The 70,879-nt window shown below is 35.9% G+C and overlaps 8 protein-coding genes across 9 annotated transcripts; 1 reads left to right on the forward strand and 7 right to left on the reverse strand.

The window, feature by feature from the left end:
- Positions 1-8,623: 8,623 nt before the first annotated feature.
- On the reverse strand, positions 8,624-14,102 carry LOC145613816 (protein FAR1-RELATED SEQUENCE 6-like). The gene is made up of 5 exons (XM_081668862.1): positions 13,697-14,102; positions 11,705-13,106; positions 9,203-10,371; positions 9,014-9,107; positions 8,624-8,895 (listed from the first exon to the last, which is right to left on the reverse strand). Exons 2-5 carry the CDS (start codon positions 11,943-11,945, stop codon positions 8,624-8,626), a joined length of 1,776 nt encoding a protein of 591 aa, XP_081524988.1. The 5' UTR covers positions 11,946-13,106; positions 13,697-14,102.
- On the reverse strand, positions 12,003-12,821 carry LOC145613817 (protein FAR1-RELATED SEQUENCE 6-like). Its single transcript, XM_081668863.1, has 2 exons — positions 12,499-12,821; positions 12,003-12,336 (listed from the first exon to the last, which is right to left on the reverse strand). The coding sequence occupies exons 1-2, from the start codon at positions 12,819-12,821 to the stop codon at positions 12,003-12,005; spliced, it is 657 nt and encodes a 218-aa protein (XP_081524989.1).
- Positions 14,103-14,627: 525 nt separating the features above from the next.
- On the forward strand, positions 14,628-18,173 carry LOC145613230 (putative disease resistance protein At4g33300). Its single transcript, XM_081668294.1, has 5 exons — positions 14,628-15,404; positions 15,745-16,139; positions 16,232-16,587; positions 16,696-16,901; positions 17,041-18,173. The coding sequence occupies exons 1-5, from the start codon at positions 14,717-14,719 to the stop codon at positions 17,871-17,873; spliced, it is 2,478 nt and encodes an 825-aa protein (XP_081524420.1). The 5' UTR covers positions 14,628-14,716; the 3' UTR covers positions 17,874-18,173.
- A 3,588-nt stretch (positions 18,174-21,761) lies between these two features.
- Positions 21,762-28,826, reverse strand: LOC145613202 (nucleobase-ascorbate transporter 3-like). 2 transcript variants are annotated; one of them, XM_081668264.1, is made up of 15 exons: positions 28,372-28,826; positions 26,101-26,198; positions 25,810-25,986; positions 25,170-25,270; positions 24,923-24,998; positions 24,776-24,835; positions 24,491-24,675; positions 24,262-24,358; positions 23,994-24,080; positions 23,848-23,906; positions 23,168-23,259; positions 22,994-23,071; positions 22,708-22,868; positions 22,052-22,302; positions 21,762-21,939 (listed from the first exon to the last, which is right to left on the reverse strand). In XM_081668264.1, the coding sequence occupies exons 1-14, from the start codon at positions 28,574-28,576 to the stop codon at positions 22,081-22,083; spliced, it is 1,698 nt and encodes a 565-aa protein (XP_081524390.1). In that variant the 5' UTR covers positions 28,577-28,826; the 3' UTR covers positions 21,762-21,939; positions 22,052-22,080. The 2 variants fall into 2 exon arrangements, with proteins under 2 accessions (XP_081524390.1, XP_081524389.1); XM_081668263.1 differs by having other exon boundaries at positions 21,762-22,302.
- A 3,709-nt stretch (positions 28,827-32,535) lies between these two features.
- Positions 32,536-36,604, reverse strand: LOC145615298 (serpin-ZX-like). Its single transcript, XM_081670362.1, has 2 exons — positions 36,136-36,604; positions 32,536-33,547 (listed from the first exon to the last, which is right to left on the reverse strand). The coding sequence occupies exons 1-2, from the start codon at positions 36,523-36,525 to the stop codon at positions 32,768-32,770; spliced, it is 1,170 nt and encodes a 389-aa protein (XP_081526488.1). The 5' UTR covers positions 36,526-36,604; the 3' UTR covers positions 32,536-32,767.
- Positions 36,605-56,964: 20,360 nt separating this feature from the next.
- Positions 56,965-58,286, reverse strand: LOC145613818 (uncharacterized). The gene is made up of 2 exons (XM_081668865.1): positions 57,860-58,286; positions 56,965-57,563 (listed from the first exon to the last, which is right to left on the reverse strand). The coding sequence occupies exons 1-2, from the start codon at positions 58,284-58,286 to the stop codon at positions 56,965-56,967; spliced, it is 1,026 nt and encodes a 341-aa protein (XP_081524991.1).
- Positions 58,287-59,351: 1,065 nt separating this feature from the next.
- Positions 59,352-60,539, reverse strand: LOC145613819 (uncharacterized). The gene is made up of 3 exons (XM_081668866.1): positions 60,393-60,539; positions 59,615-60,275; positions 59,352-59,479 (listed from the first exon to the last, which is right to left on the reverse strand). The coding sequence occupies exons 1-3, from the start codon at positions 60,537-60,539 to the stop codon at positions 59,352-59,354; spliced, it is 936 nt and encodes a 311-aa protein (XP_081524992.1).
- Positions 60,540-62,836: 2,297 nt separating this feature from the next.
- Positions 62,837-66,322, reverse strand: LOC145615036 (thylakoidal processing peptidase 1, chloroplastic-like). The gene is made up of 6 exons (XM_081670117.1): positions 65,216-66,322; positions 64,027-64,095; positions 63,839-63,907; positions 63,657-63,743; positions 63,483-63,550; positions 62,837-63,266 (listed from the first exon to the last, which is right to left on the reverse strand). Exons 1-6 carry the CDS (start codon positions 65,987-65,989, stop codon positions 63,146-63,148), a joined length of 1,188 nt encoding a protein of 395 aa, XP_081526243.1. The 5' UTR covers positions 65,990-66,322; the 3' UTR covers positions 62,837-63,145.
- Positions 66,323-70,879: the final 4,557 nt, after the last annotated feature.

The raw sequence follows: 70,879 nt of genomic DNA on the forward strand, positions 1-70,879 counted from the left end.
GTTTATAAATGCTATGCAGGAGGCACTAGAAATTGGTAGAGCGAGACTGTTGTCGAGTGACCTTCGCAGCGCGGCGAACGAACGTCGTGCGGATATTCAGAAGTTAGTGCAAGATTGGGATACCAACAAAGGAAACTGATTTCATTAGTGTTGTTAGTTAGTAATCCTGTCACAGAACAGATTGCATATTTTGATGTTCCAGTTGGTATACAGGCCCATGGGTTGATGATTTTGTTAATATATAGGTCAACCCATGGATGATTCCTAACCGTAGAGGTGGATGCCTTGTTTTTTGAATATGGGTATGCCAAAGTAGAATACCATATAATGTATATTTTGCTACTAATTGAACTACATTATGGTAGGTGGATGTAAGTAGGGGTGTCCATTCGGTTTTCGGTTTGGATTTAGCCCAAATCCAATCCGATCCGAAATAAATTTCGGTTTTTAGTTTTCAAATCCAATCCGATCCGAATTAGTTACCAAATCTGATCCGATCCAATCCGAATTATATTTCAGTTATTTGGATCCAATCCGAAAATCCGAATTAAAATACATTGCTAAATTTTTTGGGTCTAATGCGATTACAAAAATAAAATTGCAATAATAAAATTCAATTCTTGAAAGTATAGTAGTACATGATTTATACAAATATTGAAAACATAGGTTTACATTATTAATATTATTATAATCATGAACATAGTTTAACATGATTAATATTAACAATATTTTTTTTGTAAAATAACACTTTCATAATTCGGTTATTTCGGTTTTTTGGATCCAAACAAGGTCAATCCGATCCGATCCGAAAATCCGAATTTTCAAAAAAATTCAATCCGATCCGATCCGATCCGATTTAAAGTTTGGATCCGTTTGGATTGGATTGGATTTCGGTTTTTATCCGAATAATGGACACCCCTAGATGTAATTCAAACTACTAGGTAGGTTGATTTAATGATTGTATTACATTATGGTAATGGTTGTATTACATTATGGTAGGTTTAACGAATGTATTACATTATGGTAGGTTTGAGTTAATGGTTGTATTACATTATGGTAGGTTCAAGTTAAGATGCATCATATTTTGATTGAAATTGGTTGTGGTTTGAGGTTAAGTTGGTATTCAGTCCCATTGTTTGTTGATTATGAAAATATGTATGCGAAAAAAATATGTAGTCTACCACAATAACTCCGCAAATATTATAAATTAACACATTTGAGATTTCTTGAGTAATAATTTTGAAAACTTACTTTTGTTGTAAATGAATTTATGGGGAGGAAATTTTGAAGAAAAATGTTTTTGATATGAACACATCAATGTATAGGATGTTGTTAGGAATAATGTCTATATATACAAGCATATCAGTATGTGTCATAAAAATGGTATCATTGTGTTATGACATATACCAATCAAGCTGATGGTGTATATGAGGTTGGTACTAATGTATATCAATCAAACTGATGGTGTATAAGAGGTTGGTATCAATGTATATGGTGTTGGTACTAATGTATATGAGGTTAGTACTAATGTATACCAATCAAACTGATGGTGTATAAGAGGTTGGTATCAATGTATATGGTGTTGGTACTAATGTATATGAGGTTGATACTCGACAGGTTAAAGTCATATCACCTAATAAAAAATAATTACCTAAGTCCTCTAACTTATGCAGATAGGGAAGTAGGGTCGAATCCACAGGGAAATAAATCAGGAAGAAATCAATAATAATAAAAGCCTAGGGCATAGGTTCACTAATAAACAATATTCCAGGGTAAAACATAATAATCAATCATCAATGCAATAATTAATCAGATCATAAAGGGCTTTCGCTACGTATTACAATCACAGAGTTAATTTACCGGTATTAAATCTCATCTCTCGAATCTCGACCTAACCATTTATAAATTAATCTGCCTATTGAAACTAAGCCTAAACATCAATTCTCATCTCTCTCATCTCGAATCAATATTACTAAACTCATACAATTAAACCTGGCCAAATCTAATTGCATAGCATTTAAACAATCAATAGGAAATCAATTAAGCATTAACAATTAACAATCATAATTTACCCCTTCATATTATTTATTAGATCCCCATAAACCCTAGAAAAAGAACTACTTAGACATGATCAAAGCTAAACAAATCAAAGTAATTAAACAAGGCATAAGGAATTGAAGGAAAAAAAATACTGAGATTAATAAAAGAGAAATCGTACCGAATCGACGGAATTACAAATAGAGTTTAGGAACAAGAGAAAATAAAAGTCTAGAGAGAGAGAGTCTAAGTAGAGAGAGAAGAAAATAATAATAGAGTAGAGAAGTGTCTAAACTTGCCTAATAAGAATACATTAATACTAAGCAAGAGTCCTAAATTGAACAAAAAGCTAAATCGGAGAACAATTAGCTCGCCTAATAATCGCGCCCGGTCGGGCAAGAGGCCGCCCGACCGGTCCCGCCTTTCTTCGCTGACTCTCTTTCTCGCGCCCGGCCGGGCGCGTGCTCCTCTTGAATGGTGCTTTGCCCCGCCCGGCCGGGCGCGCCTTCGGGCGGGGCACCTCGAGTCCGGGCTGCTTCTTGGGCATCAATATAAACCTCGATTGGGCCTCTCATCCTCGGCCCAATCGAGTTTTCTTCCTTGGGTCTTCGAACTTGGCACAAAAGCCTCGGGATTTCCAATACCAAGCCCTTAATCACCGATTTGCTTCTTCCAACCGGTCTTGGGCTATCATGAGTGATCGTGTTCTCCAATGCTCGTAGTCGCTCCTCGAAAATCCGGGAAAATGCTCCAAATATGCAATTTCCTACAAAACTGAAACAAAACTACGAAAACACTAGAAAACACCAATTAGTAATAAAAGTGGCTCGAAATAGCCAAAAACACTACTAATTACGACCAAGGGACGGGGGTAAATCACTATATAAAACGGACATATCAATACTAATGTATACCAATCAAGCTGATCGTGTATATGAGGTTTGTATATATCAATGTATATGAGGTTGGTATCAATGTATATGAGGTCGGTACTAATGGACACACCACGCTGATGAGTCTATTTTATATATATTTTTATTCCCCGTCCCACGGTCATTTTTGTGCTTATTTGAGCTCTACGGAGCTATTTTTATTACTAATATACGTTTTTTAGTGTTTTTGTAGAGCTGGTTTTATTTTGTAGGATTTTGCATAATTATGATAATTCCCGAGCTTATTGAGCTACTACGAAGACATTGAAGTCGGAGTGTATTTTATGACCGTATATTTAAAACCCAAGAACGAGTTAAAGAAATTTAGTTCGGTGATTAAGGGCTCGATACATGAGAAAGTCCAAGATTATACAAGTTGTACTTCGTATATTATTATTACGAACCAACAAATACAAGGAAGAAAGCTTGGGCCCAAAAGAAAATAGCCCGGCATCCCAACTGGAAAAGAACTACTCGGGCCCGATCAAGCAAACACGTCTTCAGCTAAAACTATAGTTGTCGGTTTTTAGTTTAGGGCTTGGATATGTCTGGGCTTTGAAGGAGGAGTTAGGCGGGGTGATTAAGTTTGTTAGAATTAGGAGTTTTAAGATTTACTTGTCAGACTTTTGGTAGGAATCTTAGGATTTGTTTTATGCTTAGTTACTTTGTTAGGATTTTATTTCACAATTTTTATCTTTATTTAGTTTAAGTTTTGGTGGGATTAATCTTACTTTCCTTATATAAGGGAGGTAGTAGTGCGTAGGAGGGTAGGCTTTTCATTAGTTGATTTTAGTTTTAGTTTTAGATTAGTTTTCTTTTCTCTTTTCACTCTCTAACTTTTCCCTCTCTCTCCCTTAATTAAACTCTTAGTATTATTTTCTCTCTTGTTTCTCTTTCTACAACTCTTGGTTTAATCTCAGTTATTTATTTTATTTCTTCTATCATGTCTTGTTTAATTGCTTTGTTTAGTTTATATTTAATTATGCGTGAGTAGTTTTCTTTCTAGGGTTTATGGGGATCCATAAATAATATGAAGGGGTAATTTATTATTGTTGATTGTCAATGCTAGATTAATTTCCTATTGATTGATTTAATACTATGCAATTAGATTAGCGCTGGTTTAATTGTATGAGTTATGCAATATTGATTCGAGATTCGAGAGATGAGAATTGATATTTAGGCCTAGTTTCAATAGGTAGGTTAATTTATAAATGGTTAAGTCGAGATTCGAGAGATGAGATTTAATACCGGTAAATTAACTCTGTGATTGTAATACGTAGCGAAAGCCCTTTAATTATGATCTGATTAATTGATACATTGATGGTTGATTATTATGTTTTACCCTAAAATATTATTTATTGGTGAACCTATGCCCTAGGCCTTTTAATATTTGTTTTCTCCCTACTTTATTTTCCTTGCTCATATTCTTCGTAGTATAATCTTTAATCACAACAACTCTTGGTTACTTTAATAATTTAGATTATAATAATTAATTAGGAATAGAAAGACTTGTTTCCCTGTGGATTCGACCCTACTTCCCTATCTACTTTAGTTAGAGGACTCAGGTAATTACTTTTGATTAGGTGACTACGACTTTAGCCTGTCACACGCCAAGGTCATTACATGGGTTGTGTCATTTATAGGATGTTGTTAGGAATAATGTCTATAAATAATACCATATCAGTATGTTGTTATATTGTTTGGAATCTTGAAATGCAATTGGTATTCAAAATGTCATGTCATCATACTATTTATGTAATTACATCGAACTAACTTATTATGTAAAATATTGTAGGTTTGTATGGGATACCATCTCTGCTAAAACAAAACATAACAACACCATTAAAAATGCAAAATTCTTCTAAACAAACATTTAGAGTAATTACTTCATTAAATACTTCGAAATACCACCATAAACTGAATTTTTAATAAAGAATTAAATACTTGTAATTCAGCTATCAATACTTGTAATTCAGCTACCAATATGTATGCGATTGATACCATCTTATTATATCATGGTATTATAACAGGTACCATCAAAAGGCGTACTATGATACTAATGCATCTGCAACAACACATGATTATATTTCTTCACTCCCCATCCGTATCAGTGGTGGTGCCGGAGTTTGATTTCAAATACTTATCCGAGAATTGCCGTTGGAATTTAGCCTCCGCGTAATCCATACGAATCCTGTACTCTTGGGGATGTTGAGATATTAAGTACGGATCAGTGAGGAGGATATCCATGTTGCTCATGACATCTACACCGTTAGCCTCCATCATCATAACCTTGAACTCGATGAATTTGTCGTCATTTAGGTGCCATTGGAAATCTTGTTTCACATTGTATTCAGAGAACTTGACCCACTCATATGTGATGTTCACCTTTTCGGCAACATGAACCCCTATTCCATTCTCTCCGGAGAACTTTCGGCCCAAAATAATAATACCCCATTGGCCTTATTGGGGCACAATGGTCTGAAGATGGCCATCAACATCTTCTAACCAACCCTGTAATGAATTAAACATGTAGAAGAATTTTTTAAGCCATTTGTGCCGACGTTTGTGTATCATGCATTTAGCAAGTGTTTCCTTCAACTTCACCATGTCAAAGATGAAAGCCATCTTGTACACATCCAACAGGTAAAACATTAAGCAGTAAGCCTCATGTTTAAACGCACTTGGTTGGCCAAGCTCAACAAGTGTCAAATAAGGGTACGTGGGATGCCAACGTATTCCGTGAATGGCTCTCGAACCCTTACCACTCTTAACGGCTTGCTGAAATGGGATTATTAAACTCTTTGATCTCATTTCGAGAGCTAATGAGCCAATAGTGTCCTTCACATCCCTTTCACCGGGTTCATCCAGTTCTTCACAAATATCAAAGTCTTCTACCTTCGCTTTTCCCTTTTTGGCATATGTAAGACGTCGAAACATGGATCCTGTTACGAATCCTTCTGAAGATTCCCCTTCATGACCGTTTATCTTATTTTCCATGGCTAATTCTTTTTTTTTTATTCTAAAGCTAGTAAAGGTGGGATGAATAATGGTGTAGTAGAAATGCTATAGTACATAGATGAAGCTTAATTCACTGTCAAAAATGCGGTTTCATAGTGACAGTGCTCACTGTTACCAACTACCACCAGGATGGTGTTGATGTTTGTATTAACTTATACCAAATGCTATCAGGATGGTATTCAAATTAGGATTAAGTTAGGATGGTGTTGATGTTTGTATTAACTTATACCAAATGCTATCAGGATGGTATTCAAGTTAGGATTAAGTTAGGATGGTGTTGATGTTTGTATTAACTTATACCAAACGCAATCAGGATGGTATTCAAGTTAGGATTAAGTTAGGATGGTGTTGATGTTTGTATTAACTTATACCAAACGCAATCAGGATGGTATTCAAGTTAGGATTAAGTTCGGATGGTGTTTGTATTAACTTATACAAATTCATCGAGTTCAAGGTTTACATGCATAGAACCCATGGTCAGAAAAATGATACCTTCACGGGTGTAGAAAGTACTATGAAACTATACCATCCAACACTTAATGGAACTGTTTTAAAGGCAATCTTTTAAAGGTGCTAACATAAGGTCACTAAATGGGTTATGTCATCTAGTGACCTTAGAACCAAAAACCATAACATGTAGAAGGAGATACTAGATTCAACATCACAAAATGTTCATTAGAAGCAGAAACCATAACTCCCTTCCCAAACAAACAGCCATGAATGAGATTCGAGGTGGCAACCACATATTTTACCACCTTAAAGCTTTAATCTACTTTAATCCTTTGAAATCAAACACCAAACCTGAGATTGACTACAATCAAACAAAATATTATCTAGGTGACAATGAATACTATCATGGGAACCCACACAATCCGGACGATGTAATCAAGGCTATGTTCTCTAGCAAAAATGATCGGGATGGTTTCGTAGCTGGGGTGATGACGGTTGATGGGGAACAGGCTACCGTGCCGCATCTTCCCTATGTGGATGATCATCCTGACATCCATCCAGGTGTTTGGGATTCTTCAAGTGGTGATCAACAAAGTTGCGAGAATCTGGTTCTAGCAATTTGTTTCCACAAAATTTATTTTCAGTATTAGATCCTACTCCCGATCTCCAGGTTCAGAATCCAGTGGTCTACAGTTTCCCAACTTCCCCCGCTACGCTGTTTGTGGCACCCAACACCAATTCTCTCCATGTAGTTCGAGTGGATTCCACTTGCCACTTGTTATGCTTCGGTGTTGCAAAGAGGAGAATGTTCCACAAGCCACGACGTTACTTACAAGTAGATCTCCATTGTGAACGTCACCCTGACGCGGATAATGCCAAGTTGATCCCTAGAGGTACAATTGCGCTGCACTGGAATGCGAGGGGAGTGGATCGTCCTTCATTCATGCACAACTTTAGAACCTTATTCAATGAGCTCTGTCCAGTTGTGTGGGTCATTACCGAATCTCGAGCAGATCGGGAAACCCTTGTGAAACTTGTTGCTGAAATGCCAGGGAAGTATCGTGTCATGTGTACATGTCCTCATGGGTACCCTTGTGGTGTCCTCTTGTTGTTTGGAACCGTCTATTTGAACCAAGTTTTGCAGATGCTACAACTCTCACCACCAACGTATACTACAATGAGTTGTTTCAAGTTTCTTTCTCTATAAGGTAATTGGTTTGTGTCCATTTATACCAACTCAGGTAATTGTGCTACTAATATAATGATATATGCATTCTGTTGGTATATCATCTAATGTCCAACGTTACTTTATGCAGCACTTTCAAGCTAAAGTTGCAACAACTCAAGTATGGACATGCTAGGATCAGTTGACTATCCATTCGACACAATAAAAGGGTGTATTTTGTAAAATTTTGGAAAACAAAAATTATGCTTCTGGAATTATGTTGTTATTGTATAATATGTTATGGACATCGGCCTACTTTTAAGTATTAGTGCTGTAATATGTATTACGGTTATTGTTGCTACTATGTAATATCACGTTTTATTGTAATTCTTAATTAATATGTTTGTATGGTAAGATATCATTTCACTAACGTATAAATAAAAAACCTATGTTTCGTATATATTGTATACCATCTACTATTTCATTTAGATCAATTAAGTGTGTTTGGTTTCCAAATCATAAACAAACCGAAACATAAGTGAATAAATTGATGTGATTATTAAATTCAATACAACCATCACAAGGCTTACTTGTTACATGATTCAAATAAACCACAACTAATATGGTAATTAATAATGCCCCGGTATGTAATAAAAAAACCTATTGTTGGTATTAATCAAATACCATCACACCATATATTGGTATTTACATCATTGACGTCCATGTTGGTATTTACATCATACCACATCATACCATCCCACAATATATTGGTATGTTTTTTATACCATTACACCCAATATTGGTATTTATAGTGAGCTTAAATTGTATAACTACATATGAGGAAGGCAATAAGAATGATAAAGGCAATATGAATGGTTAATGAAACCTGAATTACTGCATACAACTAAGTCCATCTTCGTGTCCAAAAATCCTATTTTTTTTTGGAGTTCATACTATCCAAGCCATAAATAGGGCACAATTACAATATGTCAGTACTATCCAAGCCATAGTTAGGGCACAATTACAATAACAACTTGTGAAATGAATTTGTTACAAGCATATCAATTATTATTCCCAGAGAAATTAGAATGAGTTTGTGTGGGCGTGTTAAGGACAAAGCCAGGATTGATAAATTGGCCACATCCCCAAAATGCAGTTGTCTGTGGCACGCATTGTTAGTAAAGTAACCAACTGCCTCACTTTGCGGATTGATATGAATCTCACCAGCTAATACTCTTCCGTTCAACGTTGAAGGCCCCCCGCTCCCAATTCCACCATAATATCCTGGTTCACCTACACATATGTGGTAAATGTTTATTTGCATCTAATACACCAAAATCAAAACGCAAAGGTAAGATACTGAATGTATTACTTAACTAGCCGACAAATACCTAACTATTGTGAATTAAACCATTGTTATGCTGCTGTTGGAGGTATAACATATCACCCCTAAAATGAGAAATGGGATTATGCTGAGTAGGTAACACGTTGTTGGGGAAACAAACCTACACACAATACTATTTGTTAACACTGATTAATGAAAATAATGAACATATGACATACATGATACACTTATTATACCCAAATCAGATAACCTTACTTGTTGGAAATCCGCCGGATGTTGCAAGAACTCAGAGGGATGATGTTGCACAGTCCCATTACCATATTGTAAGTGATCATCATGCCCCTTGGCCTGTTTCTTCTTACCATATGTCTTTGGAACCTTGGCTTTGGCCTTTTCTGCTGGGGATACAAACCGTGTTGTTCGAGGTCTGCCTTTGTTATTACCTCCTCGAGGTTCTGGATCTTTCACCACACATGTGGAATTGGGTGTGTCTAAGGATCCTACAACGCTTGCTTTATTAACTGAGCTTGGGGTTTTGGGAGTTGGAGGTGTAGCATGTTTCACTGCCTCCACATCAACACTATGCCTTTCACCCCCACCGGAACCTTGGCCCGACCCTTCTGCCAACACACAAAGTTCATCCACCTTAATGCTCATAAGCTGAATCAAGTCCATCAAGACTTCAACAGCTTCATCTGACGCCGAACCACGCAATACAACAGGTTCAAGGGCTAACATCAGCTTATCATATCTTTGAACCTCTTCTGTTTTTGAGGCATCATGATAGGAAACTTTAACGAGATTGTGTTTCCGACTAATATACTTTCTCCACCTGTCTAGTATGTACATGGTAGGGACATTAGTTACTCCACTCATGTCTAAAACCTTGATTATGTGCCTACAAATTATCCCATGACATTCAAAGTGGCAACAATCACAGTATGCTTCCTGTCTCTCTGTGTTGTACAAAACAATATAGTCCTTCAACCGACCTTTGAGAGGAGTCTCCTTCTTTTTTTTCTTGCAATATATCCATACACGGTCTGAGAACACATACTCCTCCTCTTTATGTGACACCGACTTCTTTGATACAAGAGTAACATATGCGACTCGGTTGCATTGGTTTTGCACTTCTACAAACTTTGCATCCGTGTACAACTTCTGAAATTTACGTTCCAGCCCAAATTCTGATATCAATGGCCTCACAAAACGTGTACAGTTTGCATCCGCTTCCTTCTCATCGTTTGCTCGGCTTTCCATCGCCTTACAATAATTAGGAGCAAACTCACATAGTCGGGTGTGCCTTTTAATATAACCATCGAAAAAGCTATTTATGCTCTCAACCCTTTGAGTTGTCTGCATTCCTGCCCAAAACACACCTTTCACATATGCGGGAATCCACATCTCTCGTTCCTCGTATAGGCCTATCCAAATAAATATGGCATTTTAACAATTAACAAACCCTTTAACCATCAAATGAAGTCCTATAACTCAACATTTAACAGGAGATTGGAGACATGCAAAGTTTTGGGACGGAACATAACTAGGGAACTTGTATCTATGAATCACATCTAAGATACTTGTCTAGTCCAGTGGGTAGAGACTCTCATATGCAAAAAGAAAACACCCTCTTTTAGCTTAATGTGATAAAAATCAGTGTAAAATGAGATATCTATCTTTCTTTTCAAAGTTTGTAGCATGTTTGAAAATGAAATTGCACAAATGTGTTGATAAATTACGATGTTTAATTCGTGAGATGGCAAAAGAAGATGAAGAAGAGAGAATTTCGTTTTTTAGTAATAAAACTAAGATTGATGCTACGGTTGTAGATGATGATCTTCTAAGAAAGAAAAAAAACTAGAAAGAGGAAAAAGATTTCAAATTCGGATATACATTGGAGAAAAGGAAGGGGATCAGAAAAGAGGAGAATTTAGAGAAAGTGTTTGTTACATTTCTTGCAAACACATCCTACTTTACAGATTTTGGAGTACCAATTATCTAATACATTATCTACTGCATAAACAGTTTTATGTTGTGGTAAAATGCTTCATTTCTTGTAATTTCTTAAAATTGATTTATGTCTTGGGCTCACCAAATATGTATCTACGGTAAAGACTTAACAATATTTCTTAGTACTCTATCATAGTACATGTATCTATATGTCATACACATGGAAGATATAATATTAAACAAGTGATAGGAAACATTAATAGATGGACTCAAGTCATAGGGCAACAAATCCTATGTTGGTATTTACTTTATACCATCATAACCTATGTTGGTATTTATACAGTATAAGGTAATTAACAATACAGTATAAGGTAATTAACAATTATCTTAGTTATAATGTAGAATAGGAGTATGTTATGATAAGGTTGGCCTCATAAACAAACTACAATCAAAAGTATCAATTTCATGTGACTTTTTTGTACCAGCAAGCTATCTAACAACTCGGTAAAAACACAAATCCTATAAACAAATCAGGGAGTAAGAACTCGAAGAAAAATAAATAAAAAACATGGGTTCAAACTAAAATAATTTCAGACTTTATTTCATCATCCAAACAATTTCATCACCCAAACAATTTCATCACACTAAAATGCGTGTTTACTGAATTTATCATGCATAATACATGCTGAATTAATTTCAGCATGCAAACAATCTGAATTTCTTAAAGCATACAGAAAATAAAATACCATCAGCATTAAGCAAAAACATGAATATTAACAAAGCTATTATTACAGTAGGCAAACGCACCTTCCAACCACTCGTAGCACTCATACTCTTCTAGCTTGAATTTTTTGACAAATTTCCACCAAGAATCAACAAACTCCTCTGGAGTAATGCTATTGTAGATGACATGTTGCAATTCCTCTTTAACATCTTCGTAATTAGCAATAGCACCAGGTTTGGTACCAAACTTCTTCATGATGTGCCACAAACACCACCGATGGCGTGTTTGCGGCATTGGGAACACCGATCTTATTGCCTTCCTCATTGCAGGGTCCTAATCTATCATAATTGCAACAAGGGGCTTTCCACCCATACAAGAAACCTACGTCTTGAATAGCCACTCAAACGTCTCGGCATTCTCATGGGAAACCAAAGCACATCCAAGTAGGATTGTCTGACCATGGTAATTCACCCCAACAAAGTTTGAAAAGGGGAGCTTATACTGGTTTGTCAAGTATGTTGAATCGAAGCAGACAACATCTCCAAAATACTGAAACGCCTCCCTACTCCGGGCATCAACCCACATGATGTCTTTCAATCTCCCCTTTTCATCAAGGCGATGTACGTGAAAAAAATTTTGATTATCCGCAGTCATTTTATCAAAATACTCCAACATAGCCGCATCATCACCATTTTTTAACTTCAACCTCCTCTTTCTATTCACCAAATTATGAATATCTTTTTTCGTGAATCCCACATTCTCCACACCATGTCTTTGTCACGCCAAGTTGTTAAATATTTGACCTACCGGGGCGCCAGATGCATGGTCAGTTTCAATCCTTTGCTCCAAATGTTTAGTGATTTTTTCCTTCCTATACATTGCAATGTGTCTTGACAGCTCGGGACTCACTGTGTGATTGTGAACATTCACTACTTTCTTGATCTGCCACCCACTTTCATCGTTGCCTTGCCCATACATCATAACTAAGCAGTTGCATTTTTTACTCTTCTTCTTCATAGATGGATCATCATAAACCACAACCCTCTTCCTATATGTTGTCATACCGTAACACTCACACTTCCAAACATAAGTGCTATAAGATCTTGTCTTCCCACCACCTATACGCACAACACCAAATCCCTCTTGCTTCCCATAACTAAGATAATAATTATTCAAGTCATCCCAAGTACTAAACTCCATTCCTACTTCTGGGGGTACTACTCCTCCCACTACACATCTACCTAAACTTTCTAAGCTTTCATTATATAAATCCACAATACATTCGTCCTCGGTAATGGTACATTCAGCAGGGGGGTCTTTATTCAAGTCAAAACCCTCCCCTACATCATTATTCAAATCATCAATATTCTAATCATCATTCAAATCAAAATGATCACTTTCATCACTGTCAGAACTACTATATGAGCTGCAACTAAGGTATGTGCCCCCTTGTGTATCATGGTTCTGGAGCACAACATTACACTCCTAACCAAACCAAACAACAAAATTAATGAACACATATTCTTCAATCATAATAAACCAAGAAAAGAACACCACAACAAGATCAACACAACTCATGAAACAGCAAATATTAGACAATTCCTCCAAATATTTCATGCATGGTTGTTGGTATTACCAGTACGTACCATTAACCATGTAGATGGTATACAAACGTTAACATACACTTTGATTACACCATATACATTGATACCAACCTCATATACATTGATACCAACCTCATATACACTTTGATTGTTCCTACATAATGGTATGGTCTGAATTGTTCCTACATGCAGATAATATGGTTGCATAAAAACAAGATAACTAACTATAAATCAAGTACAAATTAATTAATTACTGAAAAATATACTTGTTCACGCATGTTGATCAATTTAACTATATTGTTCAATTCCTCATTTCTCAACAACAAACAAATGTCACAATTTTCAGCATTACAATTTATCAAAACATTCCCTATTTCTAATAATGAATTTACAGCAAACCGAATTACCATAATCAAAATCAATTACAATTTTTGGAAAACAAAAAGAAAACAAATCAAAATAATAACTTACCTCAATCATCTCACTGTCTTTGTTTCCCGAATTACAAAAATCCATTCCCCTACAAACCCACACCTAATCCTCTTCTATTTCAGATCTAAAGTTGCAGCTCACTCAATTTTAACAAATTAATTACTCCAATAATAAGAGCTTCTCTCAAAATTTAGGCCTAATCTTCTTCTATTTCAGATCCACAGTTGCAGCTGGCTCAATTTTCAGAAATTAATTACTCATAAAATATAAGAGCTTCTCTTCTCTTAAATTTTGGGACTGTACAACCCTTTGGAGCTTCAATTTATTATTTTGTGTTTTTCTCTTTGCTTTGGGTGGGGGGATAGGGGAGGGAACCCCATTAATTATTTCACCAAAATTTGAGAGGGAAAAAATTGGGGAAAATTTTGGGCAATTTTTTGCCCGCCATTGATTCATGCTTGTGGCTGGTGAAATTTTGGGGAGGAGAACATAAGAGTACCAAGTGGTCCCTTTCTCTTTTTCAGCTATTTTGTTTCATTTAATTTTGGGTGGTCCCTTTAATTTAACCACCCTTTCTCTTTTCTTTTTTTTTTTTTTTTTTTTATTTTAGTTGAGTCCACTTAGTTGAAACCAAGCATTTCCCCTAAATTGACTATAGTGGTATAACTAAAACCTGAAAATTAAAGGGTGGTTAAATTCTAGTCTCTTTCCAATTGTTATTTTGGGGTATCGAATATGCGGTCCCCTCCTATCAAGTGTGTCTCAATCACCACTACATCAATAGTCAATTGATACTAATGTTAGTTTTTAAAATTGTATGAATTTGGTATGTTAAACCTTATCAAACTACAAGAGTATCAACCTATCACGCTTGGCCCCAATAAAAAACAACTTTCTCTTATCCAATGGACCTACCCAAAAGAAAAAAAAAAATAAAACAAATGATTCTTATTGACTTTTATAAATTAATAAACTATTCCTAGTCTTCCCACTACATTTCACCCGCCATATTCCCACTCACTTGTTTCTCTCCATCATACTCAACTCACGTCCACACTTATGGCCGTGACTGATCTTTTCGCCGGCGAGATCGCCACTGAACTCCTCAAACACCTCCTCGCAATCGTCCGTAAATCAGCTTTTTGTAGAGCTAGTGCAGAAGAACTCAGTAATCATATCCGTGATCTCCTCCCCATCATCCAAGAAATCAAGTACTCTGGCGTTGAGCTACCTCAGTGTCGACAGGCTCAGCTCGATCGAGTCTCCGAATTGCTTCGACACGGCATGGAGCTCTCGCAGAAGGTTCTTGCATCGAACCGATGGAATGTGTACAAGAATTTGCAGCTAGCTAGGAAGATGGAGAAGCTTGAGAAGAAGGTGTCAAGGTTTGTGCACGGTCCTATGCAGGCTCATATTCTTGCTGATGTTCATCATCTTAGGTTTGATTCGGCCGAGCGGTTTGATCGGATTGATGGGTCGACTAGACAGATTGAGAGGCAACTTGGGTCGTTGAGGATTGGAGGTGTTGGTGGTGGGTGGGTGGAGGAGGAGATTAGGAGAGTGGAGGGATTAGAAGGGGGGTTTGAGGGTAGTTTGGGGAATTTAGGGGTGAGTTTGGAAGTGGGTGTTAGGAAAGTTAGGGAGATTTTATTGGAAAAAAGTAATGGTGTTTTTGGGATTTGTGGGATTGGTGGGAGTGGTAAAACTACCCTTGTTAAAGAACTTTGTAGGGATGATCAACTTAAATGTAAGTTATTTAATCGCTAAGTGTCGTTGCCTCGTGATCTGTCTAATTGTACTTTAAATAATATTCACGTATATGATTTGAATCATTCCAACAAAAATGATGGAATGAAATTGTTGATTTTTTCATTCAAAGTAGAGCAAGGTGTTATGTATTACTTCTTTTTGCTTAGAAAATTTCTGGTAAATTTGTAACTAGTATTGAATTCAAAGAAGAGAAAGTGTATCAGTCAAAATTATGGAGGTTATAACTTTCTAATTTCAGTAAATAAGTAGACTTTGGCTAAATTTAGCTTGTATTTTGGGTGATCTTGCCTCTGACTTTCTGAATCAAACTCTTGCAGCTTACTTTAATGACCGGATTTTGAACTTGACTGTATCTCAATCTCCTAATGTGGAGGAACTGAGATTAAGGGTATGGCAATTTTTGTCGGAAACGGAGTATATGGATACCAGTTCTGAGGCTTCTCAGTGGAACCTCCAATCTGAATCAATGTTTGGAGCTCGTGCCCTCGTGGTTTTAGATGATGTTTGGTCACTGTCAGTGCTGGAACAGCTTATCTTTCGAGTGCCCGGGTGCAAAACCCTTGTGGTTTCCAGGTCGAAGTTTCCAACTGTTGCTAACCAGACCTATGAGGTTGAACTGTTGAACAATACTGAAGCTATGGCTTTGTTTTGTCACTCTGCTTTTGGGCAGAGTTCTGTTCCTGTTAGTGCTGATGAACGATTGGTCGAGCAGGTATTGCTTCAGTAGTTGTCTAGAAGCTTTGTGATTTGTTAGTCTTCAATTCTGCTGCTCTTTACATTATGCTGAAGTTGGTTTGTATTTAGCTTGTCAGTGAATGTAAGGGGCTGCCTTTGGCTCTAAAAGTCATTGGAGCTTCATTGCGAGAGCAACCACAAATGTTCTGGATAAGTGCAAGGAACAGACTTTCGCGGGGTGAGCCAATTGGTGAATCTCATGAGGTTAATTTGCTAAAGCGGATGGAAACAAGTATATCATACTTGCCAGAAAAGGTTAGGGAATGTTTCCTGGACTTGGCTTGCTTCCCTGAGGACAAGAAGATTCCCCTAGATGTTTTGATTAACATGTGGGTCGAGATTCATGACATTGATGAAGAGGAGGCTTTTGCTATTCTCATTGAGTTGTCGGAGAAGAATCTTCTTACCATAGTGAAAGATGCAAGGTAATTTTCAAGCCAGGAAATCATTTTGAAAGAGTTATGTAACCTTATGTTCTATATGATCATTTGCATAGATTTTGACTCGTCACATTCAATGTGTTCAATTGACAGGGCTGGAGATCTGTATAGTAGTTATTATACCATATTTGTAATGCAGCATGATGTATTGAGAGACCTAGCTTTGCATTTAAGCAATACTGGGAATATAAATCAGAGAAAGCGGCTGCTTATGCCACGAAGAGAAGCAAGTCTTCCAAAAGAATGGGAGAGGAATGCAGATCAGCCATTCAATGCCCAGACTGTTTCACTCCATACAGGTATAATCAACAATTCGCGCTGCAGCATTTGCTTGCATAAGTGGCAGATTTCACCATCCTAATATGCTTACAATTAATTTAATGGTTTACTTTATGATCCTAATACTTCTGTGACTATGCTATATATTTCAATCTACAGGAGAAATGCAAGAAATGGATTGGTTTGCCATGGATTTCCCTAAAGTTGAAGTGCTTGTACTGAACTTCACCTCAAGCGAGTATTTTCTTCCACCCTTCATAAACAACATGCCAAGGCTAAGGGCATTGATCTTAATAAACAGCAGCACATTACATGCAGTCCTTCTCAACCTATCAGTATTTGCTAATATGCCGAATTTGAGGAGCCTTTGGCTCGAAAAGATTTCAGTTCCTCAGTTGCCCAAGAGTACCAAACCATTGGTGAAATTGCGGAAGATGTCACTAGTCTTATCCAAAATCGACAATAGTTTTGACCAGTCCGTCATGGATATGCCAAGGTTATTCCCACATCTCTCAGAACTCACTATAGATCATTGTATAGACCTGGTCAAGCTGCCTGTGAGCATATGCTGGCTTCGCTCACTAGTGACTCTGAGCATCACTAACTGTCACAGTCTAAAAGAGCTACCTTCTGATTTGGGTATGTTGGATTCACTACAAATCCTTAGAGTCTATGCTTGCCCGAATCTGAAAATTCTGCCTCCTGGGATATGCCAGCTTGATTGGTTAAAATACCTTGACATCTCTCAATGTGTCAATTTAATATGTCTCCCAGAAAACTTTGGTAGACTGATGAGTTTGGAGAAGGTTGACATGCGCGAGTGTTCCTATATAAAGAAGCTGCCAAAGTCTGCAGTATCTTTGCAGTCACTGCGGCATGTTATATGTGATGAAGAGATTTCATGGAGGTGGAAGGAGTTGGAAATGGCTCATCCGGGACTCAAGGTTCAGGTTGTCGAGGAATGTTTTGATCTAGATTGGTTAACAGACTGAGTTGGAGGATGGAAAGGGTGGTATGAGATCCCCTCATCGTGTTGTGCTTGACAGTGCACAGGGCGGTAGAGGATCTCATTCCAGCTTTCGCCGAGCAGTAAAGTGACATTGTTTTTGTATATAGTTATTGTATCTAATTTCAGTCTAATATGATGTATAAAGTGGTATGATTGATAGCTATTTAGTTATCTGCTTCTAAAAATCAATGCAAGTGTAAATATTACTCTACGAAAATGTACTATATTCAAAGATGAGTTAGTGCTACTCCCTCTGCTTTGAAAACAAGGCAGAATTCTTCTATTAGTATTCAGTTAAATAATTTGAAAACCCTGACTTGGTTGTTGAAATTGATACAGAGCATATGACAATGATAACTTTAGAACAAACACTTAAAACACGTTATTATATAAGCAAAAGTAATAGTACAATTTTCGCCATAAAAACCATTTTTTTATAATATGCTGAAACTATTGTGATACTCTCTTTTATTTTTATTTTTTTTTATAATTTGTATCACTTTGTATTGCACAAAGTTTTAGGAGAGTAATATAATATTGTGAGTGGGTGAATAAATTATTATAGGTTAAGTAAGATGGGATCATGAAAGAGAAAGTATGTGAGAGATGATAGATATTTTTATTATTTTAGTGGAGACCATGGAAGAAAAAGAAATGATAAAATAAGTTGAGTGGGGTTTAAAGTAAGAGAGAGTAATGATAAAATATAGTATAAAGTTACCAAATATAGAAGTGATGCATTTGTAAAAAAAAAAAAAAAAAAAAAAAAAAAAAAAAAAAAAAAAAAGTGATGCAAATAAAAAAACGGAGGGAGTACTTTCGTTTCAGAAAAGTCTTGTACTAACTATAAAAAAAATAATAATAATAAAATAAATAAAATCGGAGGGAGTAAGGGTTTGTCATCTTCAGCTTAATTTCAGTTCGGTTCAATTTAGTTCCAATCAGTGCAGTTCAGTTCTGTTCAATTCAGTTCTAATCAGTTCAGTTCAGTTTCTAATTTTCTTCTCTCATTAAATACTCATTACAGCTCAGTTCAGTTCAGTTCAGTTCACCTTAGTTCAGTAAATCAGAGCAGGCCCTAAGAGATAAGGCACGGTGTCTAATCAGAAAGTAGAGTGTGAATCGATTTTGGTCTTCCCAAATATACTTATAACGCGTTGAAAATATTAAATGAATAATTAGAGGCTGCTTAAAAACGGTAAGAGACAATTTAAGACTTGGAAGCTTCTTAGAAAATTGTGCACATAAAGACGCATTAAGTTCACATCAATGCAACTTTCATTGTCCAAAAAATCACATCAATTCTTTTCGCATGTCGACTAATAAAGCAAAGTGATTGCACAACATATCATACGTGGTGCAACTATGTTTAGCCCTCGTTGTCTCAGTAGACAGCGGGCCCAGCCAACATATCATATCATTCATGCTTATTTTATTTATTTTTTTTAAAAAAAAAAATTTCAGATTATCTAAATATCTTAACTCTGGGCCATATAGGGTAGAATGTCAATTCAAATGCTTGCCTTGGGTTTGATTAGGTCGGACAATTTTTAAAGTTGAGTCAAGCTAAATTATAGTATCCACGCTAGTCGAAACCCGAATTGAATATTTCTTGGGTTAGGTTCTGATCGGATCGGGTTAGATCTTGGGTGTGCTTTTGACTCCTCTAATATGGAGTATTCCTTCCGTCCTTTAATTAGATTCCTACTTCTCTCTATTATGTGAGGAATAAATGCTAGAAATAGAAATTTAGGAATAAAGGAAATGAGGAAGTACTACCTTTGTTTTCTAATAAGCTTCTTGTTTGACTTTGTACTATTTGCTTATACTATATCTCTTTGATGGCGTTTTAAGTACTCAAATTACTACCTTTGTACTCCATTTCATATTATTTGACAAATCTAATATATATATATAGGGGAGTTTTTTCCCGAGTTTTTAGAGAGCCAAGTAGAATTTAATTTTCTTAGCGCGCCATGTAGGATTATAAAGTTTAGTTGTAGCCAATTAAATAAGAGATTATTAATTTATTTTACAATTAAATAATTCAAATGCCACGTAAGCCAAATTGACAAATGATATTTTTAAGTTTAAATTAATTAAATATAAAATATTATTATTTGATATTAAGAATTTTATCTAAATATGCAACAAATTTTAGCACATAAATACAAAAAAATATATTTTAGAAAATTCAAACAAACCATGCATCACACGGGCTTCATCTAGTATTTTAAAAACAAGTATAGATTCCCATTCTTTTATCATTTGAATGCAATTTTATATTTATTATTATATTAATCCTCAAATCATTTTGGGACTAAGGCCATTTTATTGTTTATACTCCGTATATGATAACACTATTAATGGATAATGATTTTTTTAAGAATAAATAATGGATAATGATCAAGTATTCCCTTCGTTTATTTTTTTTTTTTTCAAAACTAGAGTTACGACACCCACACCCACTACTTTTTTATTATAGCTTTCCTCTCACATTTATTATTTTTCAATAAAATATTACTCACTATCATTTTTTTCTTACAACACTTATCTCTTATTTTATTTTAGTCAATTAAATTGCCTAAAACTATATGCCGGTCAAACTGGACACTTAAAAAAACACAGAGGGAGCAAAACAACTACGAAGTAGTATTTAGCCCGGGCAATGCCCCAGGTCGATATGTTTAATTTTATTGTATTATAGCTTTCATGTATTATATATAAATGTAGATGATTTTTAATTTTCTTATGTACATAATAATGTTAAATAGTTTTATTTTAGATTTAGTCTAAGTTTTGTCATGCAAAAGTACAAAGAAAAACACTTCCATGGTCTATGTGAACTATATATGTTTAAGAATATGTTAATTAAATTATTAGGTAGCAAAGTTGGTATGACTTTTAATTCATTTCCCAATAGAACGAAAACTCTGTACAACAACATTTTTTAATTGATGTGTAGCATTATCTCAACTCTAGGATTTTTTTTTTTTTTTTTTTACCTTCGTTTTTTCATTTCTACTCGCTTACTACATACAAAGTTTATGCAATTTAAGAAATTGTTAAAAGAATGTGAGTAACCGAGTGGAAGTAAAATAAATTACATATTAAAAAAAAAAAAAAAAAAAAAAAAAAAGTAAAAAGATGGGTTTATGCAAGTAAGGTATAATCATTGTGAGTTTGAAGGAATAAGATTTTTTTTTTTTTTTTTTTTTTGGTGTTTAGATAGCCACAAGGGACGGAAGTAAGAATCGATCCCAAAATCTCCTGAAATCGGGAGGGAGCTCTAACCACTTGAGCTATCCCTCACTCTCATAGTTTGAAGGAATAAGATGGAACATGAGATAATGAGATATGTCATAATTAGAAAAAAAATAAGATGAGTTGAACGTAAAAGAGTGACCTAAAACAGAAAGTGATTAGACCAAAAGAAAAACGAAGGGAGTACTAACCAAAAATTACATGACAAATACACATTGATTGGTATACAAAATGTTCTACTATATTTCATTTATTATTTCCATTTTTAGCTCCTAAGTCATTTTCTAGTCTAATCAATGGACCTCTTCTTCTCAGTGTTCTTTATGCTAAAACACATTACATTAGCAAAGGTGCCCTAATTGTTCAAATTTCATATAATATATTTAATAATTAAAAAAATTGAATAATGAAAACAAAATCCGATAACAAACATGCATTTCTTCTACAGTCATGCTTAACAAATGTGCCCTAAATATTTAAAAAAAAAAAAAAAAGCAACATTTCCTCGAATGCCAGCACCATATTGGTATACTAAGCACATCACAAGCATCAGAATTAAGGATCATAACACAGTAACAGTATCAGGATAAAATCACAAGCGTTCATCTAGGAGAGAAAAACTACGCTACACTAAAGTAAACACTGAAGTACATTGCAATCGTTTACAGTTTACACAAACAAAATCACAGCTGTTCTTCTAGGAGAGGAAAACTGTGCTAATCTAATCGAATTAGCAGTCGTTTACAAGAGAAAGGAATAGGCGCCTGTGGATCAAACATCAATACCTACCAGTAAAAGTTATTTTGACATATTCTTATATGTTGCAATGAATATCATTACTATATCACATACACAAAGAAGTTAAAAAGCTAAAGATACAAAAGATGAAACCCAAACCTTAATTTACAAGGCAAGATTTGATGTTGTTACTTGATGAATCTGGTGGGCATGAACTCGTTTATTCTGAGAGGAAGACTATAAAATTCTTCGTTTCTCACCTCACCCTTTCTGTTTTGGAAGGGAATCCACCATGGGACACCTCTATCAAGGGCGGTATCCCTTGGTTCTAGTGTGATATCAAGCAACGTCCCAACAATCATGGCCACCGTTGCAGGAGATGAGAAAATTGCATTCAGTATGTCATTAAACTGCAAAGATAAAAAAAAAAAAAAAAAAATCCATCAAAAAAATCAATCTCCAATTATTGAAAACAAGACACAACACAATTGCTCTTTTGATCAACCTACTGTTTTCCATATATTTTCACAGTTTGATATTTTTTTTTTTATGTTTTTATTTTTTATTTCATTATATCAATAAACATAGCTAATAAATTATACAATCTACTTATATAGAGGTAAAACTGCTGCTCCAAAACCTTCACAGAACAGAATTTTATACAAGTTACTAATTATTGTGGTAATAGCTTCAATTTGCATATCTTTCACTCTCTATCTCCGTGCAATCAGCCAATCACATTGTAATGAATATTACGAATGTTTGAAGCATAAAACACAAACATATGCCAACATCAGTTGGTGTAGATAACTTACCCATGAACCACCAGTGTTAACTGGTCCATGATTTGCCGACATGGTGTAACTCATAAAGTAATAAGGTATCGAGATACCAAGGAAAAGGCTCAGCCCCAAAACATACATATTCCTCATGGAATTATTGTTTGTGAATTGAATGAAGGAAATCCCATTGGCAGCTGCAAGGGAGTGATTAGATTAGAATACATCGATAAGAACTAGTAGGTTGTTAAGTACCTAAAGGGTCTTAACTAACAAATGTGCAAAGTTCACAAATAGGTAAATGAAATATAAAGATACTTGCCAACTATTCCATATAAAATGCAATAAATGGCAGCAAAAATTGGTAGAGGGATTGATGCAAAGAAAGCTCCAAATTTTCCTGAAACAGAAATTTGGGAGAGAAAATTAGATTACAAATATGTGTCTTTTATTTCATTAAAGCTTTAATTGCAGCTGGTACGCCACAACTGCTCACCAAATATGGAGAAAAAGATCATGAAAGCTGTGGAGACTTGGACAACTCTTCTACTTCCTACATGCGTCAGTCCAAGAAGTCCGACATTTTCCCTGCAATAAAAGTTGAGTTTAGATAGAAGACATGTAGCACCTTGGTGAAGGTGCTGGAAAACCTGAAAGTACTACATCCTTCTAAAAGTAATAGTAGCCTATGAGATTAATGAGATCAATGAGATCTTTTCGTATCTCTGCCAGCAGAGGAAGGCAGTTGGGAAAAGAGTTTGGGGGGGGTGGGGGGGTTGGGGGGACTATCTGTGTATACTTATAAAGCTCACATACGTAACAGAAACAACCCTGCATAGATTCATGTACTGTGGGCAGGATCTTGAGAGGTCTAGATGTTTTGAACAATAACCTTAACAGCAGAGAAAGATGGGGGTAATTGTTATTGTCCTACCATCGACTCAAGTGAAACTTAACAAACTATCTAGCATGGGAAGAAAATTCTCAGAAAGGAGATTAAATTACACCCATTTTTTCACAGGAATACTGAGTTTTAAGAGGAATCAATTGGCCGATAACACAATGAATTATTTTCAAACAGAGTGCTAGCAGAAAAAATATACACTATAATAGTGAACCACAAACTTGCAAACTAGATTCAGCGGCATGTGAATACAGGATGTACAGGACACTTACACGGAAGCAGTTGTACCAACAACAGTACCAAATAGCCCATCAAGAAGCATGCTAATCCCCTGCATACCAAAAGAATAGAAAATCTTATTTAGTACATATTAGTTCATGCTGAATAGCCAAAATAAAGATATTATCTTAGCCTCAACCTGCCACCCTATGCTTCTGCTCAGCACATGAGCCGGAGGAGGAGTAGCACCAGATAAGCGGGCAGCTGCATAAAATGTTCCAGTTGTCTGCACCAGAAAATGAATCATTCATGAAGATGGATCAAATAAATATGACAGCATCCTTCTGCCGAATGCAGCTCATTATTACATATTTAGATCAGCTTTCAGCTACAGAATCTGATATCATAATACTCACATCATGAAAACACAAGCAAAGTTAAAAATAATTATGTGAATGTGTTCGAACCTCTGCTGACGCAACAAGTGCAGCACCCATCATCCCAAAAACACTGCCTGCACTGAATATAGGGGTACCCCACTGGAAAGGGTATGGAATTTTTATCCTAGATATTACCCACGAATGTCAGAAGCTGATCAATTAAAGGAATTATATATTTAAAAGAACTAAGCCTTATACCAATGGGAAAATAATTCTAAGAGCATATATATGGCTGCCTAAACTTCTGTGGACATACCATGGGGCAGACGATACTAGGAAATTGCGATCTGTGCGGCAACTCATCTTTGTCTGGTCCTTGACTCTATTATACACACCACCAGCAGTTAAGATGGCCGCAAAAGCCCAGATTATTCCCATGCAAATAAGCAATGCATATCTTTCTAAAATTGAGTGCGCTCTTGAGTGGATACGTTTGGCATACTGAAAAAGCAAAGCACAAAAAACTTATGTTCTTTAGCATAGGTCGGTTTGTACCCTTTTAATGATGAAAGAGAGTGATATTAGTCAATCTGAAAATTGCCTGTTGAACGAGAACTAGCAAAATTAGCATTGGTAGGCCCAGCTCCACACAGTTTGCAAGCTGTAACGAAGCATAAGATCTCATCAGCAACGTTTGACACCTAAAAACTCAAATAAATGTTCCTCAAACCCAAAAAGAGGACAATACCTGTGGAAAGCCCCTTGCAAACAGACCAAGCCCAACCACTGAAACTACAGGCACGATGACTACCGGACTAAAGAGCCTGCCAATGATATATTATGAAAAACAAAGACAATCAAAACATTATCTCAACTAAAGATCTAATTAAAGCTTCCGTGTGATTTCCTCCATTGAATTTTTTTTTACATCGGTGATATAAGAGCATAAGTAAATTGAAATACAGAAGTATTTTCACAGGAAGACATTTTCCAACCTCGTGAAGTTTCCCCATGCTTTGCTAAATCCAAGAATAATGCTGACAAAAGATGATACTATCAAAGATCCTTGAACAGTCCTTATATTGTGGATAAACCTCTGCACCAAAAATCAATCTTCAAGGTCTCATCATGTCTACCAATTTTCTATAATTTTTAGACATGTACACAAAATGTAGATTACCAATGGCTCAAGTATAAATAGGCATGATGGCCAACTCAGATCCAAAATAAGTATTGGCAAAATGGCAAATAAGCAAAATCGTTATTTCACATATATGTAATGTATCGAGTACATTCATAATATTTAACATTGCATCACCTTACAGTCTTTTGTTTGTTAATGTTTTTCCATTACTCACTATGAAAATAATGTAGTTATTTTCATAGCAAGCATAGCTAAAAGCTATGCACGTAAGCTGGTGTCTTTCCCATACTAGTTCAAGTGCTCTATTTTATAGTAACTCCAATATATCTAACATTCCAATCAAATTCAGCAGAGATATTCTCAGAAGTATTTTTAAACATAAAGGTTTGAGAAAACCCTGCATTTTATTGTATAATTGTATTGTTGACTTATAGAGGCAGGAATTAAAATCTTGAACATTAACTGAAATACAGAGATTAATAACCTCTTACCTGGTGTTCACTAGCAAAATATCCAGAATTATTGCTATGGATGATAGTCATAACGGGTATAAGATACACATACGATGGACCCATCACCACAGGGAGTCTAGACCCAATCAAGGTTTGAATAAGAGTATTGATTCCCGACATGAAGAGCAAAGATTGGATTACACGGGCTTTATCCCCCTAATATAAAGAAATTACGAGGATTGAAGTTCGTGCAACAACAAATGAAAGTTTAGCACAATACAATACCAACATATACTTTAAACTAAAACTAGGAAGGTGAACAGAACGTACACGGTTACCGCCCATAGCAGGCACAATGGAATTGGTGATCAAGATAGTTGTTCCAAGCATGACAATGTAGTGTTGAAAACCCAGTATGCAAGTTTGATCTGCAAATATTGTGTATGTTATTAGCAAAAACGAAAGAAGAGGGAGGGTGGAGTTTGCATGTGGAAGATAACATTTTCATTTCATTCCTCTAAAGCATTTAATTATGTCATTTACAAATAATTATCTTACTCATAGCAAAGAATTATTAGAGATCACACAGAATTTCATGGATTACTAATATAATAGCCATGTTCATTGTCCACAACCAAACTTTTCGCCAGGCTCTACCAAGCAAGGCTATACCGAATTTTTCTACTATAACTATGGCCAAAAGAGAACATATAACCCCAGCCACCATGTCCACACTCCAGAAGGAAATTATTCGCCTAGGCTCTACCAAGCAAAGTTATATGTAGTATTTATCTTCTACATACTACAGCTATATATGCCAAAAATAGAACCTATATTTCCAGACAATGTAAACAATCTAAAACATAGACCTTCACAATCATGTCCCACACTTCCAATGTCCCTGGTAGAGAGTATGCCCAGCCCTTTGATCCCCCGCCAGACTGCCATAGTAAATGGGCAGCAAAAACCATTAAGTGACCTGTGAGTTGACCTTGGATTTAATGATGTTTAAATCAACAAATAGGTATAATATACGAGTACATCCTACTATTCATTGAGCAAAGCAATGACAGCATCTCTATCATTTGACATTAATAATAATCCTTCAAAGCGCTTGCCAAGGTGGAATTCTCACTTTCGAATCGAAACTCTCCTCCTCTCCTCCTCGCCCTCTCCCCACACAAGTTTGTGAGTAATGGTTCTCTATCTTATAGTATTACTTTAGGTGGCTGACATATTCACACCCCCCAGCACCTTGAATTGAGAATAAAATTAAGTCGGGGAGATAAAATGCCTCACCAATGAGGCTATCATTCATTCTCAACACTATAAGCGCATTGCCGAATCCATTGCCTAATTAACATCTACAATTCTTAAACTCCTCCTTTTAACTTTATTTTTTGTACACAATACAAGACACTAGAAATTGGGTAAGAGTAGTTCCAACACTTCTATTTTAATTAGCAAAGTATGTCAAAAAGAAAAAAGCCTAGTATTAGAAATCATGTCCCCTCCATTTCATTTCTTCAATTTCCTATTCATAGACTACTGACACCTCTGGAAGAAAATAATTATAACTCCAAAACTCGCTTAGTTTCTCAATTTGACCTTTTATTCAATTTCCACCTACATTACTCCGATTCTTTCTTATCTTAGATACAGATACACGACACTTGACATTTTATTTTGGACCAAAACCTTCATAAAATGGCCATGTATGACATTAAAGACACATGACAGTACTAGTTGAATCCAAATAACACGGACTTCAACTGTTGATCAGTGAGATGAAACTTGTATCCGCTACGATTACCATGGGCACACTTTCAATCATGTATTCATGTCCACCTAACTTCGAGTTAAGATATCTCCATATCAGTTCGTCAAGCCGAGTTAAGATATCTCCATATCAGTTTGTCAAGCTTACATGACTGAATACATGCTTGGTCTACCAAAAAATCAAATAAGATATTAAAAAAAGGCGATTTATGTCTAACCCTCGTCTAAAAAAGAGCTTAAATAATAAACATTAGTCTACAACCATCAAAAGGAAAAAGCTAACACAGAAAGAAACTTTTTTCATTCCCTTCAAGAAAAATTCTAATTTTAAAAAAAAAAACACATATAATTAAGTAACAAATCCAATTTCAATATACTCATTAATTAATACAGATACTAAAAAGATCACACTTCATTTCCAAAAAGCGTCACCTGATCAACTACTCTCAGCATATACTACTATAGAATCCCAGAAAAAAGCTGGAATCATATCTCCAAAAAGCCGAATCAAATTAGATTCAAACAAACACAAATTAATAATAATTATAATAATAATAATAATAATAATAATTGAAAATTCATAACCTTTTCACTTCAATACTAATTCAAAAAGTTAGTCAACTTAGTTTCTCAATACAAACACAACACAACCAACAAAAAGAACCCATTAAAATGAACAATAACCTGTTAAAATCAGCAATTAACAAACTTATATTATAGTCAGGTTAATTTCGAAAACTGACAACATAAAAGTGAAAACATAAAATAAAAACGATGACGAACAAGCCCTTATAAAAAATGCAATGACGGAGAGAGACTAACGCCAAGAGGGGTTGGAGTGGATGCAATAATGAAGATTAGTGAGTTGTTCTTGAGGCTGAAAGATGGGACCACGAGCGGCACCCATCGGAAGATGTGGCCCTGGCTGTGATTGTGGTGGAGCCATCGGCTGCGACGGCGGAGGTGGGTGGTTGTTTTGGCTATGGTTATGGTGATGGTGATGGTCATGGTTGTGAGTTTCTCCCATTTTTTTAATGGTTTTTGTTGAATCACCGACAATGAAAGAGAGAAAGAGAGAGTAGTTTGCTGAGTATGTAGTTAACTCTGTTTATTCAAATGGAGTTCAGTTTTGTTTTGTTTTGTTTTGTTTGTATTAAGGAGTTAATAAGTGGAGTACAAGTATTTAATTAAGGAGTTTAATACGGATTTGAATTGATTAATTAGAGAGAGAAAGAGAGGGGAGGAGAGAGAGAGAGAGAGAGAGAGAGTGAGGTGATAAATGAGAAGCATGGGAGAAGAGAGAAGAGAGTTCCCGGCTGTACGAAGTTCGAGAAGTTGGAACTTGGAAGTACTGTTGGAGTTATTATAATAATATCTTCAAATTTAATTTTTTTTTTAAAAAAAAGGAAAAAAAAAATTTATAATAATATCTTGGATATCTTTTGCCTTTTTCCGTAGCTTAAGACGTCGGTAAATCTTGCTTTTACCATGAATGTACGACTACTTAACTGCTTAAAAAGCATTCACACAATCATATTATTAGGAGGAGGAAGTCAAGAACAAATTTAATGATCAAAAGTTGGAAAAATTAAGTTTTTAGAGTAATTACAAATTTACAATAGTTTTAAGTAATAATTATTACTATCTTTGAATGTGGACCAGGACATAGATATTTAGGGATTGTTCACATTTACTTAAGTTCAATTCAGTTCAGCTTCGATCAGTTCAACTCCAATCAGTTCAACTCAGATTATAATTTCCATCTCTCAAAAAATATTCATTTTAGTTTAATTCAGTTCAGTTCAGCTCCAATCAGTTTAGTTCAGTTCAATTAAGCTCTAATCAGTTCAATTTAGTTCAGTTCAGCTTAGTTCAGTAAATGTGAACAGACCCTTAGTATGGAACAAGTGTTAGGCTCAGGCAATGCCCCGAGTTTACTGCACCATTTTCATGATTAAAAAAAATCTTTATTAATACTACCTCCGTCCCCTTTTGATAGTCCCTTATGGCAAATTTTAGTCCCAAAATGTTCACCCCATTTGCTTTTTCCAACAACCATTAGTCCATTAATATTAATTTTTTTACCAAATTTCCCTCCAATTTGCAACAACTTGTGCAAATATAAATTTTTCATGTAAATTTTGCTTTCCCATGTACTTTTATTACTTTCTCTCTCTACTTTTTTGCATACCCAATGTTAATTTACTTTTTCAATGTACTTTAACTAATTTTATTTGTGTTTATTAATTATCGTGAAAAATACCCATAAGGGACTATCAAAAGGGAACGGAGGGAGTATTTAATTTTTATTGAGTGACATGTAAATAGTTAACTTTAACTATTACTAAAACATAACATTGCTGACATTATCATCTCTTAAATTATCTTACGTGTCATTCTCACATTAAAAAGTTTCCCTCCATTTCTATCGTTGATGTCATCAATTATTGTTATTATTTTAATTTTTTTTAAACAATTATTATTTTAATCAACATTATACAATTTTGAATAAAAAATAATTGCTACTTATTTTTACACAGATGATAAAATTAATTTTTTATGCATGATAACAAAATTATTTCATATGCATAATAACAAAGTTATTTAAATCGTGTAACGCACGAGTCTAATTTAGTATGACAATAATTTAGTGGCTAACACGTTGGAGTTTAAACCTTAAGGTTGTGGGTTCAAATCTTGAAAATGAGGAGAGCTTCATGTGGTACCTTCTTCAGGAACGTCTTTTAATATATATAGTACTTGTATATATTAATATAGATATAGATGTAAGATTAGCGAGTTTTATAACAAAAAAAATCTTAAAAAAAATAAATAACATCATTTTTTAAAAATAATAACAAAAAAAATTTTAAAAGCTTGAAAAAAAAATTCTGGCTATGCCAAAAAAAAAAAATAGTAATGATAAAAGCTTAAAACCAAAATTAACGAAGAGAACACATGCCTAAATACAAAATTTTACAACTTTCACTCATTGTTGAAATAATATAATTTTTTTAATTAATTAAATTCACTAAACGAAATAGATCTAATTCCCAAAAAATAATTTCACAAAGTAGTAAAATTGTGATTTAGAATAATTTATTTGTCATGCTTTATTTATTTTTTAAAGTATTTTTTTTTCATCTGGTAGAGTATATATATAACATATTCTTGGGTCTCAACCATCAGCTTAAACTTTAACGTGACACAAACGTCACGGGTTCGAATCTCATCCACCCCCCTTCAAAATGGAATTAATCCGCGCCAGGTATCTCTTAATCTTTTGGTTGAGAGAGAAAGTCTAAAATGAAATGTTGGTTTTTTTCCGCATTTTCCCTAGTTTCAAGTTACACACCTACTTATATAAACAATTTCTCTCAAAACTGCTTAAAGATAAAAAATTTCTTTATTTGCGTTGGTTTTAAAACTAATTCCCATAATATTGTGTACGTAAGATTGGTGGTAGCTTCGTTATTTTTTTTTTTTTTAATATTAGTTTAGTGAAAAATCGCTTACGATGATAGCGGTTTTATTGTTAAGAACCGCTATCACCGTTAGCGGTTCTTCTAACAAGGGTGATATATTTTAATTAGAAGATTGCTAACAGTGATAGTAGTTTTATTGTATATTATGGAAAGCCATATAAGTTACGAGAATATATCTTATTTAAATTTTGTTTTTATGAGACACTAGCTTTTGGTTTTGCCAGGTTTAGATAATTGCTTCTATTTTCAAGTGTTGACTCGTCATGTGATATTCACACGATTACTTAAAATATAATCTGATCTTTTTTTTTTTTGTTTTTATTTTATTGTCAATGACCACCTTTTATTTTAATTATTTTGTAAGAAGACACCTTTTGTTGATCAGATACAGGTAGTTTTTTAAAAAAATTCGGCACCTTAAACCTATTGAAGCGATCATGGGCCTTCAAAAAAATATCTTCAAAAATTTCATTCTAGTGACCTCCAAATCTTGTCCAATTGGTGAACATCCAAGCCAAATTACAAATGTTTATCTCCACTAGAGGAATATTCCCATTATATGCCAGTGTGTTTTGTGGAGATAGTAATAGTAGATGACAATGAGAAATACTTGCCATCTTTTTTTGTTTTTGTGTGCTCTAAGTAGTCAAGTACAAAGAATTAGATTCGAACTCGTGCGTGCAATGCACGGTTTGTATAAAATCTATTTTCATAACTTATATATAAAAAAAAAATAATAATAATAAATTACATCGCTTAATACAAATTTCAATGTAGGAGTTCATTTATTATATGTCCTTTATAATTGTTTTATATTTTTTAGGATAAATTAATATGCTATATTTGTAATGTAGAAGCTTTTAATATTCAAATTTAAAAATTGTTAAATATGGTAACTCTGCAAAATAAAAAATGACATTATCGTTACATTTAGGCGGGAAAAAATTTATCAAGAAAGTGACATATGGACAATGATAACATCAAAAATATTTTGTTTTAATAATAGGTAATTAATATTTAATAGACAATGTATCGTAGAGGAAATTGAGAAAACTTATGACGATCAGAAAAAGAATATTTATAATTGCTGTTCTAAAGCAGAAAATCAGCAACTCGAACCGAGATCCCAACAGGTTTCCTTAATGTTCACTTGGAGAATCCTTTAACAAACCATACCAGATCGACATTATTCATATTGATGGTACATCAGAATATACAGATAGAACTGCAGTGACCATTAAGGCTACTTTCGGGACAAGGTAAAACGATATACACAAGGTAAACAATACATGCCAATTCAGCCTTGCAAACTGAAGCCATGGCCTATCGATCATAATTTTAACAATATAAAATTCACTGCGAACTCTTGAGATTCTGGTACCTATTCTAAGGCATCTGGTAAAGCCTCTTATAATGAGATCAGAGAAACAATTCAAAAAACTGAAGAGGAAGCACAAATGCACAATCCATGGCTAGTTGTACTCTATCAGAGTAGCTGTAATTATCATCGAACACAGTTATATTATTAGCTGCCAAACACCAAGATCTCATGCACAATACAGACAGTATCTCCTACAGTAAATAGAAAAATTATGCAAAACATCACACAAGAAAAATACATAGATAACTAGGCACTATTTAATCAAACAAAAGCGTGAAGAAGTTAACTGATATATGGCTTTGGTGTTATTCTCTGATAATTTATATTGCATTGCTTCAGAACTCGAACTTTTCTAACTCTCGAGAGGATTCTTAATATGCCCACTAAATAGCACAACTCCAGTCATATCTTCCCTTATAAGGAACATAAATGGATGATCAGCCACAAAGTCCAGCTTAGATGGAATCATTATGCTCCTTAAAGCTACTACAGCAGCAGAAGCAGCTGCTGCTTCAGTACCTTCCTCATTGACTTCGATAAAGGATTTTTGGAAAATGCTCGATACAACGAGATTTTTAGCCACAGGTGAGTCTACCATTTCAGTGAGGCCACCCCCTGTAAAAGGCAATTCGACTCCTAAGCCCTTCAAAACCTTGGAAGCTTCAAATCCAAATGAAATCTTGAATCTAGGAAGCCTAAAATCACCCACTTCAACTTTTTGAAATGGAAGGTGTTCATTTAGGAAACCAGATTGAGAGCTTACTTTCTGTATCAAAGCTGGAAGCCCATCTTTAGCATCTGGAAGTAAGATATACATGGAAAATTGTCGCTTGTCTTCACCTTGTTTGTAAGGAATACTTAGGACTTTGAATCCATCAAAAGCTCTGATGAACTGTTTCTTTTTGCTAGTCATAAAAGGCACTTTAACTGAGCTACCACTTAGAAGATGGAAGTCATCTTCCTTTGTTTTTGAAACATCAAACTTCTCATTCCATGCTCCCTTGAAGTAAACTGCATTTGCAAAGATGAGCCTGGTTGTGTTATCAACAGACCCAGGAGGCAGCAACTCTTTGATAAGGCCACTAGTTTGCTTCTCAGCCCACGAATTCACATCAGAGGCCACTTCAACTGCCTACATAACAAGAACTACGTGTGAGTGGTGTGACCGTGTGAATAGTGTGTTCATCAGGGCAGTGTCAAAATATAGTTGGCCATGAGAAAAATTATAGCACATGATTTGTAATGACTTCAATCATAGTAGGTGTCTGAGTTTATGTAGCCGACCCCACTAATGGGATTAAGGCTTTGATTGATTAATGGAACAAAACATACTTGTAGATGGGGAAAGCACAATACAATTTTTTAGAAACACGATGTAGTCTAACCTCTAACCAAAACCAAATAAGCAATAATACTTGAGAAAACAGAACATTCCACTGTAAATTCTTTTGGCATGACAGTCAATTGTCAGCATGCAGAATGATTGTTACAGAGTACGTTACACACAACCAAAGTGAAAAAAAAAAATAATTATAAAGATAGGAGTTCACATGCTGCAAGCACACAACCTATAGATTATAATAACTTGTAAAGTTGCAAGAGGCAAAGGAAAACTGGTCTTCCACAAGCCCCAACATTGGAACATATCCCTGCTAGGTGGCAGCTGTTTTATTAGACTAAAAAAAAATAAAAAAAAATAAAAAAAAAATTAAAAAAAATAAAAATCCCTTGGGTCCAGCAGTTTTGATTCTTAAGGTTTATTTTTTTCGTATAATCTCGAATCATAAATAACATGTCAATGTGAATCTTATGGTAGTAATAAGTGACTCATGTACGCAAAAGAATAATGTTTGCTATAAGATATATACTAAAGCTAAAATACTTTCCAGTTCCAATCTTAGTTTACAATATCAGACTTTGTACCATATCCCTCTTCCCTCAAAAGTCCCTTATTATAATTCCAAATTGTAAAATAATTTGTTTGTATACTTAAATGACTAAAATGCCATATACTTCGTATTGTGGATAACACTCTGTACTAATTAACATAATCAAGCATTGTCTACATGTTCCCTTCATATCACAACTGAACTTGACGACAACACGCAATAACATGTAGTTATAAACCTGGCTTCAAAGGAATAAAGAAAGTGATGGCCACAAAAAAGGTGTTCTTTGAGAAAAGATAGAAGGGGAAGAGATAACAAAGTTTCCCAAATTCAGTGTAGATAAGAATCGATTTATCACATCTGAAAAGTTTGATTCACCCATCAATTCTTACCAGACTAGAGGAGCATCTTTCAGAAGAGCATCAAAGAAAGGAATCAATGAATGCCAAATGTACCGTCCATGGGCTTTATTCTTGAGTTGTAATTATTCTCAAATGTATAAACAATGCTTTTAGACTTATATTGCCATGATAACATAATCAAGAATCAGCACATATAATTAACTAATGTCAATAAATCACTTCTATCACATACAACAGCAAAAAGTTTGCATGCTAAACAACAATCCTACCTAAAACCTTCTATTTGGAAATAAAAACAACCCATAATAGCCGGTGTTCAGCAAATTTAAGCCTTATCAAGGTAAACTAGTGCAAAGTGCTATTACTTTTTAGTTTTCAGCACTTGTAAATCAGATGACATACCGCAACATAATCTAGGCATGACAACAAAATTTCTCGAATTTTCATTCATAATACAGAGGTATTGATCAAGTTTACTGTTCAATATCAATGGAAGGGTTTATCCAATTCCTATCAACCTGCAAAAATCATATCCTTCACTCACACCTCTCACACCAACTTGCCAAGATCTATCTGCTCAAGGCTTGAGGAAAGAAATGATAACAATTTGAAAACCCCAAAGCCTCTTAACAGCTATAAACAATCAGATAAACACAAAGACCCTTTTTTTTTAAAAAAAAAAAAAAAAACGCACACAAATACACACACAAAATCAAAATCAAGCATCTAGAAATACTGCAAAATGAACTGAAATCAACTACCTATTTTATTGAACTAAAATCAGATTTATTCAGCAATAAAAGAATTTCAATCAAGTTTAATCAGAAATGACAACCGTAAATTAGAGTTAGTACATATTACAAAATTACATGTAATTTGCTTCAGAATTTCAATGTAACAAACAAAAATTCAATACTTAAACATATACTTCCTCTGTTTTTTAATAGTTGCAACATAGCTATAATCACGCTTTTTGAGGTTGTGATTACACTAGGTAAATGAATGAATTAAACTATGAAATTTCAACCGTAGCAACTTATCCTTTTCTTCTGTAAAATTTTGTAAATTAATTTATTCGATTACCTAATCTAATATCTCTCTTAAAATGCGTGCCAAAGGAGAGTGTTGCAACTAAATAAAAACGAAGGAAGTATATATCAAAAATCCTTGCAGAATCGATAAACAATATCTTCATAATACAGTAATGGGCATTCTCTAATTCTCTCAAATAAAGTTTATCAAATTCCAAGCAAATAAACAACAGAGTGAAAATGTAATAATTTCTGCAAAACATAACGAAACACACAAATCAAGCAATGTCCTAAAATTCCCGCAAAATATAATATTCCCTATAAAGTTCTTCCCATTCAAACGATATTAAATCACAAATAAAACTCAAAACACGAAAAACATTTAATAAACAAATCAATCAAAACAACAAAACAAACAAAAAAGAAGGGAAAACATACTTTGTTCAAGAAATCGACTTGATTAGAAGCAGCTTTATAATCAACATCAACAATCTGCTTAAAAGTGGGTTTAAGAGGAAGAGTTTGATCCACCCAAACCCCATTTGCGAAACTCAATTTGGGGCCACCAGAAGCGGTCCCATCAGCGAAAACAAGCGATACAAGTTCAGAAGAAAGCTTGTTGAGATCGTCGGAGGATTTGGACTTAAGGTAGGAGAGAACCTGGTCCCGGGTTGACCCGGATGACCCGGCTGCGATGAGGCTCAGTACGACATGGAGTGATAATGGTGAGAGAACAAGGTTCGTGTTTGTTGCCTCGATTGATGACACGTGTGATGTGAGGGATAGGGAGACGTCCGTTTGGTCGGTGATTGCTTGTCGAAGGTCCATTTTTGACAAAAGGATGGAAGAGAAGGGAGGACGTTTTGGTTATTTGTTTTCAAATGCTGAGATTGCGATGAGTTTTATAGGAAACTTCCATATTAGAGCTTGTTTAGGATCGTTTTTTATTTTCAGTTTTTTAATATTTAAAAAATAAAAAAACTAAATATGTTAAACAGGAAAAAAAGAAAAAAAAAAAAAAAAAGGTGCCATTTAGGGTCTGTTCTCATTTAGCGAATTCAGCTGAATTGAATTAAACTGAACTGAACTAAGTTGAAAAGAACTGAACTGAACTGAATATTTTATAAGAGAAGGAAATTAGTAGCTGAACTGAATTGAATTGAACTGAATATTTTATAAGAGAAGGAAATTAGTGCTGAACTGAATTGAACTGAACTGAACTGAATTTCAACGTATAAGAACAGGCCAACTGTCATTTTAACAGGTTAGACTAACTTTTGGCTTATTATATGACATATATTATACTTTATTCATTTATTTTATACTAATAATACTTTTCTAAAACAGAAATGTCATATTAGTTGCAACACACAAAAAGAAGATAATTGTGGTGAAAATTGTACTATTACCTTAATTTAAAGCTCATGATCCACTTGATCATTTTCCTAACAACATCAACCCCATTTTAAGTGTATTATTATGGAGTATTAGTTTTTATGTTCGGATGATGCCTAGAGTCATTATATGTATTACAATAAGTCAATAATTGTACATGGTATTGAAGATACATATTAAAATATAGGAAAAATTGACAAGAATAATCCCAACTTTGCCTCATTCGCCTAAAATAATCCCAACTTTGAATTATTTTTTAATAATCCGAACTTTGATATAAATTTGCTTTCAATGGTCCCTAGTGACCAGTAACTTGTTGAAAAGGTTAATTTTTTTTCTTCAATGTAATTTACATATGTATTCACATGATTGGTAAAAAAAAATAATTAGTACAAATTAATAATTAACTAATTATTTTTAAAAATTAATTTTAAGAAATCCACCATCAGCCACCTTCAATTCCCTGCCCTCCACCGGCACCCGCCCCAAGTCAGCCTGTCCCCAGCCCCAGTGCCACTTTGACTCCTCCCGCTGGTGTCCCCTCTCACCGCTGCAACAGTTTACTTCAACCCCAACCTCTCCCTTTTCCCGCAAACAACAAGTTCCTCTAGAATAATTTCAAGTTGTAAAGTAAGGATATTTGTGAGTTATCTAACTATGAAAATACTAGTCAAAGCATATACTCCCTCCGTTTTTTTTATATGCATCACTTTGGTTTGCACAAAGTTTTAGGAGAGTAATACAATATTGTGAGGGTGTGAATAAATTATTATAGTAAAGTAAGATCGGGACCATGAAAGAGAAAGTATGTGAGAGAGGATATATATTTTTATTATTTTAGTGGGGACCATCGAAGAGAGAGAAATAATAAAATAAGTTAAGTGGGGTTTAAAGTAAGAGAGAGAAATGATAAAATATAATAAAAGTTACCAAATATAGAAGTGATGCATTTAAAAAAAAAACACCTCAAAAAGGAAAGTGATGTAAAAAAAAAAAAAAAAAAAAAAAAAACGGAGAGAGTAATTCATTTATCTAATTGTCAACCAAATTTCCTAGAGGGTCATGGAGTCGTTACATTTATTAGACAATTGTCCAAGATACTTGGATATCTACTACTCCATTTTACAATTCCCACTTCAATTTTCATAATTGATAATTGCTTATAATTTACAGTTGGCTGCGATCGTGGGAAGGATGAGGGTTCGTAGTCGGCAAGGTGAGGGTTTCGGTAGGGGTGTCGGGATGGGGGGAAGGGAAAAGAGGTGGTGTAAACGGCGGCCTGGCTAGACGGTGACCTGGACGGCGATATGGGCTGGGTGGCGACATTGGCTAGGTGGGCTCTTTGGTTAGTGGTAGTTTTAAATTAATTTATTATTTATTTATTTTTTTCTTAAATAAATTATTAAATTTGTTATAATTTTTGGATATTTAGATTTTTATTTTTAATTTGATTTTAATCAAATCATATGTTGACACGTGTCAATTAACTTGATATAACAGGTTATGTTACCGGTTAGGACCATTAAAAGAAAATTCATATCAAAGTTTGAATTATTAAAAAATAATCAAAAGTTGGGATTATTTTGAGCGAATGATACAAAGTTGGGATTATTTTTGTCAATTTTTCCTAAAATATATTTTAAAGATTTTTTTTAATTTTTTTGTATTTATTTTTATTTTATTTTTTGGTTATTAAAGACACAAATTATGACATAATTCAATGATTAAGTTATTATTAATTAACCTTGAGAAACTAGAAAAAACACATGTCCCCATCCTATTACACTTCTTAATCTATTTTTCCAACCCAATGTACCACATGTTATCTTACATTTAAATAAATTTTTTTTAATAACATCATCTTTCTTATTTTTCAATGAACACTTCATCTTCATCTTCTTTCTTCAATTCAACCTTTTCCTTTTCTCACTTTAATTTTAGTCTTTCTAACTTCTTTTTTTTCCAAGCCTAATTTTGAATTGAAGTCCCATAAAGTTAATTTCTCTAATCATATTTTCGATTACCAACTAGTGAGTAGCCCGGGCGTTGCCCCGGGTTGCTACTGTTGTAGACGTGCAATTGATAAATTTTTTAATAGACTTTTTAAAATTGTTATTATCATTGTCAAACTAAAATTGAGGTTTTTTTAATTATATTTTTTTAATAGAAACTTGTGGTTTGCACTTATATGATTTTTTTTTGTTTTACATATTAATAACACACTTGATAATTGGCTTAAATGGTGAAATAATTACTCTTGTTATAAAAGATTGAGGGTTCGATTCTCCTTATCCTTACATTTTTATGTGGAGTAATGTTGGTTGCTTGGGTGATGTGGCATTGTTTGAGTGATGATGTGGCGTCATGAGATGTTGGGAAGATAACGTAGAGCAACAAAAAGGGACTGCGTGGCACATCGACGTTCTTAAGAACGCCTTTTAATATATAGTATAGATATAGATATAGATGATATCCACATATATTGGTATTTTCTCACTCATCTCTCAATGTAATTATAAACAACCTGTGCATTGCACGGGCTAAAAAGCTAGTTTTATTTTTATTTATTTATTTTTTTATTTTTTTAGTGTGTAATAACATGAAAGGAAGTAAAATGTATGTTGCAACTATAAGGAAACGAAGGTAATACAAAAACCAAAAATCAGAAAACCATTGCGATATCAAACAGACTCGTAATTTTTTGTTTTTTTGGTTTTTATTTATCAAATATTTTTTAAAAAAATGCCCCCCATCTCGACACGTTGGACTTTTCTGCTATTCATATATTGACTTTTGACTATATTTTTTTTATTACTCTTTTCGTTTCATAATAATCGCAACAATCTGACTTTTGCATTATTTATGTGCTTAATTTGACTATACGTTTTACCAATAGTTGTTGAATTCTGCAATTTCAGCAGAATTTCTTCAACTAACCCTGTTTTCTAATGGAATTCTACAGAGAATTTAGAGAGATTCTTACAGAGAGAAGTTTGGGAAAGAATTTTTTATTATTGATTGAATGAATGAATTTACAGCTCTAAGACTATTTATAGCTATGTATACAAAATTATTACAACAAATAATATTAGCTATAATACAACAGAATTCTGACCTGGCATTTTGTTGTAACAAAATGCTGAGTTGGACTTTAGCTCGTAACAAACTAAAGAAGATTCTAGAACTATCTAGGTGTTTTTAGAACACTTGATATGAGAATTGTACAAAGCTCCTTAGCTAGCTGTGACTTGAGCTGATGATTGCTTGAGCAGAAAGCAGCAACATGGGTATCACCAATAATAGTCATGTAAAATATTTATGGATAAGCTCTTATGTATATTTTAACTATATTAATCATTTATACTTCTTAATTAATAATATATAATTACAAATATTAATGGTCAATGTTAGCATTGGCAACTGTGCTGGTTAAAGTATTGCGATTATTATGAATCGGAGAGAGTAATACATATATTACTATAAAAGTTGTTGTTAGATAGGTATTGATATAACATAGTGTAACTTTTTTTATATATATATATAAATTTTCATTAATATTTACTTATATATAAATAAGGTGAAACTATTGTATCAGCATGTGTGCAAAGTTTGATTGTGTCAATTATTTTTTGATAAAGAGAGTAATGATAAAAGTTGATCAAACTTAGGTCTGTTTGATACGAGTTGTCCAAGTTCAAATTACATCTAAAATAAGTTTTAATAAGTTCAAGTAAGTTCAGATTCGATCGGATAAGATCAGATAAGTAAAAATCAGGTGAATAGAACACACACCCTTTTAAAATAAAATTCCATGATTTTGAAAACTAAAAAAATTAAAAAAAAAAATGAGAGCAGCTTATTCTAATTTCTTGTTATTGTTTTTTTAAATTTAAAAAACTAAATACAAAAAACGATCAAGCATGAGTTGATACTACGTTCGTCTAAATTTTTTTTATCACGCTTGCCAAATAACAATTTTAACGGTTAATATATTTGATTATCAATATTGTAAAATTATAAAAAGTAAATATTTACAAATTTACATTGATACGATTTAAAAACAAAAAAAAAATTACATGACTATACTTTATTGTAATTATAAGGAAATTGTGTCATAAAGTATCCATAAATGACATGTTTTGTGAACAACTACCTGATTTTAGATTTATGTTTGTAACTAACTACCCCTAAGATTTAAAAATATTTCACCACTCTAACCAAGAGGTTTTCATGTTAGTCTTGAAGTTTCTTTTGACTAGGGATTTTTACGCGCGCGATGCGCGCAGATAGCTAGCCCTTTAAGGAGAATTATTATTGGTGGTTTTTATGTCTTATGCATATTTGCATGGTATTTTATTACTTGTATATCTGTTTGCATAATAATTTTTAAGTACTTTTTGATGAGACGAATTAAATAAATTAATCAAGTCATCATATAATTATATATTTTGTAAAAAAATGGAGAGTCTAAATATGCTTTAAATATTGAAATAAACACAAATAATTAATCTTCGTTCAAAAAAAAAAAAATACACACACACACACACACACAAATAATTAATCAATTTTGGTGATTCAAGAGACAATTTTAAGGCTTTTGAATTCAATGGGGGTAAATATGTAAAAAAAAAAATATTTTAGGGATATAAATGTCCATGCACTATTCATAAGAGTATTCTCCCACTTTTTATAAGGTAGGGATTAACTCATTATGATTTCATCTTTTCTTGCATTTAATTAAGAAGACTTATATTCTTTAGAACTAGTTGCTACCGCACAGAGAAAACATTTGACAATACAAAAAATGCAGCAACCAGCTAAAAGTTATTGTTTATGCTAAATTTTGTACCTAGGCTTTGATGTGAGATACGGGCTACAAATCAACTAAATTTAAATAAGGAACATTGAATGCGGAAAATAAATGACGGAAAAATAAAGAAAGAGAGGGGAGACACAATATGGTGACGCGGAAAACCCCAATGAAGGTGGGTAAAAATCGCGGGTGGCAATGAGTTCACCATGTTAGAGGACCAACTCAACCAAAAGTTTAAGCTGATGGTTGAGGCCCAAGAATATGTTTTATACTCTATCACACCAATCCACTATAGTATGGGCATGAAGCCAATAATTACAAGTACAATGTGTATTTAATGTAAAGATGAAAGGGCACAGTATAAAAGAATACATTTTCTTATAATATAGGACATTGTAAGTTAACATTTGGGCATAAGTATACGACTAACGTGGTTTATAGGAACATATACTTGTAGGTGTATTTGCGGAAGAAGATGTGATTAATATATAGTAGTTGATTAAGAGCTATACTAATGGAAAGTCTAGGTGGAAAGGAACATTGAATAACTTATGGTTTGAGAGGAGTCATATGTATTTCTTGGGGATAATTCGTAGGAGTAGTAGGATTAAAATAAAGTAGCTTAGCTATAATTAGGGCTGTGCAGAGTACGGTCTAAACCGCACCAAACCGCAAACCAAACCGCAATTTTGCGGTTTGGTGCGGTTTGCGATTTGAAAATTACGGTGCGGTTTTTAAATTTGACCAAACCGCGGTTTTGCGGTTTGGTGCGGTTTCAAAAAAATTTCAAACCAAACCGCACCGCAAACCGCAATTTAATGCAAAGTCTCTTATATGGAAAGAAGACTCTTATATTGTATTTATATGTACTGACTTGTGTGGGTCATTATTAAGAAAACCAAAGTTTTCCTTTCTTATTACTCTCCGTTTCTTGTGCTTTGGAGTTGTAATGGAGTGGTTTACTTAATGGTTTTGCTTCATGTTTGCCTTGACATGTCATTGGGTCACTATTAACATTAAAGTAAAGCACTACTATTGAATTATTTGCATAGTTGTACAGTTTCCAAGTGAAAAATTCATAACAAAAGATTAGCAAATAATCATTATTTGTGAGGTAAAAAAATTATGGAAAAACCGCAAACCGCACCGCACCAAACCGTATTTTGCGGTGCGGTTTGGTGCAGTTTGTATAGAATTGCGGTTTGGTGCGGTTTAAAAAAATCACAAACCGCAATTTTGCGGTTTGGTGCGGTTTGAGATCCAAACCGCTCCAAACCGCACCGTGCACAGCCCTAGCTATAATCTTTGTAGTGGAATGTCTACATAGATAAAGGAGTAGTAGTGTAGTTTCGGAGAGGTTATGTACGTGGGATTGGAGTGGATTTTATGAGAGTAAGACTTCTCTATTTATAAGGCATTTGGTAAGTTGTTGGAGGATAGTGGGGATGACCTCCTTGAAAGTAGGAAGTGGTTATTCACCCTTTTACTTGGTCTGTTATTGAATGTAGACCTTATGGATTGTTCATGTGGTCAACGTCTTCAATAGACTTCTTCTTAGCAAGAGAGATTATCTCCTTGATTTAGGGACCATTGTAGTCTTGTACTCTTGTATATCTTGGCCTTGACTGTCAACGCCAGTTAACGGTCGGACAAAATGTTCCATAACAACAGCCCCCATTTTCTTAGTTGGAGCACGGCAAAAACTAGGAAAATTATACTTACTTTAATTTTGACTTCGTCTTCATTTTGATGCTTGTGTCATTATCCTTTTGTCCTAACTCTTGATTCCTTTATCATTGTCTTTTCCTAATGATGCTTTTTGTTCATATGTAACCTTAAGTTGCTGCCATGTTGATGTCGATGATACTGTTGGAAGTTGTTGTCGAGTCGAAAGCTAGTGTCTACTCTGGAAGCAAGTGTCATCGATGACGAACGGGAGCTGGTCGTCGATGGACGTAAGTTGGTGTCGTCGACGGGCGAAAGCTGATGTTTTCGGGGGACGGAAGTCGGTGTCGTCGACAGACGAAAGCTGATATCGTCGACGGACGGAAGCTAATATCGTCGACGGACGGAATATGATGTCGTTAACGTCAGAAGGACTTTGTCGATGTTGAACGATGGTTGTGATAATGGTCACGACATTAGTCGGAGTTTGTCAAACTGACGACAAGGCCAAAACAGGTGATTCGGGTGCTAAGACCATTGAAGACAGCGACGATGTTTGTGTAAATGGCGATAATGCCAAATCTCGAATGTTGTAACATAGATTGAGTACTTGGACAATTACATGATATAAATGCTTTAAAAATGGATAGTGATTATAGAAAGACAATAAATATAATTACATTTGATCCTACATCAACATATCATTAGAGGATAATATAATAATTCATTAATATGAAAGACATTAGATCAAACCAAACCTGTTGACTATCGTAATTTTGCTATCAGGTCGCTTAATTTGAGGGTAGAGCAATGGAATTGTCGTCATTACGGTAATAACCACGAATATTAAATAAATGATGACACGTTGTAGACATCTACTTTTGGCCTCCTGTCCCGACAGGAAGTGCAATGACGATAAATAAAACTATTTTCGTGTTGGATCAAAGTAAAGAACGCTTATGGATGACTGGCTAAACCACAAAGACACAAAAAGACTAGCCTGACCCAAAAACAAATGTAAACAAGGTCCAATTAACTAAAACCGATCATAATTAGGCTTAAGCCCATGCTTAAAACCCAATAATGACGGATTTAAAAGCTCCTAGGTTAAATTTAATGCTGCCGCATGAAAGCCGCGCGCTTCTCAACGAGTCGCGCTGGGCTGGTGCGCGCAACTAATTTGGTTGCGTGCGACACCCAGTGCAACTGCTAGAGATCCGCTCGCGGAAGATTCAGAATTTCATAAAAATATAAAATCGAATCTTACCATAAAACCGCGCGCAAGACATTCAGTCGCGCTGCCCTTGGCAGCGCAACCAAATCACTTGCGCTGGGATGCCCCGCGCAACTCATCTAGATGCGCACGACACCTACTGCGGCAGAATGCTTAAAACCCTAATTGTACTCATTCCCTACAAATAGGGGCTTAATCCGAGGCTTAAACACACAGAATTTAACCTAAAATTAAATCCTGGCAAAAATCTTGTGAACTTGTGCTACCAAACCCCTCTTGTCCTAAACACTCACCCCTTTGATATTTTGTTACTACGGTGGAGGAACCCGAACAAGGAGTCCATAAGTGTTCTAAATGGAGGTCTAGCAAAGAGAAGTGGTAAAATACCGAGTACTTAGATAAATCACTTTTATTTTCTTGTTTAAAAGAACTTTAATTAATTAATTAATTAGTGTTGTTTCATCACCTAAAAGGATTTCTTAATTAATCAATTCCACATAGTATCTTGCGTTAAATAAATATTAGAATTGAATAATTAATTGATTGATTGATCACTTAAGCCAAGGCGAATCTTGTTTATTTTTTCTCATTTCACGAATCTGAATTAAATAAAGAATAACGACTTTGCAATGTAATTCCTACGTGATTGATGCGTGTAAATAAAATCAACTAACTTAGTTTTAGGTATCACGTTGCGTATATTGTTTGGTAATGAAATTGTAAAATAGGAAAAGCTACTGGAGGCCGCAGTAGGACTAGGATAACGATTCCCCCCTAAAGGGAACGTTCTTTTAGTACCCTCGCTCCCGAACTCATTTCTGGTTTATGTAGACCAATTTGGGCATGGGTAAACTTACGATTCGTGCTAATTATTCCATGAACTCCACATGGGAGAAAGACATGAACAAGGTTTATGAGTTTTCCTAAAACTCATTGGCGACTCCTTACTTGTTTCTTATAAAAAGCGTGATGATAGATCAATTCTAATTCAAGGTCCCCCAAATAGTCAGGAATTCAAATCCTAGTACACCCTAACAAGTGTAAAGTCCTAGGCTTCTAAAGGGCCCTGGGCATCTAAGGAGAAGGATCCCCTACGATGGGAACACCCTTCTTACAGTGGCGACTCCACTGGGGACTTAGAGGTTACAAGATTAGCTCTTAGTTATGTTCCAAGGTTTCCAACACTAGGTTGCTTACGGGTTGTAATTGTAATTAACTTGATAATCTCTTGATAGAGAGCGAGACTTGAACGCATAATATCTTCCTTTTGCACAAAAGTAAAAACCAAACAAGCAACATTGCATCATGCATAATCATAACACACTTTAACCTTTGGGGATTGGCTCATTGATTAGGGGTTGCCAACACTAGGCTTCTATCCCGAAATCAATAACAATCATCCCACCCATATCGCCAACAAAATGTTGGGAGAGCGATGCCACGAGTCAACGCGTTGAGTGATTGATTTGTGCATCGTTTCTTAAGATATGGTACCTTTGGACACCGAAGCCTTTGACCTTAGAATGGCATTGTGTGAATCTTGGCTTATGATATGCTTTATGTGATTACATGACTATATGTGACGTGTTAGGATAACTTTTTTTATTTTATTTATTTTTTATTTATTTTAAAGTTTGGTTTAGGTTCCCAATTATGAAGTTGTCTCCTCGTAATTTTGAATCATATTCGAAGGGTAACTTAAAAAAAAAGATCTGAAATATATGATGACAAATAAAAAAAAACGCTCGAATTAAAGAAAAAAAAAATTTTACGAGCAGGAGGCGCGCACAACACATTGAGTTGCGTGACCCCAACCAGCGCAAGAGATTCGGATGCGCGCGCCAGGTGCGCGCAGCCTAGTCACTTGCGCGCGCCCACTGTTACGAGCCATTTTGATTTTTTCGAAAACAAATTGGCTCGTTAAAACAATATCTTCATTGAAGAATTGTTTCGGGGTGATGTTATCCGTTCGGATATATCTTGCGTTCTTTCCTCTTTCTTTTTTCTAAACAAGCGTATCGATTTACTTATCCTTTCGTACTTATTGTAGGGCCGGTTTTCAAGCTTGGAACGAAGACTCCCGAGCACTCGCATTCTACGTTTACCATCAAATAATCAACCCCTTTCAAACCATCTTCCCTCGACAACTAGTCCTAGTCCAACAACAATGTCAACTATTAAAGAACTCCAAAAAAAGATTCTTTGTTTGAGGGAGGAAAAGGCTCAAGAAGCCGAGGAGAAAAGAATTAAGAAACTCGAAAAGGCTGAAAAGAAAAATGTTGAAACCTTAGACTTGCAACAAAAGATGGAACAATTATCCATCAAAGAAAAGTCGTTGGAGAAGCTAGTTCTTCGTTCTACAATGGGGAGCAAGTAATTCGACGCAGAAAAGTTTGCTCCTCCTGGCCTGCAGGACTTGCTTTACCAGAAAAGTTCGTAGCTACGGACTTGCCAATATTTAAGGTGACCAATAATCCAAAAAATCATTTAATGTGTTTTACTAGCTCCATGGCATTAAAGGGAGTTGATCCTAAGCTTTATGCTTTGACTTTCCCTTTATCTCTAGACCCAACCGCGAGAGAGTGGTACTATGGGCTAGATCCAAAATTCAAAGCGACATGGGAAGATGTAGTTTCGGCTTTCATTACCCAATATGAGAGTAATGTAGAGTTTAAATCAATTCTACGAGAACTTGAAATGCTTAAGCAAGGAGACAATGAAGGTTTCCTTTCTTTCTATGGTAGATGGCGAGAAAAGGCGGCTCACCTTGCCCAAAGGCCACCTGAACTCGAGTTAGTACAAAAATTCGTTGACAATTGTCATGAAAAGTACAACAAGCATCTACGTTACCTTGGTTTAGACACTTTTCAAAAGGTCTATTCTGTGTCTACTAGGATTGAAGACAATCTCGCTAATTAAAGAAATAGTAAACAAACCATATCATCATCAACCTAAGAATAACTACAAAAAAGGGAATGATAATACATCATCCTCTATTGATGTATTTACGACCTCCACACAATATAATAATACAAATCAATATAATAGTAATGATCCTCGAAGGATATGGACAAAAGAAAGAAAATTTACACCATTTCCCGTGAGCTATAAAGAATTATTAGAAAAATTGAGTGAAAAAGGTCTATTTGCACCAACAGGGCCAACACCACCCACTCCACGAGAAAGAAGGTACGCTCAATGGGATGGTAGTGTTTATTGTGCTTATCATAGAGGCGTTGGGCATGATGCTGAATGTTGCTACGTCCTAAAGCACAAAGTGCAAGATTTAGTAGACGATGTGAGAATTCCCACGCCTAAACCTAACAATAATGCATCCCTATTAGGGGTGTTTCACATTGATGAGGACCATATGGGAAGTGATACGTTCAATCCTTTGGACAATATCACACCTATAGGAAAACCTCTAACCATGACACTCATAGGGGTAACTAATGAAGTGTGTGGGCTATGGGATGACTTTCAAGACTTATATGTCTCTAAGCATGCCGCCGTCCCACCTCCATCTTGTTTACAAAATGAGACAAATGGAGCGCTTGATTAGGATCATTTCTTGGGGAAGTCACAAGACTTATAAAATCTCTCTTTGGATGAACAATCGCATCAATCACAACTCATGGAACATCTTGAAATGGAGGCACATTCAAAGCCTCTAGAAGAAAGTTGGTTCACGAGTCCTACAACTAACCCAAATGAGATAGATCATCTAACTCGTTCTGGGCGAGTTTACCAAGCACCACTAAATGGATCTTCGACCACACAAAATCAAACTCAAGGTCAAGTACAAAACCCAATACCACCTCCACTTGAGGTGGAAGATCCATTGGTTAAACAACTTCGCCAATCTAAGGCAAATGTTAGCATTTGGGAACTCCTAAGTACTTCTATAGAACATAGAAATTCTCTTATGAATGCTCTAACAGCTTTGTCTGTAAGTACAGACACAACTCCTCAGGATCTCGTTAGCTTGCTTACTAGCGAGAAATCCAACAAATTAATCATTTTCACTAATGATGATTTGCCTTCAAAAGACACTACCCACAACAATGCATTATACCTAACTGTGGGGTGCAAGGGATACAATATCCCTCTTACTTTGGTAGACAATTGGTCAGCTGTAAACGTATGCCCATTGCAAACTGCAAAATACTTAGGCCTTAATCAAGAAAAAGATTTTCAATCAACAACACAAAGCATTAGGGCCTATGACAACTCGAGGAGATCGGTGTGTGGAACTGTTAAGCTACCAATTACCACAGGCCCAATTCAAAAGATGGTTGAATTCCATGCCATGGACATTAAACCTACATTCAACCTTCTACTTGGACGTCCTTAGATACATAAGCTTGGTGCAATACCATCCTCACTTCATCAAATGATTAGGTTGAACTATTAAGGGCTTCCTATGACTATACATGCTTCTCCTATCAAAATAGCTATAAATGACCAATCACTTTTAGAAATAAACCATGATAATGATGAAGAGTACATTTGGGGATTTGCCGCGGAGCCAATCTGCACAATTGAAATGGAAGAAAGCCTTGAATAACCATTCAAGCTTGATCCATATTCCACCCAGATAGTAAGCAACATCTTATTTAAGAGTAGTTACTTTCATGAGATGCTTTTGAGAATAGGAATGAAGAAATCTCTCTTACTTCCTATCCCAAAGAAAAGTTTCTCCTTTGGATTGGGATACAAACCAACCAAAGAAGAACTAGAGTCTCACGATGCTAAAAATAAATCATGTAGAGACAACAATAAGAAAGGGATAATCACTTTACTCCCATCCTACCAACAAACCCTTAATGGACAATTCATTAGGGAGGGAGAAGATTACCCATGTTGTGACTTTCCAGAACCATTAGTTCTGGAAGGAATTAAGAAGCCTGGATTCGAAATATTTCACGATTGCTACTTCTTGAATGGCGATCTCAAAATCGTTGAATCAAAACACCCAACTCCAGGGTGCTATGATAGGCAAGCATTCAACTTGCTATTTGGACTAGAGCAAAATCATGTCGCTACAATGACTAATCAGAATGCCATTTAAGATGAAGCTTTTGACCCAACCTCGTTGATCACCCCTTCTAATGAAACCTTTGAGCATGGATGGAGGAAGTCTTTCAAATGGATCAATCGTAAAGGCGATAAGCTGGAAATCGTCACAGGCGAAGGGAAGATGTTTGAAGAATCGGATGACGAATCTAGTGTAGACTTTAAGGAAGCTGAAAAATTGAGCCTTGTGGCCATTACTGAATCTTTATTTTCTAGTTCTAAGGACGAAGATCCCAAAAAGGATTCTTCTCTTGATGTACTCTCTTTTGAATTTGATAATATGAGCTCTATTTTCGAGTATATGCCTTCTTTCGAATCTTTTGAATGATATAACAATCAATCTAATGAAGATGATAATATTAATAAATTAGTTGAATTAATGAATGAACGAGAACAAAAGAAACCGAAACAGTCAATATAGGAACTAATGAAAACAAAAGAGAAGCCAAAATTGGCTTAACTCTAAATCCGGAAGAGCGATCGACCCTCATATCGATGCTCAAAGAATTCGAAGATGTGTTCGCTTGGTCATACAAGGACATGTGTAGACACCTAAAAATGTCTCCCCAAAACCAAACCCGATGATGAACAACCTTTCACCTCTATTATTGGTCGGGTTGAGTATTTAATCTTGGAGTGCTTAAATCCATATTTCCATTTCATAAACCAATCCAATGCATAGCCCATTTTCCTAAACCATAACTTATTTCCTCTTTTCGTGCCTTTAAACCCAAAATAATTCATTTCGTGTCCATTAAAATCATTCATTTCGTGTCCTTTTTATAAAACGATTAGACCAGTTTATTTTGGTCCATAATATGGGTCCAATTATTGAATATTTGGATGGGGATTTAAAAGAGCTTTCCAACGATATATTATAAGCCCAAATATGAGTTATAACGAATAAGTTATGGCTAAAATACTAAATTGGGTCCAAACCGAACCTAAGCCCACCTTACCTACGACCCAATGATCATGTGGAGGGTCCAAACGATTAAATCTCACTCCTAATCCAATTAGGATTAATTAGAAGCTTCTATAAGTTTCTAAAATATCTTAATCATCCTTTTTGAAAAGATAAGATTAAAGAGTTTGAAATTGAATAAAACTCCTCTTTTTGAAAGTCCAATTCTATTCAAATTGAAAGACGTTCAAAGATAGTCAGATATTATTTTCGTGCTTCATATTTTTAATCTAAATCTTATATGGTTGGATAGCCCTTGAAATTACCTTACCAATGATATATTATAATATTAATTCTGAGCTATAACAAAAAAGATATGATTGAAATACAAAACTCTATCCAAAACTGACACCGTCCCACTATTTCGGCCATATCTTTTGTTCTACAGAATAATTTAATCTGGTTTTAATTGGGTTAGAAAGTATACTTCAAGAGATTTCCAACGATATCTTATTCATCTTATTCCGATTTCTGGATCAAAAGATATGATAAAAACAAAAACCGCAAAAACTGTTGTCTATCGCAAGAGTTTTATCCGATTCGAATTCTCATCTTTTCTTGATTCCTCGACCCTCTTTTTTCGCTATAAATAGAGGTCATATCACCCCTTTTTCAAGGATTAACAAGCTTGATCATCAAATCATTCTCTCTTCTACACCAAAAATCATTCTCTTTCCCTACACCAAAAAGCATTCTCTCCTCTCTCTCTTGCTCTAGCCTAAACCCTAGCCACCCTATCATCTCATTTTATATCCCTTAAGCACTCTAAAGAGTCCATACTTGACCCGAGGTTCCGTCCTTAAACCAAGGCGTGAAAAGTATAATTAACTGAGGGTTTGGACTAAATCAACTCTACTTTTTATTTAATTATTCTATTTGATTTATAATTTTATTGAAGTTACTAACAATTTATTCATGATGTAGCAATTCAAGGAAACGCGGAAAGTGAGTAATTAATCACTTAATTACTTATTATTATTCTTATTGCTAGTATCATGATTAGGTTATTTTTATTTGATTTGGACTAACGTTATTATTGTTAAATTGCTTCAAATATTAATGTTTATTCTTATATTTATTATGATCACCATATTGCATGTTTAAAGGGAATATGTAAATGAAAATCACGCTTAATTAGATAATTTGGACAACCGGTTTAGGTTCCTTTTTAATCTTGTTGTTTAATCAAGTGATCACCAATATTTTAGAATAATGTGTGCATTAATATTAAACCAATTTAGCATAATAATAGTTTGGAGCAAATTGAATATTTGTTTGTATGCCTTTGAGATCGCAGGAATTACTTTTCACAATAAGAATCGAGTAGAGGCCAATACGGGCGAATGTGACTCCATGACTCACTTCGTACCATCATCCCCGATCCTCCTTTCGTGGTTCCAAACCATATGGAGTTAGTAATCTCATGGATTATGAATGGGGTGTAACCTTCACGGGTCAATCATTGTTGCCTTCGTTGTCCCTTAATTATGGTTGCCTTAAATGATCCGTGAACGGTTTACAAGTTCCTTAAAAACTTGTTGGCGGCTCCCTACTTTCCTTGTCCCTAATCGTTGTCCCTAATCGTAATGTCAATTCCCACTTCCTAAGAGTGCCAAGCATATTCACACCATGCTTTTAGGTAGGCGCACTTCAAACGACGCCTACAACATGCCTGGAATAGATAGGGAAATTGCGAAACATACCATTCCCTTGAACCTTACCTCTAAACCAGTAAAACAAAAACTTCGACGAATGAAAACTGATGTCGCGTTGAAAATAAAAGAAAAAGTACAAAAGCAATTAGACGCAGGTTTCATTTGCGTATGTAATTACCCAGAATGGGTAGCGAACATCGTCCTAGTCCCTAAAAAGGATGGATGAGTTCGCATGTGTGTCGACTTTAGGGGACCTAAATACGGCTAGACCTAAAGACGACTTTCCTCTACCTCATATTGATATATTGGTAGATAACGTGGCTGAACATGCGATGTTATCCTTTATGGACCGATACGCAGGTTACAACCAAATTCTAATGGCAAAAGAAGACGAAGAAAAGACATGCTTTATCACCCCTTGGGGTACATAATGCTACACAGTCATGCCATTTGGTTTAAAAAATGCAGGATCTACGTACTAAAGAACGGCTTCGACTCTCTTGCATGATATGGTGCATAAAGAAATAGAAGTTTATGTGGATGATATGATTGTAAAGTCCAAAGATAGAATGGGACATATAAAAGCTTTACGCAAATTTTTCAGTCGCATAAAAGAATACAAAATGCGATTGAATCCACAAAAATGCGCCTTCGGAGTAACTTCTGGCAAGTTACTCGGATACGTATTGAGCACACGTGGTATTGAGATCGATTCCTCTAAAATATAGGCAATCGTTGATATGCCTCCCCCTCAAACATAAAAAGAAATTAGGGGGTTCATTGGCAAACTACAATACATTAGTCGATTTATCAACAAATTGACTATGACTTGTGAGCTAATATTTAAAAAATTGAAAAAAGAAGAAAAACATGAATGGGACGATCAAAGCCAAAAGGCCTTTGAGAAAATCAAAGATTATCTCAAAAGTCCACCAATTTTAGCACCACCAGTACCCAAATTACCTCTTAGGCTTTACATCACAGTTACAGACAAGGCCACAGGAGCCATGTTAGCACAAGAGGTAGGAAAAGTCGAGCGTGCAATATACTACATAAGTAAAAATTTCATTCAATATGAAACAAAATATAGCACCTTGGAAAAAAAAAGGTTAACATTAGTGTGGGCAACTAAAAAACTACGACATCACATGCTACCACACACTACTCATGTGATTTCTCAACAAAATCCGATAAAGTATTTGTTTGAATAACCACCTATACCAGGAAGAATATCCAAGTATTTGTTCGTATGATAGAAATGATTCTATCATACACGCTTTTTTGTAAGGAACAAGTAGGAGTCGCCAATGAGTTTTAGGAAAACCCATAAACCTCGTTCATGCCTTTCTCCCAAGTAGAGTTTAAGGGTTATTTAGCATGAATCATAATTTTACCCATGCCCAAATTGGTCTATAAACCAGAAATGAGTTCAGGAGCGAGAGTACCAAGATAACATTCCCTTTAGAGGGGAATCGCGATCCTAGCCCTAGTGCGGCCTCTACTAGCTCTTCCTTTGCACAATTTCATTACCAAACAATATATTCAACGTGATACCTTAAACTAGTTAGTTGATTTTATTTACACACATCAATTCACGTAGGAATTACATCGTGATGTCGTTATTCTTTATTTAATCCAATTTGTGAAAAAGACAAGAAAGTAAACAATGTTCGCCTTGGCTTAGGTGATCAACCAACAATTATTTAATTCAATTCTAATCTTTATTTAACGCAAGATACTGCGAGACTGGGAATGTCTCCCTACTAGCAATAGGAAACATGTCTTGTTGTTTTACAAGGCCTCTCGAAGAGCGAGATTGTGAAAATGCATGGCCGTGCTCAAATGGATTTTAGAAATCATCTGCTCATTGACAGTCAAACTCGGATTTCGAGAAACACTTCTGGACGTAACAGGGATGACGAATAATCTTACCCTGTAGTTCATGAAGAGACATAAAGAGACATAGGAAAGGGGATATACACTAAATGCTCACTTGTCCGGAAGGACAAGTGGGAGATTGAAAGGAATGGTGTCCTTTGGACAAGTGTGTTATTCTGATAGTGGGTTTAGAAGTATTAGAAAGCTAATATATTCAGTAAGGTCAAGTGATCGGAATGCCTGGGTGGAGGCCGCTTCCGATCAGTAATATTAATGCATAATTAATATTACAACTTAATCTTAACTGAACCCTTCGGGTCACTCCCATATCAATGAACGAACCGACTCGACGAATTAATCCGGGAGAAATTAATTCGTTGCCCGAGTATTAAATATTTAGACGTCGGAAATTCGAGCTTGGAGCGTCGAAACCGAGCGTCGGAGAATGTCAAATGTCGAGCCAAAATTTAGGATTTGGCGAGACGGGAAAATGCTTCAAGTAACAAGTAAAATCGTAGCCACGCAAAAGGCTAGGAAAGCGTGCCCAATAGGAGCGTGCCACGTGGCAGCACATATGGCAAAAAAAAGCCATGTGGCAACACACATGACAGCCATGTTGGCAGCACGCCATGGTGGCGGTGCGCCACGGTGGCGACACATGTGGCAAGGGCCGTGGACCCGGGTTGATGGGTCATGGACACGGGCCAAAATATAATGGCCCAACCGAACCCAACTTGGGGCTCAAGGTTGAGTGACACATGGTTAGTTCATATTGCATGTGAAATGCCTTGGGGAACAAGTGAGAAAGTGGTCCACTCCTAACCATGTGACACTTATTACTTGTTCCAAGGGTTGAATTCATCAATCTTTCCATGTGGGAACTTTTTGTGAAAAAGTCCCTCATTGAAAGATAAGTGAAATTGACAAGCTATCCTTCCTAGCCAAAGCATGGCATGAGAATTCTTTGTTTGAGTAGGAGTTCAATAGAGCATTGCATTAGCAAAACCTCTTAAACTCATATAATACTCGGGTTTTAGTCAGACCTCGCTAACTCCGAGGTAGCGGACCTAAAAGTCGGAGTTCGTCCTTGCGGGTGGATTTCCGTAAGAGGCTCACGTATTTTTGGAGTTAGAGCTTTCAAGTACGATCCCGTTTGTGAGGGCGAAGCAAGCTTCAAAGGTATATTCCGGTTTTGCTCTTTTGTATTTATTTTTTATGCTTTATGGTTTTATTAATTGCGAGTGGATCCTTGGCTTGGGGTTGTTTCCGCGGTGAGTTGGACTCACCAAACCCCAACAAGTGGAATGTCTACATAGATATAAAGGAGCAGTAGTGTAGTTTCGGAGAGGTTATGTACGTGGGATTGGAGTGGATTTTATAAGAGTAATGCTTCTCTATTTATAAGGCATTTGGTAGGTGGTTGGAGGATATTGTGGATGACCTCCTTGAAAGTCGGAAGTGGGTATTCACCCTTTTACTTGGTCTTCTGTTAGATGTAGACATTATGGATTGTTCTTATGATCAACGTCTTCAATAGACTTCTTCTTTGCAAGGGAGATTATTTCCTTGATTTTAGGGACCATTAGTAACTATTTTGACATGGTTTTGTACTCTTGTATATCTATCTTGGTTTTGACTTCCAACGCCAATCAACGGTCGAACAAAATGTCCCATAACAGTTATTTTTATAGCTTAAAAACTTAAGGGACCCAACGTCAAGTATAGATGATAAAAACTTGTTATTTGAAACTATGCATTAAGACTTTTAACATTGCCAATATGCATATTTAATCTTATGTATAAAGAGATAGTGGAGGTCAAAGTGGTACATACAAATAGTGTAAAGTCAAATTCTTAGTAATTCTCCAATTAATTCTTGTTTGATTCTGTTAAATCTATTTTCAATTTTATTATTTGTCAAATGTAGATGTCATATGACTTTGATATTAAAAAAGGGTTGGAAATAAATTTGGTATCCGGATTTAGCAAAATAAAAAGGGGATGCCATATTAATTCAAAATGGAGGTAAGAAAAATAAATTAATATAGGATTTTAAAAGAGTTTGTCGAAAAAATTAAATTTTTGGGCTAAATGTCGTCGTACTAAATTGTCACATACGGTTAGCTTTTTATACCAAATTATCGTCGGAATAAGTTTTTTTACCAAATTATCATTAAGGTTGTTTTTTATTTATTAATCCGGTCGATGGGCCATTGAAGTTAGGTGGTTGCTTTAAACGACATTGTTTGGTCTTGGACCAAAAAGAATAGGTAAAAATTGGCAAATTAGGCACAGTTTGCTAACCGAAAATTGGCCTCAACTTAGACCCTTGGCCTCCCGGCCTATGATCAGCTAAAATTTGATTACACTTGAATACTTGATACGAAGTTTTTAATATTTGAATGGACCATTATTATATTATGAACATCACCTTTTTTTTTTGAAAACCGCGCTGGAATAGATTAAGATAAATTTTCAAGCAGTACATAGGGAGAAATTTCCGGGGGGCAACAATTTTCCCATATTTGTTCGACCCCAAACGGAATAAGCTCAACTAAGTGATGAGCAACGAAATTGCCATCCCTTTTTACATGTGACCAAATAACAGAATTAAAAAAGCCACAAAGCTCTTGGGTGGGGTGGGCCATTCCATCCAATTTTTGATAGCTAGATTTTCCCCTAACACTGTATCCAACTCAAATAAAAACAGAGCACCCTGATCAAGCCTTTTAACAAGAGACAAGCAATTAGACTCGAGAACCACATCTCTGAACCCAGCTCTTCGACAAAGACGAGCAGCCATAGTAAGGGCCTTCGCTTCCGCCACCTCAAGAGTCCAAAAGGCTCGCACTCTTCTAGACGTATCAAACAGCACACTTCCATTCGAATCACGTGCGACAACCCCGAGGCCCACCCACTCTTCATCTGCTAGAGACGCATCAGCATTGACCTTCACACATTCAGTAGGAGGCGCAATCCATTTCTTTGGGCTTTCCCTTGTTCTGCTAGTGGGTTTGGCATAAATGCGAGTGGTGTATTTACCTTGCTCCTCCACCAGTCGGTTGACACGACTGAGAAAAATGCTATTAGGTGTTGATTTATTTTCAAACACCCAATAATTGCGTTCACTCCAAATACACCAAGCCAAGAAAACACCATACCACAGCAGGGGCAAGATCTTTCCAGCTTTCAATAAGATCACAAATAGAATCCTTGCTTCTCCAATTAATCATCCCTTCATAATCGCTATCCTCCCAAAGTTCTCTGACACGCGGGCAGTCAAATAAAGCATGCTAAATCGTCTCACTTTCAATGTGGCACCAAGGGCATTCATCTGCTGCAATCATATGCCTCCTATATATGCAGCAGTGCTCGTACGGGCAGAGTGTTGGTACAGATGCGCCAAAGGAAATGGCGTGCTTTAGGACAGATATCCAAACCCCATATACTCACGAAGTCTTGATGGAAAGCATCGAAATTACATCCCTTACCCAAGATATAAGTTGTCTTGACAGAGTACTCACCGGATTTTGAGAAGGCCCATGTAATGGCATCCTGCTGCTCAATTCTGCTCAAAGAGATGGATAAAATGCATGGAGTGTCCCTCTCATTAAAGACTTTGTTAAGGAGCGCTACATCCCACTCATAACGCTCGAAATCAATCAGCTCCTGTACCACATTAATTTCCTCATTCTTGCTGCTCAAAATAAATCTCCCATGCTCGTCAGCCACCCATGGATCACGCCAAACATTAATTGAGGACCCATTCCCCACCCTCCAAATGATGCCCTCTCGAACAAGAGCAATAGCATCATGGATACTCCTCCAGGAGAAGCTGCAATTATGCCCCACCGTAGCTTCTAAGCAAGGCACATTCGGGAAATATTTAGCTTTTAAAACCTTACTCATGAGCGAGTCAGGAAATCAAGTGAGCCGCCACACCTGCCGTCCAAGTAACGCAAGATTAAAGATGGAGAGGTCTTTGAAACCCATATCACCTAAACACTTTGGAGTGCACATTCCCGCCCAATTCTTCTAGTGAACTTTCCGTTTGTTATCCGAGTTACCCCACCAAAATCTTGCCATGGCCGAGTGAATACTTTGAATAACTGTCCCCGAGAAGCGATAGACACCCATCAAATAAGTGGGGATGGCTTGGATCACTAATTTAAGAAGTACTTCCTTGCTGGCTTGGATCACTAATTTAAGAAGTACTTCCTTGCTAGCTTGAGACAAAAGTTTCTCCTTCCACCCTTGAAGCTTCTTCCAAATCTTATCAAGAATGGCCCTGAATACTGCTTTTTTGGATCTCCCAACAATGAATGGAAAGCCAAGATACTTCTCGTGCTTGTCAACTTGTCTCATATGCAGAAGAGCCATAATTTCTTCTCTCCTTGCTGCAGTTACCCCCTTATTGAATGAAACCTCAGACTTATCATAATTAATTTTCTGCCCGGAAGCTACTTCATACTGGTTGAGAATATCAACTACAATTGAGAATTCTTGTCTGTTGGCTATAGTGAACAGCAGACTATCGTCAGCAAAGAGAAGGTGAGAAATTTCAGGCCCGCTCCTACTAGCTCTGGCCCCATGAAGGGCACGCTCCTGCAATTTTTTCTGTAGCATTCTGGAAAAGGCATCAGAGACTAAAATGAAAAGATATGGAGACAAAGGGTCTCCTGGCCGGAGTCCACGGGCCGGAGCTACATCACCACCAACTCCTCCATTAACAATGTAGGAGTACGAAACATTAGAAACACATTCCATCACTAAATTTACCCATCTCCCATCAAAACCCATTGTGAGTAACAACTGTCGGAGGAAACCCCACTCAACACGATCATACGCCTTACTCATATCAAGTTTCATGGCAACAATTCCCTTACGACTTTTGTTCCGCACTTGCATAGTATGGAAGATTTCCAGGGCGATTAAAGCATTATCAGTAATAAGTCTTCCAGGGACAAAAGCGCTCTAATTTTCCGTGACAATTCCAGGAAGAATATTTTTAAGCCGCAAAACAAGAGCTTTAGACACCAACTTGTATAAAACATTGCAGAGAGCAATAGGTCTAAATTCAGTCACATTAGTTGGGCTATTGACTTTCGGGATCAGATTAATGTTAGTATTATTGACACAGCTAGGGGAAAGGGTGCCATGTAAAATACTACTCACAAAATTAAACACATCATCCCCAAGAATATGCCATAATCGTTAGTAAAAAATAGCATGCATACCATCCGACCTTGGGGCTTTGCAAAGATGCATTTGCTGAAGCGCCGAGAAGATTTCATCTTTGGTATACGATCTCAAAAGCTCATTATTAATAGTCTCCGAAATGCAAGGTTCCATTTCCTCCAATACTCGGTGAAAATTAGTTTGAGACGGGGAAGTCGAGGAAAATAAGTCTGCATAATATTTGGCAATAATACCCTCTAAATCCTCTTTGCTTCTCTTCCATTCACATGACAAATCAAAAATCCTCTTTATCTTATTTTTCTTTTTTCGTTGCGAAGCTTTGTGATGGTAGTATTTACTATTGTGATCCCCATCCCTAACTTCCATAGCCCTCGATCTCAAAAACCAAAATGCCTCGTTCTTATCATTGAGATCCTCAAGGGCAGCACATTTTTCGCAACTCTCAGAGGTCACAAGTTCTTTTTGAGCTTCATGATGCAGCTTCTTAAAACTGTCTATCTCCTTACCCAACTTTGAGAAAGTCTTCGCACTCCAGCTTTTGAGCCCTTGTCCAACAGCAGCGAGCTTATCACACAATGGGAGCCCAACAGCTTTATCCCACTCATCTTTAACCATAAGCTCACACTTCTCTTCGAGCAACCAACATATTTCGAAACGAAAACCTGTTGCACCACGCTTTCCCCTCTTCTCAGGAGGCGACTAACAGAGTAGAATGGCTGCATGGTCCGACTTAAAGCACACCAAGTGTTTGACAGATGCTCGGGGGGAAAAGTTGCCCCCAAGAAGAAGAGACTAGATATCTATCCAGACGCTCACGAATGATAGTGGAAGCTGAATTCCCCCTTTCCCAAGTGCACCATTGTCCTTCAAAGTTGAGGTCACGAAGGTAACACACATCCACGGCCTCCCGAAAACCTTCAATTTCTCTCCTAGTTCTGTCTGTCCCGCCCTCTTTCTCTTCATAACTCAGTATTTCGTTAAAGTCACCCCCAAAGACTATGGGAGTGTTCACCTCCGCACAAAAATGATTCAATAAGGTCCATGTGGTATGCCTATCCTCCTCCTTCGGCCACCCGTAAATACCCACAAAACCACCAAACAATAGTCCCATCTTGTCTCACATCACCACAAATATGGTTTCGAGAGAATAAAACAAGAGTAAAATCTATCCTGCTCCTCCAATACAAACAAAGACCCCCTGATTTTCCTCGGCTAGACAGTCCAAAGGCATTAGAGAAACCTAGCCGATCTTTAACCCTCTCCACATCACTTTTCTTTATCATAGTTTCCGACAAGAATATCAAGTTGGAGGCATAAAGATTACTCTACCTACAGAGTTGACGAACTAACCGATGATTGCCCATTCCCCGGAAGTTCCAACATAGGAGACTCATTGGGTCCGGAAGGGTTGGTCATCACCATCCTCCGCCGATTTTGTAGTCAAAGCAACATTGTCTTCCATCCTGCTCTTTTTACCAATGTCGAACCCCTCCACTTCCATGTCATCAATCTCAAGGCTGCGTTTTTGTGACTGAACCTGACTAGCTTGATTTACATCCCCTTTACCTTCCCTAGAAATTCTCTTCGACCCCTTTGAACCTCCACTGTGTTTCGGTCCCACATTACCAACAATGAAAGCAGGCACTTGTGGGGCTAAATTATTGATTTCAGCGCCAACATCATCTTTAGAATGATGAAGTATATCCTGCCTCCCCTCGGTATATGTGTCTTGGAAGTTTGTAGTAGCCAAAGTTCTCACCACATTATCTTCACACACTTCCCCACTAGTCACCAAAGCTGGAGTCTTTCCTTCAACCTGCTTGTTCCCCTTTGAAAATGTGTTCTCACTTTCTACTTTTGTAGCAAATAAGGCTTTGTTCTTTGACAGGGCCTCCATTTCTTCTACTTCTTAGACCTGCCCTTTCTTGGAGTTGCTTTCAGGTTTGTTTTACCACCCAAGCTTCCTACTCTTCTCCTCTTCAGGCACCGCATGGCAATCCCTTTCGGAATGCCCCATGATTCCACAAGCAAAGCAGAAGTATGGCAGCCTTTCATAAGCAAAGTCTACCATGATCTCACATCCTTTCTTATCTAAGATACGCCGAAAACGTCCGAGAGGACGCGTCGTATCTAGCATTAGTCGTACCCTTCTATATCGCCCAATCCCCAACATGTCTTCTTCAATTTCTAATATCTCTCCCATCCCATTTACAATCGCTCGGACATGAGCGTCCGATCGACAATTGAACGGTAAATTCTTAACAAGAATCGAGAAAGGAGAGTGAGTTAATCGAATTTATTCCGGTTGTTCATCTCCTTCAACTTCTTTCAACAAGATTAACATATTATCAAAGCACCAAGGTCTACCCTCTAAAACCCTCTCCTTATCCCTCCAATGAAAGAATTAGAAAGCAAACAAATTAGGACTAAGAGTTCGAATTACCAGACCATGTGCCGGAGCCCAGATGCTTGTCATTGTCTTTTTGAAAGCTTCAACATTGAAATTTCGTTCAGTTAGAACCCTTCCCATCAGCATTAAGGTTAGGTTCGATTTAGTCTGATTAGGGCTTATATCTCCCAAATCAATTGCTTCTTGTGTCTCGTCACCAATACTAAGGTTTGCATAATGTTCAGAAAGGTCGTCTGCCATCGCTGAGATCAAGAAAAAAGACAACCCACGGCGGTAGAACTACCGGCAATCACTAGTAGAATGAGGGAGTTACAAAATTTGTACTATGAACATCATTTAAAAGCTATTACCGACAGAATATTTCAATCACTATTGGCGAAGGATCCAAGGAAATTGCGAAAAGGTCCGTGAAACTCCGTCTCTGGTTACTGCTTCTCGCTGCAGGATTGAAAGTCAATCAAATCCTAATAATGTACTCTTAGCTCTTAAGAAAAGCGAATACAAAATACACATTTGACCAAAAGATATAGAGCATCCTCATGCATGACGTAATTTTTTTCTTGACGAAGTAAGCACGTACGTATTGTACAATTCTAAATTTTTATTAAACAGAAAACATCTTTCATTTTTACGTAGTAATTTCTTTTCTGTGCTTTGAAAATTGAGTTTTATACCAATCTATCAAATTATCAATGTCCCAAAGTGATAGCTTTAATACCAATGTAACCGTCTCAAATAGTACTACCTCCAAATAATATGTAACGGAGGTAGTATAAATATTCATTGAGTACTCCCAGCAAAACCTTAATGCTTAAGAATGGCATATAAAAGAATACGGAGTACAAGATAATGAAACAAAATCACCATTTGTCAACATTCTCAACAATATTCAAAGTCAAAGTGTCATAAAAAATGAACCAACCATTACAACACAAACCAATTGAGATGATGTCAGACTGGATGGACAACATAATCCATCATAATAAATTGTGTTATAAAACTTATATGGAACAATAGCTCCCAGACACTAAAAATATTCACAATTGTTGGTATAATCAGAGAAAAACGCTATAAGAAAAATTATGTAAGTGAGGTCGACACCTTCCTTGAACTAAATACGACGCCATCACCTCAGAACCTCTTTGTCTAGGAAAACTTGTCATGAAACTGCTACATTACAGCTTTCTGCTTGTGGTTCATATATAGTGTCTGTCAATTTGGTTGGAGGCCAGTATCGAAAAACTGATCTGCCAACAATGTTTTTGACAGGGAGTGGACCCCTGAAATTACAAAAATGAAGCCAGATTAGCAACAAAATTAGCAAGACACCACATAGATATCGGATTTGCGTTCTATAATTCTCAATATGGATGAAAATCATCTTGAACAGCCGCAAAACAGAAAGATGCAAGGAAATGGTAATGACATGGGCCAAAAGCCTAATCTTTCTAGGCGAGTTTAAAGATAAACCGAACAAATAGGAGCTGCAAAATTACCAGTTATGAGAGTCGAAGCTGTTGTTGCGGTTGTCTCCCATCACAAAGACATAGCCTTCAGGCACAATCTGCATATAACATTTGCAAAAGAACATTAGCGAATTCCAAAGAGGAACTTCTAGGATCATGTCAAGGAAGCGACAGAATGGGAAAAGTCAAGGCTTCTGAACATACCACAGGATCCATTTCATAAGCTAATGGCTCCAATATAAATTCTTCTTCACGAACAATACCATTTACTAACAACTGCCCATTTTTCACCTGTTACAGAGTTAATTTAGACCCAAGTTATATCGAGAAAGAAAATGCACAGAAGCATAATTACAAAAGTACAATTACCTATAGAAAATACTCACTTCAACACAATCACCAGCCGTTGCTACAATCCTTTTGATGAATACATCCCCAGTGGCAAAGCCTATTTCCTGAATTATTTGAAACACTAAGATTTTAATCATTCTAGTCACTAGACAAACTAAACGAAGGAAGTGGGGGAAATTTCAGCATACCATGCTGAAGCCCAAATTTTAAAATTAAACAGTACCTGAAGAATCGGTGGTGTTTTGAATATAACAATGTCGGAAACCTCAGGCTGCCTAAAGATGTATGAAACCTGGAAAAAAGAACACACAATTTAGCCTTCATAAGCTCCAGAATTCCATCAGACTTAAACGGAAAGACAATGCTTTAAGCCTTTAACAAACTAAAGAGTTAAAACACCCTAAATCAATTAGCTTCATAAACATCCAAAAAAGACGTAAATTTGGTACAACAAATGTTCCATAGCAGTTGACTGTAATTACACGTCTGCTCATTCCCAAGGAAACATAGCAACTATAAATGACCTCACAGACAATTAGACTTGCAAAAGAGCTAACCAATCTGTTCGGAAAAAAATGAAATGATTTTACTGTACTCAAGTACAAACCATCTGTTATACCAGACGTTGCCAAAAAAAATGCAGTTATTCTAAGTTATCTGTGTTGAGAGTCTGATAATTTGATACTTTCAAGTTGTTTTTTTCCACTATAGAAAGAAATATCATCAGAAGCAGCAATCTAAATCAAATCGATGGTCACTGATTGCTCGAGTTTCTTTCTGCATAACATATCTGCTCTAGCAGAGACAGGAACATCACCCCAGAGGCATAGCATAATATTGCAGCACCACAGCACAAAAGATCATACTACAATCCTTCACAAAATGTGAACAAAATATCAATTCCGTTTTGCCACATTCATGTCAAGCATAACTTAAAGTTTCCTAAAGTTTTAGGGGCAACATACTTTACTTAAGATATTGTATTTCTTACTAACAAAAATTTTCCTTTAAAACAAAACACTAGTAAGTTTTAACATCTCGATTTAGCATAAATACTGGTACAATTCAATGGCTAACTTTTCGTAATTTTCTTTTAAACATATTTTTTCCTGGAATTTATCAATAGCAACCAATTCGTGGGTTCAGAAAACTTGCTACACTAAATGAGAAATAGCATCACTATCAGTAACAAAACACCGATGTGAATCAATCCAATAAAATATCAAATAATCCACTTCAACACCAATTTATGCACAATGTTAACAAGAACAATTACCCCCATCATTCATACTAAAGCTAATTGCATTTGTAAATACCAGCTCACATCATAATTTGAATTGAACAAACAACAACCCAATACACTTCAAAACAATGTAATTAATCACATTTCTTAGTCAATGTAAAATAACTACCTTCTCGGCCAATATCCGGTCACCAACATCAAGCGTGGGGCACATTGACGATGAAGGAATCGACCTCGGCTCAGCTAATGAAGACTTGAACAGCAGATTAACAGTGACAGCAGTGAAAACCGCCTTCGCATCATCCGACGAGAAGTTGAACATTTTCGACAGCCAGCTCTTCCTATCAATCACTTTCTGCTGCGAAATCACCTTAGAAACATCCACAGAAGCAGAATTCAAACTCTCAACCTTGTTCTTCATCTTACTTTCATCAAAAACCTTCGAAGTCCCTCCTCTATCCACATCACTACTCGTGGATCGGATCAACGCAGGCTCATTACACGGCAGCCATTTCGAAACCTGCAAGAACGGAATAATCGACGCACCCCGAAGCGGCGCAACTCCCATTGACATTGACCCCATTGGACTCGAAATTGAACCTCCAAAAATGGCGGAATTCACCAGCGACATCAACCCAGCAGTCACTGGACTAGTACTACTACTATTCCCAGTAATCAAATCCGCAGCAAGAGTACTAAACGACGACGTCCTAGAGCTCGAACTCGGCTTCGATCGCCGAACATCCGGTTGATTATTCGTGCTATTATTACAACGAGAATAATGGTAATTCTTCCGCGAATCCAAATTCGGGTTCGCAGCCGTTGCACGAGGCTTGGTAACAAAATCATGAATACATCGGTAATTCGTAACACGGTGACTAGCTGAGGAAGCGATGTTCTGGGCAACAATGGCGGAAAAAGAGACGGTGTATCGGATCGCCATGATAACGAATATTGTAAGATCGATTAAGATACGGAGCAGGTTGGTGTGAGAGAGATGGCAAGGAAAAGGGGGTGGAAATGGAAACCCTAAAGAGTAAAGAACTCCATTGAAGGAAAATCGATTGATTGATCGATTAGGGTTTCGAGGAATTGAAGGGTGGAGAAGACGGTGAGGTGGCGGAGAGAGGGTGGGTTTGTGCGGTGGTTAGGGTGGTGGTTGCGGCGGAGAGAGAAGGGGGTGGAGCTCAGGTGAGCTCCAGGAAATGGGGAGAGTTTTGGGTGTTTGTTAGGTGTGAAAATTGAGATTGTGGTTGGGGTAAAGGAGGAAGGTGGGTTAAGGTTAACCAACAAAGTTGGAGAGGACAGAGGAGAAGAGAGAAGAGAAGAGAAGACTTTTGTGATTTTTTTAGGGGTGGAGATTAAAGAAGTAGATGGGGTCAATATCGTGGGTCATGGCGGCTAAGAGCATGGGCATTGGTGAGGTTACTCACCATTCTCCACCTCACTTTCAACTATCTTTTTTATTTATCTTTTTTCTAAATTATCTTCCACCTCACCTTCCACTATCTTAAGCTACTAGTGTGAGTTACCTTATTTATTTATCTACAATGGTGAGGTTACTCACCATTCTCTCTCCTAACTACCCCATCATTTTATCTTTCTCACTCTTGTTTTATTTTATATTTTTTAAAACATGTATTAATCTCTATTATTTATTTGTAATTTTTGAACTTACATAATTAATTAAAAAAAGTTAGACATTTTTAATTTTTTTTCTTTTTAATTAGAGCATTATAAATAGTACAATATTAATAAAAAAAAATTTCTAATTTTTGAAATGAAAAGTACAAAAATAATACAATATATTAATAACATAGTTTATTTAGCAAAGACATCCATTAAAATTTAAAATACAATATTCATTAACAGCGACTTTTGTCATCTCTTCATTCGTTGCCGAAACGTCCCCATATATGTTCAACCAAGTCATTCTTTAGTGCAATATGGGTCTCCCTATCACGAACATTATTTCTATTTTCCATATAACCATTTAGATTGAGCATATCCAATCGTCCACTTCTCACAGTAAATGGTTGGTTGTTGTTACTAGTTGATGATTCAGCTACATTTTGCGGTTGATCATTGATAAATTTAGTTGCATCATAATGCAAATATCCATCTCGCTCATCTTCAACAATCATATTATGCGTGATAATACAAGCCATTACAATTTTCCATAAAATTTCGGTCGACCATGCTAGACTTGGTTGACGTATTATTGCAAATCGAGCTTGTAACACTCCAAAGGCACGTTCAACGTCCTTTCGATAACTCTCTTGCTTCTTGGTAAATAATTTGTGCTTACCAGTTTGTGGATGTTTGATTGCTGGGATAAATGTTGCCCATTTCGGATAGATACCGTCTGTAAGATAATAACCCATATTGTATGTATTTCCGTTGACATTGAAGGTAACCTCTGGAGCTTTTCCCTCACATATATCAGAGAACACCGGCGACCGTTGGAGGACATTTATATCATTACAAGAACCCGTGGTTCCAAAAAAAGCGTGCCATATCCACAAGTCTTGCGAAGCAACAGCCTCCAAGATCACCGTTGCTGTTTTACTTCTACCTTGATACATTCCTTTCCATGCACGCGGACAATTTTTCCACTCCCAATGCATGCAATCAATGCTGCCCATCATACCAGGAAATCCACGAGCATAACTTTCACGGAGGAGCCGTTCAGTATCCATAGTATTTGCCCTCCTCAAGTACTCTGGTCCAAATTGAGCTACGACCCCTTCAACAAAGTGAGCCAGACCTTCTCTTGCAGTACTTGACGCGATTTTAAGATACTCGTCAACTGCATCGGCAGATGTACCGTATGCTAACATTCGAATTGCTACAGTGCATTTTTGGAGGGGGGATGCACCTAGTCTTCCGGTGGCATCCGGCCTTTGTTGAAAGTAAACATCACTTTCGCTTAGTTGATTAACAATGCGTGTGAACACATTCTTACGCATGCGAAACCGTCGACGAAATATAATAGCAGGGTACAATGGTTGGGGACTAAAGTAATCGTTATATAACTGAATATCAGCATATTCTCGATCTCTTGGTACATACCACCTTTGGTACGTAGGTTCAAGAGTGAAAGGGGTCTGATAAGTTGATGTTACAAAGGGAACAACAGCTGTATTGATCGCTTCCTCGATCAATTCATCTTCTTTTCGCCTTTTGGTAATTGATTCATGCCACTCTACATAGTCGTTCACCATGTAATCAAATAACCCAGAACTAGAAGAATTTGAATCAGAGTTCATTTTGTAATATTTTTTGGTAGAGAGGAAGAGATAGTTATTTTTTTTTTTTTTTTTTTTGTAGAAATAATACTTATATTTATGTATTGAAATATGAAGTGTAGCCCCCTTATTTATAACTTCTAAAATTATTCAAAAAAAATGGCTGGTAATTATTATGATATATGGGCACACAAGTATATGAGATATGATTTTCGATAAGGTTTACAGATTTTTTTACATTGGTAATTCATTGAATGGATAAACAACTCAAAAAGATTACATTTCTGATAAGGTTTGTAGATTTCTTTTGTATGACAATTCAATGTATGGGTACGCAAAACAGTAAAAGATGAGATTCTCTGATATTATTGCTTACAGATTTCTTGTCAACATGTGACATTTCAATGTAGCATTGCATGTCGATCATATTTTACAACATTTCTCATTATTGAGCTAATTTTATATTATTATTATTTACAAGATATAATTTATTGGGTAATAAACAAGGAGCATCATGTAGTTTGACTACCTTAATTGATATTTAAACTAGCCTAGAAGATGTGCAAATTCTTGCTTTAATTTTAGATATATTTCTTTTTCTTCTTCAGATAGAATTGGTTTTGCAAGAAGGACACTAAATAGCTTGAACCTTTTTTTCTTCTTGTTTCTTCCGAGCTTTGATGGCATCTCGCTCCTTCTGATACTCTAGCATACGTTCTGCTACATCAATTCGCCTTTCATCAACATCTTTGTGTTGACCTTTCATTACATTCATCTCTGATAGGGCTTGAGTAAACGACTCTAAATTTTTAATTTCAGATCTACCCCCAATTTGAATTCCAGAATTGACAACAGATTTACCTTTTCTTTTAGATGCTTTCACCCCGTCAGGACGGCGGCGACGAGTATGAGTTTTTGGACCTTCATCAGTTGGAGTATCTGGTTCTGATCTTTTCGAATTGCCACCATCACTAGAAGGTAAATCCAGGTCCATTGGCTTCCATTTGTCTAACTCTCTCAACATCTCCCAACAACCAATTAAACCAAAGCGTGAACCATTACACGTACCTCTATATATTTCATGAGCTTCGGTCATTTCATCATGAGTGTTGGTACCACTCCTATACCTTTTTTTCGCTTCACTATAGCAACCAACCCATATACTCACATCTTTATTTATTCTTGCTCACCGACTTTTAATGATCTTAAAGTTCTAGGGCGCATGGTGGATGGATTTTCTTCTCTGGCTTAATCATAAAGGGATTTTATGTTCCTCCACATTACGGCCAAACTTTGATCATTTGCCGTCTCTGGATCTTCAACTGCACATTCTACCCAAGCCGAAACGAGGGCATCATCTTCTTTTGCACCCCATTTTTCTGCCCTAACATTAGTGTTGCTCCCGTGGGGACCTTGAACAACATCATCATCACCAACACCATCAGCATCATCATTGGCTTGTTGTGGAACCCTTGGATCATCGGGTGGGGTTAAGTTACTGCTTCTTTCTCCCTCGGGAGTTGCTGGACTGTTTTGAATTATTTGGTTCACACCATAATGTTGCGACATTGGGAACATAAAACCGGAAGGATAATTTTGGGGAATTTGTTGCAAATTTTGGTTTAAAAATTGGTTTGAGAATTGTTGGGTGTAATTTTGGTTTGGAAATTGATTTGGGAATTGTTGTACAAATTGTTGGTTTGGATGCGTTGGTTGGTTAGGAATGTTATAAAATAACATCCTTTGAGCATTTGGATTATTAGGGTTATTTGGATCAAAATGAAAATTACTTTGAAAATTTGGAGAATTGGAAGATTGGTTATTTGGATTATTTTGAGAGGAACCACTTCTGTAATTAGGATTATTAAGATCCATAATCACAAAATATTTTATAATGAAAAAAAGAAGAGTGAAATTTTAAGGGTGAAAAACTATATCAATATTAGGCTCTATTTATAGATAAAATTATAATTATACCGTTGGTGAAATTATTTTTTGGAAATATGTTTAAATGAAGTGAAAAATTACCGTTAGAGTAATAATATCAACACGAAAGGCTCCAAATAATAGAGCTGTTGGACTAAAACAACATCTCATGCAAATGTTCAGCAATTTGGATGAGTTGTCATGTGGTAATTGGACCAACAAATAAATATGAGATTCCTTTATAAAAGAGTCAGCAAAGCCCATGCATATGTCAGTTACTCATCAGAGCATCAGCAGACGTTGCTTCCCCTCTTTGTGAGTATGTAACGAGTCACCGTATGCAATGGTAAGGTAGCTCAGAAGAAGAGAGATAGTGTTGTGAGTAGGCTTGTGACTCACCAATGCCCATGCTCTAAGGGGTTTCTATGAAAGTCTTGGTTGTAATTTGAAATACGCCTCGCACGAAATTACCTTTGATTTTTGTAGATTAGGAACGTCTTTGTGCAAGACCGTCGGGTTTTAATTTGTCAAGAAGTAAAAATAAGAAATTTTGAATTTTGATATCTAAATTTACTGTATATTTTAAATTTTCGGAGTAGAATATCTATGATTCTTTGAAAGATTGTTATGGATATGAATAGTGCAATTTTCTCCTTATT

This window comes from Chenopodium album, chromosome 25 (genome assembly GCF_948465745.1).
Source record: "Chenopodium album chromosome 25, dcCheAlbu1.1, whole genome shotgun sequence".
NCBI classification, from domain to species: domain Eukaryota; kingdom Viridiplantae; phylum Streptophyta; class Magnoliopsida; order Caryophyllales; family Amaranthaceae; genus Chenopodium; species Chenopodium album.

Excerpts from the sequence above, each read along its gene's own strand:
- LOC145613819 (XM_081668866.1), bottom strand. The coding sequence starts at position 60,539 with ATGAAGAGAAAGAGGGCGGGACAGACAGAACTAGGAGAGAAATTGAAG. Across the intron at positions 60,276-60,392 it reads TTCAGCTTCCACTATCATTC|TCGCCTCCTGAGAAGAGGGG; the intron begins GTGAGCGTCTGG and ends CTACTCTGTTAG. Across the intron at positions 59,480-59,614 it reads CAAAGCCCCAAGGTCGGATG|TCAATAGCCCAACTAATGTG; the intron begins GTATGCATGCTA and ends TGATCCCGAAAG.
- LOC145613817 (XM_081668863.1), bottom strand. The coding sequence starts at position 12,821 with ATGGAGTTTAGTACTTGGGATGACTTGAATAATTATTATCTTAGTTAT. Across the intron at positions 12,337-12,498 it reads CTGTCAAGACACATTGCAAT|AAAGAGGAGGTTGAAGTTAA; the intron begins GTATAGGAAGGA and ends TTTGGTGAATAG.
- LOC145613816 (XM_081668862.1), bottom strand. The coding sequence starts at position 11,945 with ATGAGGAAGGCAATAAGATCGGTGTTCCCAATGCCGCAAACACGCCAT. Across the intron at positions 10,372-11,704 it reads GTGCTACGAGTGGTTGGAAG|GCCTATACGAGGAACGAGAG; the intron begins GTGCGTTTGCCT and ends TTATTTGGATAG. Across the intron at positions 8,896-9,013 it reads CCAACAGCAGCATAACAATG|GTGAACCAGGATATTATGGT; the intron begins GTTTAATTCACA and ends ACATATGTGTAG.
- LOC145615036 (XM_081670117.1), bottom strand. The coding sequence starts at position 65,989 with ATGGCGATCCGATACACCGTCTCTTTTTCCGCCATTGTTGCCCAGAAC. Across the intron at positions 64,096-65,215 it reads ACCGGATATTGGCCGAGAAG|GTTTCATACATCTTTAGGCA; the intron begins GTAGTTATTTTA and ends TCTTTTTTCCAG. Across the intron at positions 63,908-64,026 it reads AAACACCACCGATTCTTCAG|GAAATAGGCTTTGCCACTGG; the intron begins GTACTGTTTAAT and ends CAAATAATTCAG.
- LOC145613202 (XM_081668264.1), bottom strand. The coding sequence starts at position 28,576 with ATGGGAGAAACTCACAACCATGACCATCACCATCACCATAACCATAGC. Across the intron at positions 24,359-24,490 it reads CTAGTATCGTCTGCCCCATG|GATAAAAATTCCATACCCTT; the intron begins GTATGTCCACAG and ends GGTAATATCTAG. Across the intron at positions 24,081-24,261 it reads CACTTGTTGCGTCAGCAGAG|ACAACTGGAACATTTTATGC; the intron begins GTTCGAACACAT and ends TTTCTGGTGCAG.
- LOC145613818 (XM_081668865.1), bottom strand. The coding sequence starts at position 58,286 with ATGAGTAAGGTTTTAAAAGCTAAATATTTCCCGAATGTGCCTTGCTTA. Across the intron at positions 57,564-57,859 it reads TTATATCTTGGGTAAGGGAT|CTGGAAAGATCTTGCCCCTG; the intron begins GTAATTTCGATG and ends TCTTATTGAAAG.
- LOC145613230 (XM_081668294.1), top strand. The coding sequence starts at position 14,717 with ATGGCCGTGACTGATCTTTTCGCCGGCGAGATCGCCACTGAACTCCTC. Across the intron at positions 16,140-16,231 it reads ATGAACGATTGGTCGAGCAG|CTTGTCAGTGAATGTAAGGG; the intron begins GTATTGCTTCAG and ends GTTTGTATTTAG. Across the intron at positions 16,902-17,040 it reads GACTGTTTCACTCCATACAG|GAGAAATGCAAGAAATGGAT; the intron begins GTATAATCAACA and ends TTCAATCTACAG.
- LOC145615298 (XM_081670362.1), bottom strand. The coding sequence starts at position 36,525 with ATGGACCTTCGACAAGCAATCACCGACCAAACGGACGTCTCCCTATCC. Across the intron at positions 33,548-36,135 it reads AAGTCGATTTCTTGAACAAA|GCAGTTGAAGTGGCCTCTGA; the intron begins GTATGTTTTCCC and ends CTTGTTATGTAG.